At 45.0% G+C, this 72,089-nt stretch overlaps 1 protein-coding gene across 1 annotated transcript; it reads right to left on the bottom strand.

Moving 5' to 3' along the window:
* Positions 1-30,650: 30,650 nt before the first annotated feature.
* MCL1 (MCL1 apoptosis regulator, BCL2 family member) lies at positions 30,651-36,651 on the bottom strand. Its single transcript, XM_044271613.1, has 3 exons — positions 36,146-36,651; positions 32,624-32,871; positions 30,651-31,867 (listed from the first exon to the last, which is right to left on the bottom strand). Exons 1-3 carry the CDS (start codon positions 36,582-36,584, stop codon positions 31,751-31,753), a joined length of 804 nt encoding a protein of 267 aa, XP_044127548.1. The 5' UTR covers positions 36,585-36,651; the 3' UTR covers positions 30,651-31,750.
* Positions 36,652-72,089: the final 35,438 nt, after the last annotated feature.

Below are 72,089 nucleotides of genomic sequence, written 5' to 3'. Positions count from 1 at the left end.
TATAACGGGAGTCACAACTACCAGCACTTATGGCTCAGGAATGGGGAGCCAAGGAATAAAAACAGTGGCAGAATGGAAGCAGTGTCTACAGTCAGGTTGACGGACATGGCAGGTCCTCTTTAATAATGTCTTTATTTAGTACTGTGAGTCCACAAGGGTGTACGGCTCAGATGGACGTTCATTAAAAGTCATCAGCTGATGTTCATTAAAAGTCTTCAGAAGTATGTGTCTGAAAAGGAAAAGTAACACTACAGACATATAAATTAACATACACCCACGGCTGCCATTTAGAGGGACAGACATATCTAGCATGATGGAAATTTTTGTGTTTTTTTGGCAGCTCTGAACGCTGCTCTTTCAATTTCTGTTTTCAGGAAGCATCGTAATCAGCTGCTCGATATGTTATCATGGTCACACCCAGTGTTTACACTATCAGTATGAAAGTGAAAACTAAATGGAAATTCACAGAGAAATTCGCAACACATCATACAGAGCAAAGAACTTTCAGAACAATCACATCAGGCTAGTAGAGGTTACAGAACCTACATTTGTATACATTTACCTATTTTTCATAATGTCTTATGTTCCCAACACTCAGTGGGTGACAACCACTCAATGATTCTAGGGTTGTTGCCTACTTTTGAGAAATATCTTCAGTAGAAAAGTATGTCCTGCTTCTTATTCTATCGGCCACATCGCCAAATGTCCTACATCACTTTTCCCAAACTGCCCTTGAATAAGTGTATAGCATACTAATATACAGAAGATAGCTGTATTTGAAGGGGAAAATGGGAACTGCTGGCAGCGCTCCGGGGAGAAGATCCAATGAGAGATCAGAAGATAACTTTATTGGTGGAAAACAACATTTTGGGCGATTGTACTAAATTACTGATCCTTTCGTCACGTAAGATACATCATGATCCTCTTGCCTCTCATGAAGCTTTACAAAAACTAATACACCAGTCCAAAGGACCAGAACTTCACCAGCACTCATGATATACCCAACACCCTAGACTTTACTAGAACCTGAATCCAGACCCATGATATCCTAATTTCAGCATCCAGAGCATTCAGTAGCATCCAGGCAATTCTCAGATTCTGACCTCAGATAATGATCTTGACTCCTTCCTACTGAGTCTAAATTGTAAGAATTCACTATTGTCCACATTCAGGTGGAAGTGAATCAAAGGACAACATGTGGTGGAACAGTCTGCACTTCAGGACTATGGAAAGTCTTGCATTTAATCCAGTTTATAGGAAATACTGATATAAATATGTATTCTTGTGTTTTTACATTACGTAGCTGTATAGATGCCAGTTTTGAGCCAAACTGGTTCATATGGTATCAGCGGTTGTCAAGACATCTTCTTTTCTGCGTGTTAATAGGGAGCAGGTAGTGGAGAATAGTGGGGACCCAGGAAGCACCTGAAAAAAGGGGAAGGGATCAGTGAGGTAAGTATATTTTCTTTTGTTCTTTTTATGCCATTCTGGCCCATTTTTAAACATTTTTGATCAGTCGAATAACCTCTTTTTGAAAAACATGGCTGCTTTTTCCAAAATCTGCGTACAAGGAGACGTGGAGCACACATATGTGGTGGAAAGGGCTGAGGTGTTTATTATAAGAGACCAGTTGAGCTGCTGCTAGTGCCCTTCTCATCACAGACTGGAACACCCACCTTACTGTCCTACTCTCCCAGTTTAGATCACTTTGAGAATGTCAGTTCAGTGACTGTGCTGCCCACCTAGCTGTGTAACCTTTTTCTGCCCCCTCTAGACTTTCACTTCATATATTAAGAATGCCTTGTAAACCATTCACCATTGGTCTCAGGGCCAATTGCTTGGGAACATACAGTGCAGTTATGAGATGAGAGGTCCCGGCACTTTATGGAAAGAAGCAGGAGATCCAATGAGCAAGTGCCAAGACTGGGAGACAGGGTGCGGGTGAAAGAAGATGGGGCATATGAGATATCTAGCTCTCTCAGTCCAGTAAAAGGGGGGAGGAACTGAAACTGAAGGGGTGTTACAAACTGGTGCTCCGAGAGCTCTGGCCAGCCCCTCTGTGCTCCAGTAACCTAATTTGCATGTGAATACAAATGCAGGCGTATCGGCAACGAGGCAGCAGATTGCCATATTACAAGTATCATTTTTAGCAGCAAGATCAACCCTACCAGACTATATGCCTGGTTTATTAGGGTTGATCACGCTTACAGATGCTCTTTAAGAATTTGAGTAATTAAGTGATTTTTTTTTGTCTTCTTCTTCCTATCGATAGACTTTGTAGCACATAGATGCCTGATGGGACTTGGAAGATCTGGGGGCCTCTGTTATATAAGCTCAGCTGTAAATGCAACCTCCTCAGTCCCTGTTGCTTCATTACTGGTACTAGAATACAAATGTTGTAAAACACAATATAACTTCATATGTTTTGATACCTTCAAGTTCCCATATTACATATGTCCTATTGTCCATTGAAGGTTAGCTATAGAAGGGCCTCTGGAGGATGGCATTCCTAACACGATGTACTGTTCCCATAGTCCATTCTTTTGGTCAGCATGTTGACCACAGGGACGCAAGAGAAGTTATTTCTATCACAATGACATGGGTGCGAATGAGCAGAGCTGCTCTACTGTTGGATCATATTTGTAACCCAATCTCATGAGCTAACGGGAAGCCTTACGAAGAGAAATATAGGAGATTTGCTGGCGCCCGATGTAATACAAGCCAAACTATCAATAGTTCCCACAGACGTTCAGCATCAACAACTGGGTCTCGAAGCGTCGGTGTATTTATAGTTGCGTGTATGAAAGGTCCACAAGGATGTGTCAGCATATTAGGGTCATGATTGATACTCTGCTAGACTGCTACATTAGGACCTACATGTCGGAGCACCAGCTAGGGATATTGGGAAAGACACAGTTATTATTACAGGTTTTATGGTCTTGTTACAGGAGATAGCATCCGGGTACCTGAGACCACAGAATATTGAATGTATAATATGATGATATTTAACCCAAATCAACCAACCAGCAGGCTAGCCTAAAGTATCAACCAAAGGAGTATATAATTTACGGGTAGTTATAAACATAGTCAAGATATTCAAGACAAAAAAAATTTTTTGCACCTTGGCGTATAGTCCTGATTAAATATCTCCTAAAGTTTGCATATATACTATAGAGATATATATATATATATACAGACGTGGACAAAATTGTTGGTACCCTTTGGTCAATGAAAGAAAAAGTCACAATGGTCACAGAAATAACTTTAATCTGACAAAAGTAATAATAAATTAAAATTCTATAAATGTTAACCAATGAAAGTCAGACATTGTTTTTCAACCATGCTTCAACAGAATTATGTAAAAAAATAAACTCATGAAACAGGCATGGACAAAAATGATGGTACCCCTAACTTAATATTTTGTTGCGCAACCTTTTGAGGCAATCACTGCAATCAAACGCTTCCTGTAACTGTCAATGAGACATCTGCACCTCTCAGCAGGTATTTTGGCCCACTCCTCATGAGCAAACTGCTCCAGTTGTGTCCGGTTTGAAGGGTGCCTTTTCCAGACTGCATGTTTCAGCTCCTTCCAAAGATGCTCAATAGGATTGAGGTCAGGGCTCATAGAAGGCCACTTTAGAATAGTCCAATTTTTTCCTCTTAGCCATTCTTGGGTGTTTTTAGCGGTGTGTTTTGGGTCATTGTCCTGTTGCAAGACCCATGACCTGCGACTGAGACCAAGCTTTCTGACACTGGCTAGTACATTTCTCTCTAGAATTCCTTGATAGTCTTGAGATTTCATTGTACCCTGCACAGATTCAAGACACCCTGTGCCAGACGCAGCAAAGCAGCCCCAGAACATAACAGAGCCTCCTCCATGTTTCACAGTAGGGACAGTGTTCTTTTCTTGATATGCTTCATTTTTTCGTCTGTGAACATACAGCTGATGTGCCTTGGCAAAAACTTCGATTTTTGTCTCATCTGTCCACAGGACATTCTCCCAGAAGCTTTGTGGCTTGTCAACATGTAGTTTGGCATATTCCAGTCTTGCTTTTTTATGATTCGTTTTCAACAATGGTGTCCTCCTTGGTCGTCTCCCATGTAGTCCACTTTGGCTCAAACAACGACGGATGGTGCGATCTGACACTGATGTTCCTTGAGCATGAAGTTCACCTTGAATCTCTTTAGAAGTCTTTCTAGGCTCTTTTGTTACCATTCGGATTATCCGTCTCTTAGATTTGTCATCAATTTTCCTCCTGCGGCCACGTCCAGGGAGGTTGGCTACAGTCCCATGGATCTTAAACTTATGAATAATATGTGCAACTGTACTCACAGGAACATCTAGTTGCTTGGAGATGGTCTTATAGCCTTTACCTTTAACATGCTTGTCTATAATTTTCTTTCTGATCTCTTGAGACAGCTCTTTCCTTTGCTTCCTCTGGTCCATGTCGAGTGTGGTACACACCATATCACCAAACAACACAGTGATTACCTGGAGCCATATATATAGGCCCAATGGCTGATTACAAGGTTGTAGACACCTGTGATGCTAATTAGTGGACACACCTTGAATTAACATGTCCCTTTGGTCACATTATGTTCTGTGTTTTCTAGGGGTACCATCATTTTTGTCCATGCCTGTTTCATGAGTTTATTTTTTTACATAATTCTGTTGAAGCATGGTTGAAAAACAATGTCTGACTTTCATTGGTTAACATTTATAGAATTTTAATTTATTATTACTTTTGTCAGATTAAAGTTATTTCTGTGACCATTGTGACTTTTTCTTTCATTGACCAAAGGGTACCAACAATTTTGTCCACGTCTGTATATCGTATGTGGACCTATGTGTTTCCATGGCTACAGACTACAAACAACTTCTGTGTAGTCTGATCCTACAGCCATATGTTAAGCTAGCCATACATATTACATTAGAATGCTTGCTTGGCTGACACCTATCTCTCCATATATATTCCTGCCTGGCAAAGCATGTATGTCCCCAAAAACAATCTCCCCCAAAGTCAGGTAGCCTAAGATGGTTAGCCGGTGAAGCTAAAATCGTAAGGTTCAGCCGACATTTCTCTAATGTGTATGGCCAGCTTAAGTCTCTTTGATCTTCTACTGTCTGTTGGTTAAAAAGGTAGAGTGGTGTAGCACATGACTGCGCAGTTTGTTTGTAGTCTGTTACCATGGAGACACATAGGTCTGCATCAGAGCTGTAGATACAAAACAGTAGGGGAATCTGTCATTAGGACTATTTGCAAGGGTCTGTCATATTTTATTTTAAATGCACTGGAGCCATACAAATGGTTGTAAAAGTATACATACCCTTTAAGTCAATGAGTGCAGCGCTCACCTGTGTGTAATCCTAGGAAGCACGGACGCAGCCTGGACTTGGCTGTGAAGGCGGTAAAGTCTAGCTTCCAATAAACCACAGATGCTTTATTTTTGGCTGCGGTAAAATCCAAGTACAAGATTACATATAAAGTCTACGCGTTTCGGACCACTAAATCTCGGTCCTTACTCATGACATTTAGTGTTGCGGGTGATCCACTCCCTATAACCATGTGATGCACCAATCACATCATGATTTGAAACATCACATGGTCCATAAGGGTAAGGAACCCACAAAACATGGAAAAAAGTATATATATATATATATATATATATATATAAAAGACACCATATAAAAAACAAACAGACAACCTTATCGATATCATATTTCTTATTCAGGCCTCAAACATCCAGTATGCTTCTCAGCTTAGAAGTTTTGGTTTATGGTCTCCACCCCTAACTGGGGAGGTGACCCTCTCCACTCCCTGAACTGCAAACCCCCTTTACATCACCTTTGAGAACGGTGGCAAAACGCAAACTCCGGGTCTTATAATGGGGAATAGCTGTGTTTGCGCATCCTAGTCTTGATCGTTTTGTGGTGCATCCTACATATTGTACTGAGCACTCCTTACAGGTGATTGCATATACTGCATACTCCGTATTACAATTTCTATATTGTCTTATCGCATGGCTTCTGCCATTAGCTGTTGAAGTCCCCGTCTGACAAATAGGCATATAGTCACAACAGACGCACATATTGTGTCCACACCTATAGCTCCCCCTACAGGACAGCCAAATAGGTTTGAAGTTTCAAGTCATACCCTTTAAATAACACTGAAATATTTTCTAAAACTTCCTATTTTTTTCAGTAGAAATTTATTCCATTGGTGGGAACTTTTTCGTTTCGAAAATGTCCTCTCCCAGTATTTCCATGTTTCCACAGCACAATCACAAGATGAACTGTTGATAACATCTGACAGAGAAATACAGATAGAAGGTCAATGTCTTGATATTTTCCTCTTAAAGCATAACAAAAAAATATATATAGAACCAATTCCTTGTAACATTCATATAGGACTCTACAACAGCCAAAAAATAAAAAAAAACTGGAAGAATTCCCTTTCTCACAGTCCGCCAGTGACATGTAACCAGACCCCTATTGGCATGCACATGTGAAATATTAATCCAGAAAGCATAGAAGGCTCCTTCACTGTGGTTGGATTCTCCGTTGATGAAAACAATTATGTCATCCTACAGAAATGGCATTCTAAATTAAGAGACTTTCAAGTGGTTTCTCGAGTAAGATCTCAAATACTAGCTCAGAGTAGAGGGGGAGAATTATTCCCGGCACATGAGTCCAAAACAATCCCCCTTAAAATACAGCCTTACATGGTCAAGTACTGATATGCTGGCAGTTAGGTTGCATAGCTTTCAGAAAACATGGAAGGAGGCCGCTAAGAGTTTAGCTCTGCTGACTTCGATCCTCATCTCAAAAATCTACCGGTATGTCCCACCAGGGAGCCAGGGCGTACATAAATGGGAGTAGATTGCATAGGAAATATGTGGACCATATTTGATGCTAGTCCACATCTTGATCTGAGCTCTCCTACAAGGAATGTAAATGGTGGTAGTACTCCCAACCGTGGTCACATATTCAAATGCAGATCTTTCCAAAACCATGCAAGGAGACATTAGGTCTGTTCAGTGTTTACCTCAGCCACTTTCTAGGTCTTATCCAATTGGTCTGTCAAGGGTTACATAAATGAGGTCTCAATAACAATAAGAGCTTCTCCTGTATGTTAATTTACTTATTTGAATCTCCATCTTTAGACAAAGTCTATCTGAATTGATGCTTGTTCCTTCTATCCCTTGTAGGACTTGGAGAATGGTAGAAATGAACTTTTCCCAGCTCCCCCTTTATTCCTAGTTAATGATACCCTTCACAGGTCCACATAACCGACAACATATAAACAGCAATACTTCCTTGTAGATTGCAATTCCATATGTACTTCCTCATGGAGCAAATTCCATAGGAGGACAATAACTCTCACCATGCTTTGTGTTGTGGGCAGAAACGCATTAGAGGATGAGGAGAACATTTCCACTCTATCGTATAAATACTGGAGAGCTTCATATCCATGGATCTGTATTGTAGTTTTTACCCTTGAGTCATCTTGCTTAGATGTTTCCTTGGTTAGATTCAAAGGCATAGACTTGTGCTGCAAGACAATAGTCTTGTCTACTGAGCCACCATATTTAGTTGTCTCCATGGTCAGATTTTATTTATATTAGTTTGCTGACTTTCTTCCTATGTTCTTACGCATTTGTGACCATCTTGGTTGACAGCATATGAATGTTGCTACTGCATGTATATCAAAATGTTGACCCTCACCAAGCTTTCCATCATATATTTTCACAATGTCTGCCATACTTTACCCTACTTTATCTGCCATTGGGACCTTCATATCTATTTCGTGGTCTAAACCTCTGCATTAGGGACAGTTAGCTCTTTGTAGAAATGAACAGCAGTGCCTTTTTTACCAGGACCCAAAACTGAATAAAGAAATCATTAGCAGGAATGTTTCCATTCTGGGCAGTAATTCAGAATACCTACAGGGAAAAACAGACCGTCAGCGCATGAGGTAATGATCAACAACAGATTGAAATTCCTAGTTCAAAACATTCCAGTAAAAGCAAAAAATGGAGACTAGACTCCAAATCACAGCCAAACTGATATTATCTGATGTACATTTTTTTCCTTCTTAACCATTCTTGAATCATTTTCAATGTGTGCTTTGAGTCATTCTCCTTCTGTAGGACCCGTTTTGTTCTACTCAAACCTAGGTTTCTTAAGGTGCATTTAGACAGCCCGAGAATCAGGCAGATTCCCGACAAAATGTGCCTCTGATCACCTGAGCAAAACTCTCCTTCTTCGGGTGATCCTATCGTTCATGCATGCACCACTGATCATAGTTTCTAGGCAGCAGATTGTGTGGTCTAAACAGAGATCTGCACAGAAACCATGAATCTGTATGAGGACGAGGGATTGCAATAGCGATCCCTAGTCCTCATACTGTGAAGGAGATCGCTGCTTGTAAATGCAGTGGTCTCCTTCACTAAACCAGCAGAACGCTTGATCAGATTAGAATGCTATGATCATCCTCTGATTTCACTGTTCCTCTAACACATTCAAGGCATCCAATTCCAGAGCTAGCAAAGCAGACCTACATTATGGATGCTCCACCATAATTTACGGTAGGTCGTTTGCACTTTTCTTAATAGGGCTTCATTTCGTTATCCATAAGCACTGGTATGCATTGCCAAAGAGCTCTAGTTTGGTTGTATTTGTCCATAGAACATTTGCCCAGAAGGATTGTGGCTTGTCTACGTAACCTTCACCCAAGTTAAGTTGCTCTTTTTGATGCCTTTCTTTAAGCAGTGGGATCCTCCTTGGCCTTCGCCCCTAGAACCCTGTTTTGTTCAGTGTTTGGCATTTGGTAGGAGTTGATATCATCATTCCAGATGTCTCCAGCTTAGTATGAAGTTCTTTGGATGTCATATATTGTGTTATTCATACATTTCCCAACTTTCGTCCTGTTCTCTCATCAATTTTCCTCTTTCTACCACTGGAATTTCTGGATTCTCTGTACTAGTATATGGATCTTTTCACCATGTCCTAGAAGGTTCTTGACTGTTCCGTGAGTAGCAAACCTCTTCATAACATTTCGAACTGTTGAAGATAAGATGCCATGGTCTTTGGAGATAGTCTTGTCTTTGGACATATCCTTTAGACTGCTTGTGTTTGGTGATAATAGCATTTCTGGTCTGCTCAGACAGCTTTTTTTTGTCTTTGCCATAGTGAACAAGGAGCAGGGAATACAACTGAAATCTTTAAATATCAAAGTCACCATTCATGGGCTAATTAAAGTTATGTCAGCACTGACAAGTTGGAGACAGCTAAGTCTAATTTTGAATTAATCAGAAGTTAGTCTGATTTTGCCCTTTGTTTTAAACTGAACCAAGGTTGCCATTAGTTACATCCAGGCATCAGTTTCAATTTTGTATCCTTTTTTCCTTCTAAGTTTTGGTTATTTTAGGGTTTTGTGCTTTTGAGGATGAAATGCGAGTTTTTATATGTACAAGTGGTTTAATGAGAAACTTTATTTTCAGAGATATTTTACATGTTGTACTTGTACATGTGCCAATAATGTTGACCACAACTGTAAATGTGATGGTAGGGCCAACACTGGACCACAGAATGGTACAAACTAGAATGAGCTGGCTTCATGGTCTATGGCCAACTATAACAACAGCCTGTCTGGTTGGTTCTCCTCGGAAGTGGAAGCTTGACCTGCTACAGATCTGGCCATCTATGCTAATACTGTATATACAGATAATTTAGGTGGGTGTTGACTGCCTATATCTGCTAAATGAGAACAGACACTGTCACTTGAGCTTCATACAAGCACCATTGGGGCCTTCATCTTCCAATCGATCACAAAGATATCGGATGGCCTTGGTGGTACAGACTTAAAAACTGAAACAATCAAATATGAGATGTTGTTTGGTGTTGATTTCTTCCTTGGGTGATTCACGCTCCAGACATTACATTGCCCAAAGGACAGCTAAAGCTCAAAAGTAAAAATGTTAAATGTTTGATTTACCTACGTATGTAGAACCGAGCATACACATGAGGTAATTGTTGGCTGAAAGCTTGTTTGGCTTTCCCAATGCCTCCATACATATGCATGCTAGGACAAGCATGCAAGTGCTGTGAAAGGGAGAGTGGAGGAAACCAGTGTAAGACTCCCTATTCCCTCCAAACACTTTTGGCAGTGGCTTATCTCCCAGAGAACAAAAGGATTGGGAGTGTTGAAATCCAGCATGTTTGACCTGTCTCTAAACTCGAATCTGACATCAGTCAAAATACTGTACGTCTAATTTTTATGGCCAAAAATAAAAAAATTAACTCTGCGGCACTTCCGTGGAGTTCATTTTTGCAAGTTGGTGGATCACTTCTTCAGCTGCTGGCACTCAACATCTGCACAATTACTGCTGTGCTGCCCATCATATTTTCTTTTTCTCAGACAGCTTTGGTCCGAGATCGAAATATTTTGCATGACTACATTGAGCATTCATAGAACACAAATCATCTTGGTAAAATAGACATGGCTGGTCATCAACACAATACATGGACCATAATGCTTTTTTTTTAGCCTCTCAGAAAACTCATTTTGATCCTTAATCACAAATCAAGAAAAGTTTACGGGTGATACACTGGAGGAATGATGTAGCCATAAGTCTAGGCTCCAATGCAAAATCTGTGACAAAGCTGGCATTCTTCTAATATTGGTGTCTTCTTATAAGACTTGGCAACATCATGCAAGGGCCTGGGAGCGATGGCTACCTCTGCATCCTTTTTAGCTATGCCCCTGCATGGGACCATGAAGCTTTGTGGAACAAAACATCTTTTAAATTCTATTCAGTTTCCATCACTCTATACATTGCACTGTATGACAACAAAATTTGCTCTATTTTGTCAGTTGTTCACATTTTGGTATTTTTGTGAGTCATGAAGATCTGTATATTAAATATTACCTTTACCGTGAAATCAAGGTGGTTTCAGTATTAATCAAAATAGGTCTGACTGACGTGTAATAGGAGGGACTTTCACTGTGGGTTTTCTGGGGATTTTGGCCAATTCCCACCATTTATCTACCGCTCTGAAGGAGTCTGGTAATTTGGGTAAATAATGTTGGCCATTTGCTAACCTAATAATTTCTTCTCATCCTATTGAGGAGAGCGTCACAACCAGGGAGAATTTTTTATTTTTTTTCTCCGCTGTGATTGAACCACGCTACAGCCAAAGAGAAGGAGACGCTCATTGAGAAACAGGGCCATCTCCTCCTCCCTGTACCGATGATATTAATTTCCATACCTGGCGGGAAAAGTAAAAGGGGGGCACAGCGGGGGAACTGAGCGCTGGACATCCCTGCACTATGCCCTACACAACACCCTACTTATTTCATAATGTCTGAACCCATGAAAGGTCCTCTTTAAATGGGCCAGAAAAAAAGAAATGCACTTCCTTGAAGCATCTGAGATATACGAAATGGGAAGATTGTGAGAGAGGAAGCCTTGGGGTGAAGACTGAGGAGAATAGTGAGAATAGAGAGAACTGAGATTTCAGTTTTGCATGGAGTTTAAAACATTTCTATACCAGATATATTTGGAATTCATACACCGGTTTGTTGAGCTGAGATGGTTCTAAAATTCCCATGATGTAATGGGTAAGATTATAAGTCACGCAGCAAGTTTATAGAATATTTTATTATGAAGGTGGGTCATTTCCACTGTGTAAAAGGAACGGATTCTCAAGAGCTTAGAAATTTTTTTCAATTTTCATTGTTGTCTTAAGTTCCTTTTTCTGAAACAGAAAACACATGTCTGGTACCGCACCACTAACGTGCAGTCAAAGCCAAAAAGTACCAAAAATTCCAATGACTTTCCGATGTGGATATCGGTTCAGAATTTTCCAGTTACATCTTAAAGCAAACAGAATAAAATATAATTACAAAAATTGTAACCTTTCAGAAACTGTCAGGTTAATGGAAAAACCGCTATCATTGCGATCAAAGTTCCAATAGTCCTCCTAGCTTCCCCAGTCTTTAAAAGATTTTTCTGCAACAGAAGATTCATACTTACCTGATCCATATCACTCCAGTAACCCATGCTGCCTTTGCTTTCTCCATCTTTCATCCCCGGCACGATTTACATCTGGCTAGCTTTAACATGGTCATATCCACCACTCCAGCCAATGACTTGCTTCCGTGGTGATGTGGCCACAAGCAGCACGTCACTGCTGTAGCCAGTCATTGGTTGGAGAAGTGCATGTGACTGTGCCCATAGCCAGCCCGATATAAACAGTGACAGAACCGGAAAATGGAAAGAGTGGAGGCAGCGCAGACCACTGGACTGGCATGGAGCAGATAAGTATGAATCATTTGTTTCAGGCTTCTACTACATCTCTTGACTGATAACATTGTGGATCCTGTAGAGTGGGGAGCCATGTGTAGGTTCATACCATCCACAGGAAAGTATTTGTCAACTTAAAGTTGTCTACTGCCCCCATTACTCAATTTCTGCCATACATTTTTGTGAGCTTGTTCGACAAGTCTATTGTTAACTCAAAGTTGGTGGAAAGGCCTATCTAAAAAGTCATTTCAAACACCTGGAATAAATTATACATCCTTTTTTACACCATTTAACCCATAATTTCTCTTACGTCTTCTGACCTGAAGAAAACAATGTAAAAAAATTAATAAAAAATCTCCGGAAGATGGCAGCTTGGCTTGGAGTCAAATCCAAGACATACCATCTTCATGTAAAGGTGGTGATGATCAATAATTCAGCCTTTACAATGAATAATGAGTAGAACAGAGTCAACAACCCTTGACCCATTGGGCAGGCAGAAAGTAGTGTCCTACATACTAAAAAGGTAATTAGGTATAGTGGTCTTGTGTTGCTCTTGATGGCTATGCAATGTAAAGGTGCCTACACACTTTCAATAGCTTTTGGCCAAAGCTAGACAACTATAATTCCCAACTCCCTCATACATATGCTTGCTCGATTTAGGCATGTGTTCTAAACGGAGAGAAAGCAATTGCCAGACACCTCTAGTGGCAGCTTATCTCCATTAAAAACATTGATTGGGCACTGATCATCAACATGCCCCATTCTTTTTTTGCTCAACACACTTCCATATAGGATGGTATCCCATATATCATGGTATGTATGGGCACCTAGAAGTTGATTAAAGTAGCTCCTGACAATGTTTTACTGTAGACAACAGGCTTGATGAGACCAGGAATAATCCCCCAAAAAAATTGTCTAGTGAGTGTATCTTCCATTAAAACATTCCAAGCTACAACTAAGGAGACATTGTGTGTCTGAAATATGTCAGCTTTTGAATGATGTGTACAGTTCGTTGTTTAAAAGTTTGGAAAAGAAGCTTGCAATGTTTGAATGAAGGGTTTTGCGTGTATTACAACATGGACAAAAATGATAGACGTCTTGTAAAGGAGAGTTAAATATTCGGGCGACCCATGGACAATGGACACCATAATGCTAGCAGAAAAGCTATGAAACATCTAATACTTCAAGTGGCGTAGCAAAATTGGATCTTATGTCTTTAAATAAATAAAAATTGCCACACAAAAAAGTTTTTACAGGGGTTGGCAAGATCATGTACAACATCATTTCTAATGTTCCTGTTTAACCACATTGTGGGTTGCGTTTGCATACTTTGGTGAAACGGCTTTAAATTAGGAAGGCTTAAAGACGAAATCCACCCAAGATGCAAAGTAATCTGCAACTGATGAAAATGCCAGTCAAAATAGATGTTTTGATTTTGTGAATATAGGCAGGTTCCAAAACCCCACGACTCCTTACAAAAATCATCAAGAGTCAATTGCAACTTTAAAGTTTCTACCAATTTCTCTTTAAAATTTTTAATGTGAATTTTTTCTTTTTCTTTTTTAAGTTAAAAGTCAAATTGGATTAAAAAAAAAATCAAGCTATCGTATAGACGCATATAAACCCTGTTATTTTGAATGTCCCCATAGTAACACGAGCGGCAAAAACGTATTTTATATCACATTGCAATTTCCTGGAAAACATTTTTTCCAAATGATAAAATCTCAACTGAATTTCACGACTAACTTGAAAACAGAGAATTTATTTTACAGTATACGCCGTATAATAAAGGCAGGTTGGCACCGGACCAGGATATTACACCTGGCCAAATGGTCAGGGCCTCAAAACTCCCTATAATGTCTATGAACATCCATGTTACCCTACTGTGTACATGTTGTAGGCCCTGTCCTACTAAAATAAAAGGAAGGCAATTAATAAGAACCTCTTAAGCCCTTACCATATAGTTGGTCCTTAGTAGGACACCCTGTTGGGAAACACATCTGCCCACTATTACCTATTAAATAGAGCTGTTCCATTTTTTTAAGTGAAACGTTGTTGTTCCCATGCCTTAACTGGTGTTCAGCAGGTACGTGGCAACCTACAGGTGAGATGGGGCCTATTTGCCTTGGCTCTTGCCACTTCCATTTCCCTAATATCACACAGGGTCACCCGTACTTAACTCAGACATGAGCAGTCCCTTGGTAGGAACGCCGACATCCAACAACTCCATGCTTCTTCTTAGGCAAATCAGGACGTGATCAAGGTCCAGATCTGGACCGAAACGTTGGCCTGCCTAATCTATTAAATTATTTGGATTTGAAAATAAAGCATTTGAAATCTCAAATTTATCTGAGTGCCGTAGTTTCCTCTATATATTACATCGGGAGAGCCACCCTACCACTGGCACTCCACAATCAAATCTTTTGGTGCTCAAAAATTTACTTCTTGGCTTTGCAGGAAATTGGCTGTGTCCATCAAGAAGAGGATGGGCCCACATAAGGAAGCAGGAGGAGCAAGGGTGCACAGAGTGGCTCAGGCCCACCCTCTGTGTACTTTACAGCTCATTTAAATACTGATTAAAAGTGAGAATTTCTCTATGATGAGCTAGTAGAGAGTAAGGAGCCCACATAATGTTCATGCATGGGACGCTATACTGTCTGTTGACCCCTAAGTCATTTAGATAGCTCCATCAGGCTCTTTAAAGAAACTATGCCCTTTGATGATGATGATGAAGTATAGTCTTGTGTACACACAGTCTTACCCTTCGGGCCTCGATGCGCTTAGCTGACTAATTCAACAGGGAGGAAAAAAAGAAGGCATGACACTTTGCCATGGGCCACAAAGGCCTAGAGAATAAGGCACCTATTCCAGAGACCAATTTCCTAGCACTTATCAAATGGAGAGTCAAGAAAAAGGGGAGGAAGGTAGGGGATCTCAAGGTTCAAAGGGTTCAGACGAGATATAGAGAATGTGACGAAAACAATTTAATAAACGTGGGGAAAAAGTATCTTTAAAATAAAAAAACATTACCAACCGTGAATTTATAGACTAAGATTTAAGAAAACCCCCAAAATTATATAAACCAAATAAGTGTTTTCAGTGCACGTCTGAATGAGACAAGACTGGGAATCATTTTCAGGGCCAGAGGTAGGTGGTTCCAAAATCTGGCCCCTTGAGCCGAAAAGGATCTACCTCCATGTCTGATCTTGTAAACTTACGGAATGTTAAAATTCGCAGAGTTACTAGACCTCAATGTCCTCAACGGGGCGTACCTGGTGAATTTACGTCGCAGGTACAAGGGCCCCACACCATTGAATACCCTATGCATGAAGCATCCAATCTTGAACATCACCTTTAAGCAAGCCAATCCATTGTTGGGCTGTAAAACGGGCAGCCTGGCATTCAGGGGTTCACCTAGCCTTTCTGCTGCTTGAGGCGAAAAACTGAAACAGCGCCCCTCCCCAATACCAATTTCCTAACCCCTTTTTTCAGACCAGCCTTCGGCTGCCCCTCTTGCCCCTACCTGGCCTCATTGGTGGTGCACCCCTGCTGGCATTATAATTGTTACAATCTGTCAGAATTTATCATGTAAAGCAGTATATATTCCAAAGCACAAAAAAGGGTTACTAAGGAGCCTTGGACGAGCTCCCATGCAGCAAGGCGACACTATGCAAATGTGCACAAAATTTACAAGTTTCTAGGGTGATAATCTACTCGGCAGGAATGAGTACACAAGGAAATGCCTGCACTGCTGAGCACAAGACGACTTCACAAAGGCAGCATTGACCTGTGTGTGGGCGTCAGAGAGAGCATTGCCAGGAACTTTAACTCACAAGCCTCCACATGGCTTCAGCTGGCCGTATACATTAGGTAAATGCTGGCTGTACAAACGGATTGTGATACAAGAAAAGAAAATGTAATATTACGAAGCGCCACTGGTTCTAGCTAAATTCTTGCAGGAAGTATCCGTATGCGCTACATTAAAAACGTACTCTCTGAGTGGCGCATGAACGCCACTCACTAGCTTCTTACGGCACACAATCACTTCTCAAGTCCGTTTCTCCACTGCAATCCTTCACTGGATTCTCCTCATCAAAAAAACCCCACCAAAGTGCACACCCTTGTAGGAGAGCAGAAGGTATCGAGCACAGATTGTGTATGTGTGCCAGCCAAATTTATATTATGCATATAAGAGGATAGTTTCTTCTCAAACTCCCCTCGTTTTATGCCATCGGTCTCATAACACCGAAGACAGCAGCGCAGCAAATTTATTGTAATCTAAAACCTAAAACCTTCAACGTGCTTTGGGCCACCCCCCTTCATCAGGAATCATTACATAGGTTCACCTACCTCCATTTATACCACTTTGTTTAATTCCTCCTCCTCTACGTTCTTTTCTTGTTGAGACGGAACTACATAAAATATATTTTTTTTTTAAACATATCTAAAATAGTATCTGGCATTTGAAAAAAAAAATTTGATTTGACTACTAGTGATGAAAAATCTTCTCTCTTACTATCAATATAAAAATATATTTTCCATGATATTCAGTTCCCGGTTTCTAAGGCTAGTTTTACAGTAGTGTTAAAGTCATCTGGCAGGCTGTTCTAGCAGAGAAACAGCCTGCTGGAGACCATCGTATCCGGCATAGCTCCTGCTTTTGTTAGAAACAGGCCGGATCCCTGGCCCGGCAGTCCTCTGGTCGTTTCTGGTTATGCCAGCTACGATGAACTCCATCAGGCTGTTCCTCTGCCGGATAGACTGCCAGATGGCTTTAAAGAGGACCTTTCATCAGTTTTGACATAGGTTAATTATGGTATTACCTTGTAGGGCGGCCCCCACTGATGCCATGGGTGGTTTTTTTTCTTTCAACCCCCCGTGCATCCGCTGTGGCCCCCCCCCATGATTTGGCGCGCTGTATTATAATGAGCATTAAACCCGCAATGCTGTGGGGGTCTCCTTCTCGCTGGCTGTGAGCGGTCCGCTCTGATTGGATCCCGCTCACAGCAAGGGAGGAGACGCCCGCAGAAGACTGCGTCTCCTCCCCGTTGCGAGTTTAAGGCTTATAATACAGCGCACCAAATCATTGGGGGGCCACAGCGGACAAACGGGGGGAAAGGGGGGTGTTTGAAAAATATATATACACATTCATGGCATTAGCGAGGCCGTCCTACAAGGTAATACCATAATTAGCCTATCAAAACTGATAAAAGGTACTCTTTAACGCTAGTGTGAATCTAGCCTAATACCTCATTTAACCCATTCAGGACCAGTGTCTTTTAGTCTAAATATACAGAAAATCTCCCTACTAAACAGCATCTTAAAGCAATCAGAATTTATAAAAGTAACCCCACTAGAACAAATAACCCCACTAGAACAAAAGGTTGGCAAATGTCCGTGATAAAAATGTGTGACTTCAGTAATTTCTGGTGTGATGCCCCCTTCTGCTCCAAATAATGTCATGTATGTCATAGAATTTCCTGCCTCAGCGACATGACGTCTCGTCAAAACCTGTCTGTTGCAGGGAACCTCCAGCCAATAGAAGAACAGGTTAAGAAGATTCCACCCATGAAAAGAACTCTTAAGAGAAGCTTCACCCATGAGGAGCACTGGTCTCCACCAATCAAGCCAGAAGTTATGGAATATGGCTCCTAGTCATAGCCTAAATTGGGAAGATGTGAAAGTAACCTTTGGCACCTACTGTTACCAGAGCCTGGGTCTAACTGAAGGTCTCAATGGTATGTGCAATGAGTAAATAAGACTTAAACCATACCAAATTCTGCTGCAATTTAGCAAATATGGAGGAGAGAAGACATGTAGAGAGGGAAAAATAAGGAGTTTAGAGACTATATGGGAAATGATTTCTTTCTTCTGATGGTATCTCAACCTGTAATATTTTGACAGCAGCAAGACTTGTGAAACCAAGCCCTGACATTCATCTTTTCGAATGACCTTGGGAAAACATGCGAAATTTCCCACCAAAATTGAATTGCTACAGAAATGTCAACATGAGAACAAAGCCTCGGACATGGCCAAACAAGATTAATTTCATGGACTTAACTATTGCGACGCCTCATTATTGAAATCCTACACTCGTGGGACAGTTAGATTCACGCCAAGGAATATGATTTCAGAATGAACCTTACCCTGAAGAAGCATCAAGTTACAGAACTGGGGGTGAAGAGCACCAAAACACAAATGTAAATATATCAATGGGGTGGCTAGGTTCATCTCAAATTTACGCCTACATGACTGAATTTAGAAGTATGCCACCAACTGCTCTACCATCCATATATGGGTTCTCTCTTTCCTACACACTCTTTAATGGTGGGACAGAAGTGACAGTCCCTATGGACATCTATGGAGCATGGTGTTTAGCTCCCAGTATCATCACTTCAAAAGCCCCCAGCGGTGTTGCTTTTAACCGGCGAGACCTTAGGTCAATAATAAGATTGCCAACGCATTCCAGAAATCACATTGGGAACTGGGCTACAAAAATCATTGTCTACATGCAAGTAAGCTTTTAGAACAGAAGGACCTAAATGACGACACCTCTACAAATGCAATCAACTGATCCCTAAAAAGTCTGTCAAGTTTATCTGCTATCAGATGTTATTTAACCTATTTGTGATAATTGGAAATTAACATTTTTGTTCATAATGAATTTAGTGCTGGACCAATCCTTCAGGCCTTCATACCTATTAGAACATTGTCAGCCAAAAACGTGTTTTCAGTGGGGCCACCAATTATCTTATGTGTATAATGAGATTTCGATTCTCCCTCAATAGTTGATGTCAGGGACAAAGAAGGAGCGGGCGTGTTGAATCTCAGTGACCAATCCTTTTCTTCTGCCAGGAGATAAGGCACCACCAGACTAACTTTCTCCGCTTGTTCCACTGAAAACCCATACACACTAGGCTGAACGGAGCGTGTATGTACGGGAGCATCTGGAAAGATGGCTGTTTGGCCAACAGCTATTGAAGGTGTATGACCACTTTTACACTTAGACTACACATAGATCTATTAATGTAAAGTATTACTAAAGGTGGGAGCATTGGTACTGAAGGTCTAAACACCTCACGTTTTCACCCAGAATAAACCTTAAAAGATTAGACATAGAACTATCATCGTTGTGTATTAGGGTTGAGCTTGGAGATTTGTTTCCCTCATGCAAAAGCAAACTCTGAACCCTTCACCTAACCAATGATGCTAAGTGTTGCTGTCTCTGAGGAGAGTGTGGTACAGAATCCATAACTGTCATTAAATATATTAACATACCCTTTTTGGCCAAACGTATGTGGCCATATTGCGGTCAGATGTTTCAGCCATACCCACAGGTCAACCACATCTATTAAATCAGGTTTCACCATCTGGCTGTCTAATGGACATATTTTAGTTTGGTGGATGCCCAAAGAAGGCTACCTACTGGAATATAGTGCCTACTGTAAAAAGTGTTGTGGATTACGAGTAATGGTCTGGGGTTGTTTTTCAGGGTTTGGACCAACATTTTGGCAGCAATTTTGGTTCTAGCATGCCCCTGTGGACATACAAAAATGTTTATAAAGATGTTTTTTTGTTGAGTTTGGTGACTCACATGGCTGCATAGAGGTTTGACCCTACCCCATCTCTGACCAAATGACAGGCAACATTAGTGCATGACCTTGCAAAAGCCATTTTGTCTAACCCTAAAGCCCAACTCGATATTAACACCTTGGGTAATGACATCGGATTTTCAAAAAGGCTCATCTAGGTGCGATTGTCACGTGTCCACATATTTGTATTACATATAAAAATGTGCACTCACCGCCGCACCTCAATTTGACAATAACTACTCTTAGCTTCAAAAATGACCCTCAAAGTGGTTTATGTGACATGACATGTGACTTGTGTACAGAGCTGACAAACACCACATCATATAACTAAGGAGTGGTATACAGCTACACCTCATTCCTGTGTTAATGCACTGTACATGCCACGGCACCAGGTAACCCAGATACCGGGGATATTTCAGTACACAAGAATGTGATTATAGAAGGAGAGAAGGGTTAAGGCCTGCTAGATGACGGGGCAAGTGGTGTGTAGGCTAGAGAAACTCACGTGGGTCTGCATTCAGAAGTCAAATGTACAGAAAGTCGGTCAATACAAAGTTCAATTTTTTGGGTTGTAAACTTTTAATGACAATCTTTCTCTAGGGAATTAACTAGACCCATGCCGGACAAGCACACAGGCCAAACTCTTGATTTTGGTGGGAAAATCCTCCACACCATTGTGAAAAGGGTAGGGTTTATGTAGATTTACTCCAAAAGTTCTGGCTGTTGAGTGTTTTAATACTGATAGCCTATCCTCAGGATAGCCCATCAATGCCTGATTAGTGGAGGCCCAACATCCTGCACCCTTGCAGATCAGCTGTTCAGTAGGTACCGTGGTATACGGAGCTTGCTACGGCAGCACTGCTCCTACTAAAGTGAATCATATGACTTATTTAAAAAATTGTATTGTATTTATATTTTTAAAAAAAATGTTGCATACAAAAAAATTCAACACTTAAAAATGATATTTTTTTAGGCCATAGCTGACCATCTAAACGCCTGGCCCCTGAAATTGCCATAACTGGGGATGGATATAGGAGGCACAGTGTGTGCACTCCCTGTTGATGCAAAGATTGATCAGAAGGGTTAATTGACCAAGATTCCTTTGATCACCAACCTTTGCCGTGGGTTGGCACCTATTAGATACAGCTGCACCCATGGGTGGTCATGAGGAAACAACCATGTGTTCATCTATTTTTTTTTTTCAGATACTGTGTGGAAATTCCACCTTATAAGCAAAAGTAAGATTTACTTAGCTATGAATCCAATGTATTTTTCAAGCCCACAGGAGAAAACCATGGGTTTTCCACTAGTGGATTGTTGTGATACATGGGAATCAGACCACATTTAAATAGGCTTCGCCCTTAAATACACAGGAATTGTTTTTTGTTCCATACTGGTCAGGCATGGTAATAGGATATATCCAGGTACTTACCTGCCTGGACCTCACTCCTCCATGATATCCAAATTCTCTCGGCTCTGTTTGACTCTAACACTGTACATGTCTTGACCCTTTAAGGGTTGTGAGGCCTCTGCAGTGAGGACATCACTTCTCAATACTGATGAGGGTACCACCGACCCTGATGCCAGGCCATCTGAAGCATGCACCCTGCTCCCACACCTGGTGCCTGAACCTATGGATAGGAAACTACAGAGTTTTCTTTTGTAAGCTGGGGATGTCAACAAAAGGCACAATTTAGTCCAAAACAATGATAATAGAAAAAAGTGAGGGGCACTCCGTATAAGGGAACAGGAAACTGTAGTAAGAGGTACAAATTTAATATAGCATCAGATCATCATACATAAAAACATTGTATCAGTACAATAAAATATATAAATGAAGGCAGGGTCCTGAAAAAACCTGTTGGTAATAGTTCAGGGGTTCATGAGACACTGTCCACTATAGAATCAGTCTCAGCAGGTCAGAGTGACCTGAATGATGTTCCCAAGGTGTATGGTTCCAGTGTATCAAATGGAGGTAGGGATACCAAACACTGTCCAGTTTCAGGCCTCCAAGATAGAAGAATCGACACTTGTGTCAAGTCCTGAAAAGAGTCACTCTTCAGATATAGTAGCAAAATAGCAACTGAGATCTCTTACCATATGCTTCCACTCAGCTCGCTATGGAGAATCGAGGTAGCAGCCGATCACAGCCGACGCGGCGTCCCACGTGGTAGAGTCTAAACGTGACGTCTCACGTGACTCATCAGCTGGAATTGTTGTAGCGCATTTCCGTAGAGCTTGACAAACACCACCTCAATGCGAGACTGGCTATGCAGATCACCCCGACCGACGTAATCACTTTCCGGTCACTTGTAGTACTTGGGGGAAAAAGCTCACTGTCCCAACTTGCCCAAACGCGTTTCAGGGTATACACCCCTTCCTCAGTGAGGAAGGGGTGTATACCCTGAAACGCGTTTGGGCAAGTTGGGACAGTGAGCTTTCCCCCCCCCCCCCCCCCAAGTACTACAAGTGACTCCTCAGTGAGGAAGGGGTGTATACCCTGAAACGCGTTTGGGCAAGTTGGGACAGTGAGCTTCCCCCCCCCCCCCCCCCAAGTACTACAAGTGACTCCTCAGTGAGGAAGGGGTGTATACCCTGAAACGCGTTTGGGCAAGTTGGGACAGTGAGCTTTACCCCCCCCCCCCCCAAGTACTACAAGTGACCGGAAAGTGATTACGTCGGTCGGGGTGATCTGCATAGCCAGTCTCGCATTGAGGTGGTGTTTGTCAAGCTCTACGGAAATACGCTACAACAATTCCAGCTGATGAGTCACGTGAGACGTCACGTTTAGACTCTATACCACGTGGGACGCCGGGTCAGCTGTGATCGGCTGCTACCTTGATTCTCCATAGTGAGCTGAGTGGAAGCGTATGGTAAGAGATCTCAGTTGCTATTTTGCTACTATATCCGAAGAGTGACTCTTTTCAGGACTTGACACAAGTGTCGATTCTTCTATCTTGGAGGCCTGAAACTGGACAGTGTTTGGTATCCCTACCTCCATTTGATACACTGGAACCATACACCTTGGGAACATCATTCAGGTCACTCTGACCTGCTGAGACTGATTCTATAGTGGACAGTGTCTCATGAACCCCTGAACTATTATTACCAACAGGTTTTTTCAGGACCCTGCCTTCATTTATATATTTTATTGTACTGATACAATGTTTTTATGTATGATGATCTGATGCTATATTAAATTTGTACCTCTTACTACCGTTTCCTGTTCCCTTATACGGAGTGCCCCTCACTTTTTTCTATTATCACTTTTTACTTACCGTGCGGTCTGGGTGGACCGAGAGGTGAGCACCCTCTCCATTCAGTCTATAGGGTGAGCCGCTGATCTGTATTACTCGTTATTTGTTTAGTCCAAAACAAGCCAAGATCTAAATGCAAATCAGACAGAGCATGCCAAAGTGAGAACACTAACACCAGGGGTAGACTGGCCATAAACATTACAGGCTGCCCAAGCCCTCTTCATAGTTTTTATCCAGGTACATAAAGATCTGATGCTCTCGGCATTAATCTAGGAGCATCAGGCACCTATGCACAGCAGGTACTCTACTGAACTCAACTGTATTGCCGTCCTTAGGAGGATGATACCGTTTCATAAAGTGATCTGTGTGGCAATGTCTACTGTGGTTTACAGTTCTGTTTTGTTCTGCACTATGGTATTGATGCTCTCGGCAACTTTATGTCCCTGCCTTCTGCTAATTTGAACCCGCCTACAAAATGGGGCCACTTTTAGGTTTCTTTCTAGGGCCACTTTAAGTTCCCAGTCTGCCCCTGACTCAAGCTAAAAGACAGGAACATAAGGAGAGCCTAGAGAACATTCTGATGAAATCAAGAAGGCTTTTAATTTCAGAGAGGAGACCGAGAGACCAGACCAACGCTCCTTTACCACGACAGTGTGAAGATACTCGTACTGTCAGACTGAAGAAAGTCTGAATGGAGAGCCCAGAGGGTGTTTTAATGGAATCAAGGCTTGTAATTTAACAGAAACGAGCCGATTGATGCTCCTTTATTGGTGAAGCCACCAACAGGAAGCCTACAAAGCATGCCAGTACACTTATACTGACTGACAAGTAACAAGAGATGTAGAGCCCAGATGGCACTCTGATGGAATCAAGTAGGCTTGTAAATTGACAGATGAGACCAAGAGACCAGACTGACGATCCATTACTGGTGATGCCAACTGAAAGCAGACAGGTCATGCCAGTGTGAAGACACTAGTACTGACAAAAAAATAAGAGGAGATGTATGGAAAGCCCAGATGTCTCTCTGATAGAATCAAGCAGGCTTGGAATTTGAGAGATGAGACAGACTGACGACCTATTTCTGGTGATGCCACCAACTGAAAGCAGACAGGTCATGCCATTGAGAAGACACTAGTACTGACAAAGAAATAAGAGATGGATGGAGAGCCCAGATGGCTTTACGTTGGACTCAAGCAGGCTTGTAATTTGAGAAAGGAGACCAAACTGATAATTCTTGAGTTACCAGTTTTCACACTGCCTACTTCCTTCTTGGTTGGAAACGGTAAAAACTCATGGTGTCAATTTGGTGTGGGTGGAATGACGTTATATGTGAAACTTAGGCAATGAACCATCCAGTCATAAGACATTTAAAATTGTAAGTGTGTAGGAGAAGGCACAGAGTCAATAGTGGGAAACATTACAGGGTTTTCCCCTTACAAAAATATCTTCCAAAGCTGGTAATAGCACTGAAACTGCAGGTTTTACCGTATATACACCTCGTAATACTGTACAGTGGTTTGAACCTACATTGTGTGTGGGCAGCGAAAGCCACAGCTTGTGTGACAATGTGCCAAGAATCCATGGTAATCTTATAGCAGGTATATAAATTAGTCACAGTGGCGGATTTACACTGGCGTTGTCACATATGAAATCTCTTTATTAATGCTAGCTACAGTACCCTGTTCTTAACCATATTACTAGAGGCAACGGGAATACAAAAAAATTTCTTGCTTTTCTAAGGAGCTTCTGCACTCTACTTCGAACCCACATAACAAAAATGATGGGAGAACATGCCATGGAGAGTGGGAGACTTACTGGACATTAATGGCATATTAAAAAGACATATGTATGCCTGTCCGGAGACAACCCCTTTAAGAGGCACATTAAGGGCATCAACAAGTTGCCCACACAGTGGTAGGAAACCCACTATTCAGGGACCCCCCTCACAATTTTAAACTGGCCATACGCTTTAGACAGCCGTCAGACAAACGGCCCCCGCATATACATGTTGTTCTGAAAGGGGAGAGAGGAGAAAGCTACCAGCCTCTGGCAGCAGCTTCTCTCCCATGGGAATGAAAGGATCGGCATGTTGAAATCCAGATACTCTGTTCTTTCCTCCACCTCCTAATATCTGTCATAGGTGGACGTCTACACGTTTGATGGCTGGCCAGTCCCACCAAAATAGTCAAGCATAGCTGACATTAACCTAAAGTGATGAGAGGTTGAAGGTACTGATCTCAGGTCAAGATAACACTTCCGGTCACCGGGACTGGTTTAACGTACCAACCTCCATCATCCCCGTTCAAGGCACCTTTTTGGGCCTCATTTGTCATGGAAATACTGCCAGATACTGTGTAATTGCCTCAAAATGAACCACTGTTAGTGCCAATTTGTTAACCAAGTGGATGTGGCTAAGATGTGAATGACCCATTAGCCATCCTTAGGAAAAGCCACAAATAGGTGGCCGAGGCCTAAGTGTAAGCTACAAAACCAAGCCATAATTGCCATGCCTATGTACATACACCAAAATCACACCGAAAAGCAAAAATCCTTGTGTCAACCATTGTGTGGATCCAAACCACCATATCAACATCCAGATACAGTGGAACCTCTCCAAAAGACCACATTTCCTGAGACAGACTTTCAGTTCCACCATATATTAGGTATGCTGGCCACATTCTTTGAGAAGGCCACTTTGGGGTGGTCCTCAGAGAGGCGACACTGTACCACTAGGCCAGGTTCACATGTTTGTGTGTCAGACATATTACACTGTGGGGGGAATTACAGCCATTACGGTGTGGAAAAAGTGATTTCAACCCACAATACAGGCCTAAACTGCTCTCATCGCCCCCAGCAACCAATCACAGAACAGCTTACATTTTACCTCAGCAGTTTAAGACGTAAAAGCTAAGCTCCGATTGGTTGACATGGTTGCTACTGGCAATAAGGCCAGGTTTTCTGTTGTGTAGTTTTGACAACTCTGTCCCTATAATAGGCTTTAAAAGCAAAAGGAAGGAGGCTGTTACTATGGTGACACACAAGCGTAGATCGGGAGATGCACCATCAAATTATTACAGTGCGACGCTTGCCATTTCTTTCTCCAGCTCAAAGCTACACCATTTTTGCCCCAAAAAACTGGGGCAGGGCCTAAATAAATCTGGCGCATTTTATTAACGCACCTAGCCACACACCCTTTTACAGGCCCATAGAAATTAGGCTAGAATTCAGCATTTTGTTTCAATCAATCTGTTTTCCTTCCACATTTAAAGGGGTTCCCCATCTCCTAGGGATATGCCCCCCCCCTCCTCTTTGAAGAAGCACTCTCACAAAAACTTTTTAGAAAAGTATAACTGTAATGAAGGTAATCTTCTCAACAGTGACTGTATTTGTGAGTTATAACCTCCCTTCTGTTGCTCAGTCACTGGCTGCAGTTATCAGATCAGTGACATCACTACTGCTCATGGAAAGACGATCAACTGATCATTGCCGTCCAACATTTTTGAGGGTCCTGGAAACTTTAGAACGTTAAAGGGGTACTCCTACATAAGACAATGTGGGCATATCGCTAGGATATGTCCCCATTGTCAGATCGGTGCGGGTCCCACCTCTCGGACTTGCACCTATATCAAGAACGGAGCCCGAGAGTTGTGGAAGGCGCACTGTGCATGCGCAGCCGCCCTCCATTCATTTCTATGGGGATGCCGAAAATAGAGCGTTGGAGTGATGGCCACGCAAGCGTTGTGCGCTCCTATTCGCTATTATGGGCGGAGCGCTTGGTGGTGACAGGCCCCAGGGAAACCCAGGGTCCTCCAGCCACCAACTTCCCAGTTTTGTTCTCTATATAGATGCACATCCCAGAGGTGGGACCCACACTGATCAGACAATGGGGACATATCCTAGCGATATGCCCACATTGTCTCATGTAGGAATACCCCTTTAACACTCAAGTTTCCAGGACCCTCAAAAATGTTGGACGGCAATGATCAGTGGATCATCTTTCCAGGAGCAGTGATGTCACCGACATGATAACTGCAGCCAGTGACTGAGGAACAGAAGGGAGGTTAAAACTCACAAATAGTCACTGTTGAGAAGATTACCTTCATTACAGTTATACTTTTCTAACAAGTTTTTGTGGGAGTGCTTCTTTAAAGGGAGTCGGCTCCTGACATGTCTGCTTTAGTAACTACTTGCATCCTCCATGTAATAATTCTGGAGCGTATATTCTTATGACAATTTCGAGCCATTCCTGTATTATTCTTGCTCAAACTGTAAGAATCAGTCACCACCCATTACACTGGCCACCAGATTGGATGTCTAGTTGTGCATTCATACTCTTCTAGCAGGAGTAATAGGGGAACAATGGAAAGTTAGAATTAAATGCTTTGGAATTACATGAGGATTGAAAGAAGTTACTAATCCATATTAAACCCTGGAGATCATGCTTTAACGTCGTAGGATCATCCACAATATGGCGGGGTATGCATTTTGGCAATTGGCGGATGTTCCGCTGTGCAGTATCTTCATGGAGGACTTCATTGTCTGCTGCCTGCAGAGAAAAGGGGCCTGTTCAGTATCTTCTCTTTCCTGGAGCAGGCCTGCGCATGGCATGACGTATGACAGCAGATGGATGAGGGTGACTGCTGTGATATCACGCTTCAAGGCTGCCGGCAGTCTTTACAACGTGCAGGTTCGGGGAGGGGGGGGGGGGCGGCAGGAAATGGGCGGCCATGTAACACGAGAAGCCGCCAGCTGCACAGGGAGCTTTGATGTGGAGTCAAACGAGATACAAAAGCAAATATAATCTTCAAAAGATATGTGATAAAAGCTGCTCGAGACTCCGCCATGGAGGATGGGAGTATCAAAGCCCACCTGTCGCCCACGCCACAGCAGCCGCCATTGTGCAGGCCACACACTAGGAATCCTAGCTATTCCCTTAACAAATGGTGACATTACTGAGACACAGTGACGCCGTCTCTACAGTGAAGAGGAGATTGACCAAACCTTCCATGTTTCGGCCCAGTTTATGCCCTTCTGCTTGCTGCGATTACATGCACACTCAGCTGAACCAAGCATGCGTGTAAATGGGGGGGGGGGGGGGGGGGGGGCGCATGGAACATAAGCTTCATCAATTGTGGATAAGACAGCACTACTCACTGTTTTATTTCAGTTCTTCCATTTCGTGGCGGTGCCCGCAGCGTTGAATCCTGGCCTCTTGGACTCCTTAAAGACTTGGACTCCTTAATTTCACCGAGACAGCAACGTTTCGACCTGTTCAACCATAAACACTTGTGGACATAGTGTCCAAAGTCCAACAATTGGTTCAACTTAACTCCACCTATTTTAATTAGTACCACCCCCCTCTGATTAAAAAAATCTTCTCTTGTTATCCACATCTCTATCTAGACATAACGTTTCTTACCACTTTCAGGCTGTGGGATCCGTCCATAGAGGATACACCGTGCTTTTTGCCTTTATGTCTGGCGTCTTCATTTTCCTATTGCGCATGCACCGTGACGTCGTCACCATTGGAGTCTGCCTTTTTCGTTATCCTAAGTGATCGTTCCCTTGTTCCGCCCACTCTGGTCACGTGGATCACATGACCAGAGGAGACGTCATCGCATAGCGGTTCTTCTCTTGCGATGAAGTCTCCTCTGGTCAGGTGGTCAAGTCATTGCAAGAGAAGAAACGCTATGCAATGACATCTCTGGTCATGTGGTCGAGTCATGTGATCCACATGACCAGAGTGGGCGGAACAAGGGAACGATCACATAGGATAACGAAAAAGGCAGACTCCAATGGTGACGACGTCACGGTGCATGCGCAATAGGAAAATTAAGACGCCAGACAGGCAAAAAGCACGGTGTATCCTCTATGGACGGATCCCACAGCCTGAAAGAATTTAAATGTTATGCCTAGATATAGAGATGTGGATAACAAGAAGATTTTTAATCAGAAGGGGGGGGGGGTACTAATTAAAATAGGTGGAGTTAAGTTGAACCAATGGTTGGAATTTGGAGACTATATATATCCACAAACGTTGTGTATGGTTGAGCTTGATAAAGACCAAACAGGTCGAAACGTCGCTGTGTCGGTGAAATAAAGGAGAAAAATCACTAGGATAGTGGAGTGCTGCAGTTTTCTATTATATTCTCAGGTCGGATGGAACAGCTACCCACGGACAGACAAGGTTCATAAGCTTTCATGTTATCTCTCCCCCATCAGATGGCGTTCAGGTAGAAGATTTTGCTAGGGATCACATCATCTACACTGCATAATCAGCAGTGAGAAAGCACAGCATTGCTCCATTGTCAAAGAAAGTCTCAGGTCCTTCTCCTTGCACAGAGCATGCCCACTACACTCTTATACAAATCACTCTGAAGTCTGGCTTTTCCTATAGTAAGCTTTTAGAGCTGCTGTTGTCAAAATCTCTTTTCTAGAACACACCACCACCGAAAGGGTGAGGCTTAGGTCCTTCTCCTTGCACAGAGCATGCCCACTACACACACAGTATTCTCTGAAGTCTTGCTTTTCCTATAGTAAGCACACTTTTAGGGCTGATGTTTAGTGTTGATTCCTAGGACACATCAGCGTAATAGTTGAGGTTTCTCCCTCTACTTTCACAGCACACAGAGCATGCCCACTATGTGCTCTCATAAGTACATCTCTAAAGTCTGTCTTTTCCTACAAGTAAACTTTTTGGACTCTTTTCTACAACACACCACCATTGAATGATTGAGGACGACCTGAGCCTCATCTCTTAGTCTCCTTGCAAAGCACACAGAGCATGCCCACTACACTCTTCCATACAAGTCTCTGGGGTTGCTGTTCAGAGATCAGATTTTTCATGTTATGGAGATACCTTTAAATCCAGCTTCCAAAAACATATTGACAGTGTCAACAGCTCAGCCGTTCCGTTCCCTGTTTTGTAGACAGTATTTCCCGATTCTGGCAGCTTGTGAAAACAGTAAGCACAAAGAGTACTAATCCTATGCCAAGTCAGGACCGTGCAAGCAGCGCTACATGCCGCTGCTCACGCCCACCTGCTCGTTATTTAGTGACTGTCCTCCCTTGTAAATTGGCTTCTTCTGCAGTCTTAAATAATGGACTCGCAAATGCTAAAATAGGAGGCCTCCTTTGACCTCGAGATCTGACCAGAGAGACTAGCCTCCATGCCACACCGGTTGTTCTTCCTTAGAGCAGTTTTGGTCGGTCCTAACCACTGTCTACCCCAGAAGATCCACCGTTCAGGGCACATGCATTCATCATTGCTCGGATCCTTACGCTTGCCCATTTTTCTGCTTCCGATAAGTCAACTTCAAGGACTGTTCACGTGCTGCTCCCCACCGAGGACACTAGAATCTTACCTGACACTGGCTTTAATGTTAGGGCTACGTACAAGGTTTATTGGGCTGCAAACTTTGGGGCTAACCCCCCCACCTTCACTAAAGTCCAGGAACCCATTCACTCCAATGAGGCAAATTAAATACTGACATACTGAAAATAATTTTCTTTATTCTTTCATGTAAACAAATGGTAGCACCATGTGCAACGGCAAATAGGCTGAACATAAAATCAACAAACATGTGCATTCTGCGTGGATGAACTTACCAAAAACACCAAGGGTTAATATAACCCAAAATGTCATTTACACTTTTTATATATTTTTTTTGTTTTTCTCTCTTTTTTTTTTTAATAGGAGAGGATTGAAAGTAGTAAAGGCCAACCGAGAGGGAGGTGGTTGGCTGCCTCTCACCTGCATCGGGGCTTCCTTCCGACACGCCCCATGATCGGTACGGCCGTACAGTAGATTTCACCTCGATCACCGAGGCTGAAACTAAGAATGGAAAGCAAACCGCTTACAAACTGGTAAACGGGGAGGATTCAAAAATAGTCACCCTATAGGGGAATCCCTTAAGTAAAGAAAAGAAACTAAAAAGATCTTATAAAAATAAACTATTTTTTTGGAGATTTTGACCTTTTTTTATTTTTTTTTACAAGTCTGACATTCAGACAAAAAGTGCATTTCTCAACACAAGAGCCTTGGGGGCTCCTCCATTTTGGCCAACAGTGGCCGATAAAGATGGTTTTATTTCTGTGCTTTTTTTTTTACAAAAAAATTTGTACAAAATTTTTTGTACACGGCTCGAGTATACATTTGTACAACATTTACAAATTTTTTAAATTTTCTTTTAAAGTATTTACAACCCAATTCCCAATTTTAAAGTTTCTGAATGGGTTTTTTTTTGTTTTTTTTTTAAACAGCGAGCACTGAGTACTGGTATACAATTTTCACACATTTTGTGAAAATATATTTATTTATTTATAGGGAGAAAAAAAAATAAAGATTTCACAATGTACAGTCTGTTAAAGACAAAAAAAATAAACTAAAACAAAAAACCTTTTCTTCCTCAGTACAGCCGCAAGCCCAAGCAGCTCCGCTTAGTGACCCTCTCAGCACATGGTCTAGAAGGGCCGTGTTGGGAGGGACGTTTCTCAGTCCTGACCACTTGACTAGACCAATGCAGGTCAAAGTAAATGGTTTTTCGATCACCAGTTACTAAGAAAGTTTATAAAAACAAACTTAAGAGAATTTCACCGGATCATGTACGCCAGGCTTGCTCCAAGACCAGCCACACCAGCGAAGGCCATCAAGACTGTTTTTAGTCCACTCTCATAGTCCTCGACGTGAAAGAATTCGACACAGCCATCCTGGAAAATAAAGGAAAGCTCATAAGATACGCAGCAACACTGGTGGAGCAAAGGCTACCAAGAAGAGTGGTCATCCAATTCTGTGGCCTATAGAAGACCAAAGGAAGGAGCAGTGCTTCACCACCACATATTTAGGACCGCACTGGTTTGCAAAGGAAACATCCACCTTTAGATCCCATACTTCAAAAAGGTGTCTCCACGTCAATGTGTCTAATCTTATCTAATGATCAATGAAGGTCTTTGGACTCATTTGAGCCTCAGGATCAAGACTTGAATCATAAAGCAAGACTTGGAGTGAAGGGACTGACTAACTCCTTTATGTCAAAGCTCCACAAGGAAGGTTCTCCGTGACCAAAAGGTGGCATCTCAAACATACAACGGACACCGTGGACTCCAACGTACAGAAACGTGAAGACTGATTTCCAAAACCTTACTTCTATGCTTAGATAGGATCGACTGTATTCACAGGCCTTATGCTTGAGGCTGCACTACTGAGATTCCAACCACATTCATCTTCTGTCAGATGCAGCATTGCCCTGGAGACCTTGCATCTAAGTAAAGCCGGTTAGGATGTACGTCTAGTGAATTGGATCCACCCTAAGAGGAAGCTATGTCAATCTCAGTAGTGCAGCCTCAGATTCTGGCCCTGTAACATCAATCAGTACACAGAGTGTTTAAGACCCCACTTTAATAATGTCTCTCCTTGAACATGGTCCAGATATTTTCCTAGCATTCGGTGACCGAGCGAACACTCACCCAGCCATTGTGCTCTACGATCCATTCTTTCTTCTGGGTCATAAGATAGTCTGTGAAGCTGTCCGCTAGGATTCCAACGCAGTTCTCCATGTGGATGCTTTTCAAATGTTTAGCCACAAACGCACCAAAGCTTATCACGGTGACAATACGGCCCCAATTGGTAACCCCATCGCTGAAGACCATAGAGGGGACCTCGGAGAGCTTCTGGATATCTTCTGGACGTTGTATAGATAACTTCTGCAACATGCCTGTGGAGGGTAAAGAAAGAAACGCTCAATGAATACTGAGCCACGCCTGTAAGAACTGGTCAGGACAGCTATATGCCTCGCGTAGTCATGGATTCTACCAAACCATAGAACTCATGCAGGACTTGCTAAACCTCCACAAAGCCATTGTGCCAAGTGTAATGGTCACCACTAGAAGACAGTCCTCAGTGACTGCAGACCCCACCATGAGCGGAGACACCTTCAGCATTGTATTACAGAGGTTCAAATTTCTATATCAAGGACTAGAAATTATCTTCCTACATACACTGAGCCAGCAAGGGATTTCAGCTCCAAGTCTAGCTGCCTTCACAATTCTGCAGGCTTCAGAGCTGAAATCCCTTGCTGGCTTGTGCAGGCCGTTGGACTTGAAGGTCTTATTTCCTGGAACCAATTCTGGCTTCACAACTTTTTTCTGTTGATTAATTGTATATGTAAAGCGGGCAAAATGGTGACCAGCGGTGAACATGGACGCACTCCATAACCCCCTAAACCAGGGGTCAGCAATCTTCGCCATCTCCAGCCATTGTGACACTACATCCCCCAGCATGCTGTTCCTGTAGCTCCCATACAAGGGAAAGGAGCATTCTGGGAACTGTGGATCTTGTATAAATGAATACCTTCAAAAACAAGAGTCTTAGGTCCTGGGATTTGCTCAGTCATTTTTGGGCATTTCCTTGGCACCTATGTAATCCTTAAAGGGGTTTGCCCATATCAGACAATGGGGGCATATCGCTTGGATATTCCCCCATTGTCTCATAGCGGTGGGACCTGCACCTACAATGAGAACAGAGGCAGGAAATGAACGGAGGGCGCACTGCGCATGCGCCCTCCATTCATCTCTATGGGGCCGTCGAAAATAGTCGAGCGCTGGCTCGGCCATCGCCGTCTGCCCCATAGAAATGAATGGGAGCGTAGGCTGCGCATGCGCAGTGCACTCCAATTCACTTCTATGGGAGCAGCACTTTGTGGTAATCCGGGGTCCCCCAGCCACAGCGCCCCCCTGCTTCGTTCTCGTTGTAGGTGCGGGTCCCAGCACCTATCAGACAATGGGGGCATATCCTAGCGAAGATGGGAATACCCCTTTAAAGGAGTTACATGACTATAGAAACAAATACTAAATAAAACAGCGCCACCCTTATCCACGGGCTCTGTCTGGTATTGCAGGTCAGCCATATTCCGGAAAACATGGCTCTCACTTGAACACTGCAATATGGTGCTTTTTGGGAGGTAGAAAAGCTGACCCTTACTCGCTGCTCTCATTTAACCCCTTGAGGAAAGTAAAATAGTGAATTATGGTTCCACCCGTGGTATATGGAGGCCGTGAGCAAACAGATAGCGCATTGTTAGGGGTAACGTATGGGACTTTGTTCAGCTACGGTTGAAGCCTCCGCCATCTGTTGGCCAAACAGGATGTCAGCCGAGCGCGGCTTTAACGGCTGCTCTGGAAAAATACCACAAAATCAATAGGAATGTGGAGGGGGTGACTGGAATAATGCATTATTCAGCAGGGACTCTCATAAATTATACAAGAACTCTAACAGGATGCAGCTTGAAAAACAGGCAAGGTTACTGCTGGTCACCGCCAGGGAGCGGGGTGGGAAGAAGGGGTTAAAGGGCGGCGTGTCCGGTACCAAGTCAGATCATTTACTGGAATTTTCTAGTCTGTCAGGAACCAAGAGCTTATCGGGCCACATTCCTGCCGCGATAAGCCTCCTAATGTTACTGTATCACCAGTGCCGGTGCCAGACAACCAAAGGTTACACCAGGAGGGGGGGTGGCAAAGACTGCGCGCCACCTAGTGGTGCCTAACATTATGACGCTGTGAAGCAACTCTCAAACCGTCAAATGTCAATAAAGCTGCTGCAATTCAAATGCAATAAAAAGGGTTCAATAATTCACGTTCTGCAGCCATGAACCAAATAAAGCTAGTGCGATTCAAAAAACAAAAAAAAGTATGTGAATTCAAAGTCCACACTGCAATAAACACATGACCACAAATAAAGTTAGGCTAATTCAAGGTTAAAGAAAAAAAATTAAAATAAAGCTACAGGAACTCAAATTTTGACTGGTACAATAAAGCTGGGGCAATTCAAAATGAAGACAACGCACAGACATTGGTTTAACCCTTTATTTACACCACTCACGTCGTCAAACTTGCTCTGCAACCAAGCACTTCCAGTCAGGTAGAAGAGCAAACAGAGCTAGGCGGAGCCCTCCTGTGTGCGGAGCACCACGTAGACACTGCAGCCAAGGCCCCGGCCATTTATTTATACAAGAAGCAGCTCTATGCAAAGCAGCAGTCTGTCATGAGGGCTCCGAATCCAGGAGGCAGAGATACATCCATACTTATTTATACCTGTGTCACCCCCATTTTGCTCCTTTGGATTAGACCGCTAGTCATCTACCACACTGATAAAGAACATACCAAATACAAAAAAAGAGGGATTTCACTGCTATAAACTATTCACACACTATACACCCCCTTTTGCCATATTAGATTAGACCAACAGCCATGCAGATCAACTATGAAGAATATACCAAGTTCACATAAAGGAGGGAGCATTCACCACTGTAAAATATACACTAATAATTTGTAATAGACCATCAGCCATGCAGCACACTATCCACCCCTTTAGATTGGACCACCAGCCATGTAGACCAACTATAAAGAGCATACCAAACGCAAAAAAAGGGGGCTAGTACCACTAAGATATCTTCACCCCCTCTTTTTGATGTTGGATTCAACCATGCAGCTCAATTTTGAAGAGCATACCAAATACAGAAAAGAGAGGGAGAACCCCCCCATAAAATACCATCTGTACCCCTTATTGTTCTGTTGGATTAGACCACCAGCCATGCAGCTCAATTATGAAGAGCATACCAAATACAGAAAATAGAGGGGGAGACCCCCCACCATACACACACTATAAAATACCATCTGTACCCCTTATTGTTCTGTTGTACTAGACCACCAGCCATCCAGCTCAATTATGAAGAGCATACCAAATACAGAAAATAGAGGGGGAGACCCCCCCACCATACACACAATAAAATACCATCTGTACCCCTTATTGCTATGTTGGATTAGACCACCAGCCACGCAGCACAACGGCTTAGAATATACCAAATGCAAGAGAGAGGGGCGCCAGAAGCTATAGCTCATGCAAATCTCGAGCACAAAGAGCAGCCATATGCAAAGCCCCCGAAGTACATTTCTACGTTAACGCACAAGATGGCGGCAGGAAGGAGGTCTCACCCTGAAAGGCCATTCGGTGCTTCTCGTTGATGTCGCCCCCCAGTCTCCGCATGGTGGGCAGCGCCCTCGGGCTGTCGCCGTCCTCCTGCTTCGCGTCTCCGGCCCATTCCCTGAAGAAGGTGTGCAGCAGGGCGCGGGTGTCCGTGTGCAGGGGGTCGGGGGAGCCGGTGGGGGTGAGCGGAGGGGAGGTGGAGCCCCGGGAGTCCGACTGTACGTCCATATAATCCTCGTCCTCGTCCAGCTCGGACTGCGGGGAGGGCAGAGAGCCGCCCATGTTGTAGCCCTGCAGCTGCCGCTCCCAGCCGTCCTTCTGCACCTCCAGCGGCCCCGTGTACGCCACCGCCTGGCCGTCCTTGGTGGTGAGCAGCGCCCCCCCGCCGGGGCTGTACAGGTAGGGGATAATGCTGGCCGGCTTCCGAATCATCGCAGGGTTCATCATCCTCTTCCAAGAGCCTCTACACTGCGAGAACCTCTCCCTATCGACGTGCGAACGGAATGACCGCGCCGGAGAGGCCGTGCTGACTGAAAAGAGGCTCTGCCCACGGCGACGTCACGCGAGGCCACGCCCCCCGCCTCCATATATGGGCAGCGGGAAGCGGACGTGCTAGGCCTAGTTCGGAGACGACCCGAAAGAGCGAGAGGTCAGCGGATGTGTGACGTCATCGATTACTTTATGTCACGGGCTTGACCTTGAACCAGAGGAAACGATGAGCACAAATCTATCTATAAAAGGGCAGATCTAGTGGGGACCGTCCATAAAAATAAAGTAAAAAAGGGTTCCCCTGGGAGGGAATCTAATGCATAGTGAGGGGCGGACTCTAGACCCTACAGGACCCCTCTAGCAATGCAAAGAAAGAAGACGGCGCTGTGTGCCACCAATGTTATCAACACTAGGCCACGGCCTCCGAAACATAACGAAACACTGAATCCCACCCAGTCCCCTAAATGTCCCCATATAGTAATGATTCCCCCTTTATGCCCCCTCACAGTAGTTATGCCCCGATATGTGCCCCCTCACAGTAGTTATGACCAGATATGTGCCCCCTCGCAGTAGTTATGCCTAGATATGTGCCCCCTCACAGTAGTTATGCCCCGATATGTGCCCCCTCACAGTTGTTATGACCAGATATGTGCCCCCTCACAGTAGTTATGACCAGATATGTGCCCCCTCACAGTAATAATGGTCAGATATGTGCCCCCTCACAGTAATAATGGTCAGATATGTGCCCCTCACAGTAGTTATGACCAGATATGTGCCCCCCTCACAGTAGTTATGTCCAGATATGTGCCCCCTCACAGTAATAATGGTCAGATATGTGCCCCCTCACAGTAATAATGGTCAGATATGTGCCCCCTCACAGCAGTTATGTCCAGATATGTGCCCCCTCACAGTAGTTATGCCCCGATATGTGCCCCCTCACAGTTGTTATGACCAGATATGTGCCCCCTCACAGTAGTTATGACCAGATATGTGCCCCCTCACAGTAGTTATGACCAGATATGTGCCCCCTCACAGTAATAATGGTCAGATATGTGCCCCCTCACAGTAGTTATGGCCAGATATGTGCCCCCTCACAGTAGTTATGGCCAGATATGTGCCCCCTCACAGTAGTTATGGCCAGATATGTGCCCCCTCACAGTAATAATGGTCAGATATGTGCCCCCTCAAAGCAGTTATGTCCAGATATGTGCCCCCTCACAGCAGTTATGTCCAGATATGTGCCCCCCTCACAGTAGCTATGTCCAGATATGTGCCCCCTCACAGCAGTTATGTCCAGATATGTGCCCCCCTCACAGTAGTTATGACCAGATATGTGCCCCCTCACAGTAGTTATGGCCAAATATGTGCCCCCTCACAGTAGTTATGCCCAGGTATGTGCCCCCTCACAGAAGTTATGACCAGATATGTGCCCCCTCACAGTTGTTATGACCAGATATGTGCCCCCTCACAGTAGTTATGACCAGATATGTGCCCCCTCACAGTAGTTATGGCCAGATATGTGCCCCTCACAGTTGTTATGACCAGATATGTGCCCCCTCACGGTAGTTATGGCCAGATATGTGCCCCCTCACGGTAGTTATGTCCAGATATGTGCCCCCTCACGGTAGTTATGACCAGATATGTGCCCCCTCACGGTAGTTATGGCCAGATATGTGCCCCCTCACGGTAGTTATGGCCAGATATGTGCCCCCTCACGGTAGTTATGGCCAGATATGTGCCCCCTCACGGTAGTTATGACCAGATATGTGCCCCCTCACGGTAGTTATGCCCAGATATGTGCCCCCTCACGGTAGTTATGACCAGATATGTGCCCCCTCACGGTAGTTATGACCAGATATGTGCCCCCTCACGGTAGTTATGACCAGATATGTGCCCCCTCACGGTAGTTATGACCAGATATGTGCCCCCTCACGGTAGTTATGCCCAGATATGTGCCCCCTCACGGTAGTTATGCCCAGATATGTGCCCCCTCACGGTAGTTATGCCCAGATATGTGCCCCCTCACGGTAGTTATGACCAGATATGTGCCCCCTCACGGTAGTTATGGCCAGATATGTGCCCCCTCACGGTAGTTATGACCAGATATGTGCCCCCTCACGGTAGTTATGGCCAGATATGTGCCCCCTCACGGTAGTTATGACCAGATATGTGCCCCCTCACGGTAGTTATGACCAGATATGTGCCCCCTCACGGTAGTTATGGCCAGATATGTGCCCCCTCACGGTAGTTATGACCAGATATGTGCCCCCTCACAGTAGTTATGCCCAGATATGTGCCCCCTCACAGTAGTTATGACCAGATATGTGCCCCCTCACGGTAGTTATGACCAGATATGTGCCCCCTCACGGTAGTTATGACCAGATATGTGCCCCCTCACGGTAGTTATGGCCAGATATGTGCCCCCTCACGGTAGTTATGGCCAGATATGTGTCCCCTCACAGTAGTTATGCCCATATATGTGCCCCCTCGCAGTAGTTATGCCCAGATATGTGCCCCCTCGCAGTAGTTATGGCCAGATATGTGCTCCCTCGCAGTAGCGATGCCCAGATATGTGCCCCCTCACAGTAGTTATGGCCAGATATGTTCCCCCTCACAATAGTTATGGCCAGATATGTGCCCCCTCACAGTAGTTATGTCCAGATATGTGCCCCCTCACAGTAGTTATGTCCACCAGATATGTGCCCCCTCACAGTAGTTATGTCCACCAGATATGTGCCCCCTCACAGTAGTTATGGCCAGATATGTGCCCCCTCACAGTAGTTATGGCCAGATATGTGCCCCCTCACAGTAGTTATGCCTAGATATGTGCCCCCTCACAGTAGTTATGGCCAGATATGTGCCCCCTCACAGTAGTTATGACCAGATATGTGCCCCCTCGCAGTAGTTATGCCTAGATATGTGCCCCCTCGCAGTAGTTATGCCTAGATATGTGCCCCCTCACAGTAGTTATGCCCAGATCTGTGCCCCCTCACAGTAGTAGTTATGTCCAGATATGTGCCCCCTCACAGTAGTTATGACCAGATATGTGCCCCCTCACAGTTGTTATGACCAGATATGTGCCCCCTCACAGTTGTTATGACCAGATATGTGCCCCCTCACAGTTATGACCAGATATGTGCCCCCTCACAGTAGTTATGACCAGATATGTGCCCCCTCACAGTAGTTATGGCCAAATATGTGCCCCCTCACAGTAGTTATGACCAGATATGTGCCCCCTCACAGTTGTTATGACCAGATATGTGCCCCCTCACAGTAGTTATGGCCAGATATGTGCCCCCTCACAGTAGTTATGACCAGATATGTGCCCCCTCACAGTTGTTATGACCAGATATGTGCCCCATCACAGTAGTTATGGCCAGATATGTGCCCCCTCACAGTAGTTATGACCAGATATGTGCCCCCTCACAGTAGTTATGGCCAGATATGTGCCCCCTCACAGTTGTTATGACCAGATATGTGCCCCCTCACAGTAGTTATGACCAGATATGTGCCCCCTCACAGTAGTTATGACCAGATATGTGCCCCCTCACAGTAGTTATGGCCAGATATGTGCCCCCTCACAGTAGTTATGACCAGATATGTGCCCCCTCACAGTTGTTATGACCAGATATGTGCCCCCTCACAGTAGTTATGACCAGATATGTGCCCCCTCACAGTAGTTATGGCCAGATATGTGCCCCCTCACAGTAGTTATGACCAGATATGTACCCCATCACAGTAGTTATGCCCAGCTATGTGCCCCCTCACAGCAGTTATGCCCAGCTATGTGCCCCCTCACAGCAGTTATGCCCAGATATGAGCCCCTTCACAGTAGTTATGGCCAAATAAGTGCCCCCTGACAGTAATATGCCCAGTAAAGTGCCCCCTGACAGTAATATGCCCAGTAAAGTGCCCCCTGACAATAATATGCGCAGTAAAGTGCCCCATGACAATAATATGCGCAGTAAAGTGCCCCATGACAATAATATGCGCAGTAAAGTGCCCCATGACAATAATATGCGCAGTAAAGTGCCCCATGACAATAATATGCGCAGTAAAGTGCCCCATGACAATAATATGCGCAGTAAAGTGCCCCATGACAATAATATGCGCAGTAAAGTGCCCCATGACAATAATATGCGCAGTAAAGTGCCCCCTTTAGAGGCAGTTAAAAAAACCTCCACATACTCACCTCGTTCTCCAGCAGCAGCATGACACAGGGCGCTCCCGGCCGGCCCCGCCCCCTGCCCAGACCTGCAGTGTAGAGCGCCGGCAGGGGGGAGGAATGATGAAGCAGAGAGCTGATCAATGGCTCTTGCTCCATCATTACAGGCAGGCTTCCTATGGATGCAGGGACAACTGCCAGAGAGCAGGACATACCTCCCCCGTACTGGGACCGCAGGACAGCCGCTAAAATCCAGGATTGTCCCTGCGGATCCAGGACGATTGGGCGTAGATATACTGTGCCGGTACTTGGTTCTGCCGGGGCAGTATATTGTGTTGCACTGTAGTATTGATGGCCCCGCCTGTTTGTGTCGCCCCACCTTCTGTCAATTTGGACCCGCCTACAGCATGGCGCCACTTTCAGTTTTTTTTCCAAGCCCTCGTTAAATTCACAATCCGTCCCTGTGTGTAGTATTCAATTACCTCCAGCGAAATTAAAGGGGTTTTCCTCAGGATAGGTCATCAGCATCTGACACCCGGGACCCCCACTGATCAGCTGTGTGGGAAGGCACCGAGGCTCGCAGTAAGGCTGCGGCCTTCTCTCAGCTTTTCCTAGGCCAAGTACTGTCACTAGGGGTGAGCGAATCGAGCGTCGGTTTCTAGATTTCATGTGTCATGTGGCCTAGGGACAGCTCAGCCGCACTGCAATACCAAGCCCAGCCACTACACAGTGTGGGCGCTGTGTTTGGTGAGGTGTGCGAAGGCTGCGGCGCTCACAGGAGCCTTCTCTAACAGCTGATGGGGTATCGGACCCCGACCAATCACATACTGAGGATAATTCATCAGTGTAAAGATCCCGGAAAACCCTTTTAAGAGCTACACTGTGTCTATAGGGTATAGGAGTTTGTCAGACTGCCCCTTTAAATTCTGAATTCTGTGGCAATGGATAATGCTGACGAGGGAGTCTGGGGTCTGCATTAGTTTCAGGGGTCTGGTCTGGGGCCTGTTTAAGTTTATGGGGCTGGTCTGGGGTCTATATTAGTTTAGGAGGCTGGTCTGGGGTCTTTATTAGTTTAGGAGGCTGGTCTGGGGTCTGTATTAGTATAGGGGTCTGGTCTGGGGTCTGTATTAGTATAGGGGGGCTGGTCTGGGGGGTCTATATTAGTTTATGGGGCACGTCTGTGGTCTGTAATACTTTAGGGGATCTGGTTTGGAGTCTGTATTAGTTGATGGAGGCTGGTCTGGGGTCTGTATTAGTATAGGGGGGTCCATATTAGTTTATGGGGCACATCTGTGGTCTGTAATACTTTAAGGGGTCTGGTTTAGGGTCTGTATTAGTTTATGGAGGCTGGTCTGGGGTCTGTATTAGTATAGGGGGGCTGGTCTGGGGGGGTCTATATTAGTTTATGGGGCACGTCAGTGGTCTGTAATACTTTAGGGGATCTGGTTTGGAGTCTGTATTAGTTTATGGAGGCTGGTCTGGGGTCTGTATTAGTTTATGGAGGCTGGTCTGGGGTCTGTATTAGTTAAGTGGGTTGTTCTGAGATTTGTATTACTTAAAGGGTCTGGTCTGAGCTCTGTATTTGTTTAGGGGTCTGTTTTGGGGTCTGTATTAGTTTCAGGGGTCTGGTCCGGAGTCTGTATTAGTTCAAGGGTCTGGTCTGGGCTCTGTATTAGTTTATGGGGCTGGACTGGGGTTTGTATTAGTTTATCACTCTTGTCTGGGGTCTGAATTTATTTAGGGGCTGGCCTGAGGTGTGTATTAGTTTATACGGCTGATCTGGGGTCGGTAATATTTGATGGGGGCTGATCTGGGGTCTGTATTAGTTTATAGGGCTGTTCCGGGGTCTGTAGTAATTTATGGGGCTGCTCTGGGGTCTGTTTTAGTTTAGGGGGTCTGGTCTAGGGCCTGTATTAGTTTATGGGCCTGGTCTGGGGTCTGTATTCATTCAGGGGTCTGGTCTGGGGTCAGTATTTGTTTGTAGGGTATGGTTTAGGGCCTGTATTCATTTTGTGGTGTGATTAAAGGGTTTTTTCACAATCAGCATCTTGATGATCTATCCTCACAATATACCACAAATATCAGATGGGTGGGGGTCGATACTCTTGGCAGCCCTGCCAATCAGCTGTTTGAAGGAGCCTCAGCCCATCGACCTGTACGTCTACTTAGAGGTGGCAGTGCAGCTTCATTTAATTAAAGAAGGTACAGTACCCATCACTTACCGCAACTAAAGATCCATCAAGGCTGTCAATGCGCTGATCCCGAAAACCCCTTTAAGGGTGTGGGACGTGTCCTATACAAATAGGTGGGGCATACGTGATACATTTAGCATGGTACGCTACATCACTTCTCAGAATCTCCCTGACACCACTTCTCAGAAGTTTACAAGTACTCTATGACTGTAGTGTGACGCCCATATATCGCCCTGCCCTGGAGCTTCATACCCAGGTGCTGCCAGGCAGACACTATGGAGCCCTACACACAGAGAACCTAGAATAATACATACATAAGACATGACATGTGTTCTCGTCATGGATGAGATATGATCAGAGAGCACACGTTACCTCAGCTGCCTGCCCTCTGCCTCCCTATGTGGTCCTAAGTGCCTCACCCAGAAAGGCTGGCCCATCTGATCCGATCCAACAGGAGAGCTTCTGTAGTGCAAATTGCTGACAACGCTCCTACTGGTGATAATAGAGAGTTGTCCGTTCACACAAGACATCCCAGCTTGTTATATATGGGGCTGTGTAGCCGCCGACCAGAGTGCCCATGTTGACCTGTGTCCACCACTGAAGAGGTCTACTACGGGAAGGTAAGCGTCAGAACTTGACCAAGAACCAATGGAAGTAGGAGTCTTGGTCTAATGAATCCCATTTTCATGTGGACGATCTTTTCCGTCACTTACCTGGGGAAGAGATGGCAATAGGATGCATGGGAAGAAGACAGGCAGTATGATGCTGTGGGCAATGTTCTGCTGGGTCCGGGGATTATGTGGATGTGACAAGTACCACCGACATAACCATTGTACAGACAAGTACCCTGTCCTTGGCAGTGGTGGACCCTAATGGCGGTAACCTTTCTAGTAGGATAATGCCCCAGCCAAACTTAAAAAAGTGAGGAACATGACAGAGAACTCAAGGTGGTGACTTGTGTCTAAATTCTCCAGATCTCAAGGATGTGCTGTAGTCCGATCCATGGAGGCCGCACTGAGCAACGTACAGGACTTATGATCTGCTGATAACGTCTTGTGCCAGATACCACAGGACACCTAAGAGGTCTTGTGGAGACCATACCTTGAGGGCTAGAGCTGTTTTGACAGCACAAGGGCAATCGGTTTTAATGTTATGATTGATCGTTGTACAAGATGGTATGGACCTCCTGCTATCTAACCTTCTATGTATACCTGGTCCCCTGATCGTTGTACAAGATGGTATGGACCTCCTGCTATCTAACCGTCTATGTATACCTGGCCCCCTGATCGTTGTACAAGATGGTATGGACCTCCTGCTATCTAACCTTCTATGTATACCTGGTCCCCTGATCGTTGTACAAGATGGTATGGACCTCCTGCTATCTAACCTTCTATGTATACCTGGTCCCCTGATCGTTGTACAAGATGGTATGGACCTCCTGCTATCTAACCTTCTATGTATACCTGGTCCCCTGAAAGCAGGGATGATATCTGGTGTTTCTGAATATTTTGATATATGTTTGGTTTTATTAATAGGCCAGCTTTGGAGGATTTAGGTATGGTGTGCGTTCCCAATATCCACCATATTCCCCAGTTTGGTTGTATGTTAGAGACTGGACCTGTGTTTGCTTTCTGGTTCTTTTTTTTCTGATATCTATAATTAGAGGCGCTGTGCACATTGGAGTATAATACTGTACTGATTACCAGGTATTGATTTAATGATGTCTCCTTATCATTTGTGATTCATGACAATATGGTTGAGGGGCGTGCTTATACTAACCTCATATCACCCCATAGATCCTTCAGCCCTCTGGCTCCTGCCTCTTTTTCTGGTCCTGGTGCAATTTAGATATGAGGGTTGGCAATGGCAAATGACAAAGCAGCTTCATCAGGGAGAACAAGTGAATACACAGACCTCCACAAGAGCATGGACAGCTGAAGGTGTCACCTGCTCTATGCAGCCTCTATTGCTAAGTAACAGACCACATATATTCAGGTTCCTATTGTTGTAGCCATAGAAAAGTTGCCTTTGGCATGGGTGAGTACTTTTACAGTTCACTTCATACATACAGAACTTTTTGGCATCTCCATTCTGCTGTAGACCACCACATACTGCCAAAGTAAAACGGTGGACCTGCTTTACTCCCTCACACTGGCATATGCTGGTTTTCCTCAGTTGGCCAGGTAAAGATGGGCATCTCATTGTACCTCGGTATGATGTTGGGGAAGAACGGTCTCACTTGCAATTACTAAGGGAGGCAGATCAATTTGGTTAGGGCCTAGGAAGTTTGTAACCCTACCTAAAAAATGTAGAGTTGTTGGAACGCCATTCTAGGAGGTGGAATACAAAGGGATAAATAGCAGTAGAGATGACGCCTAAAGATTTGGGGCACGTATATACTGAGGAGACAATCCCCTTGTGTGAGCAGGTGAGGAGCAATAGAAATTGGGAGATGGTGGAAATGGCCAGAAAAAAAATGGCCAAGTGATACAACTGGCGAAGCAAGGAGCGCCTAGCGGGAAGAGAAATTCTGCTAATGCTTAAGTAGGGTAAGTTCGAGTGAACTTAACAAACCAACTCAAAGCAATAATGTGACAAAACCCCTGTTTTAGGAATGCCCAGCCTTGTGTATTTCGTCTGCTGTTCATGTAGTTAGCCCTATTTCGCCCTTTAAATGTACACAAACCACCTCCTCTGCCTGTGACGCAGTTAGCGAACACAATGGATATTGCCTGTGATGAAATTGACAAACACAATGGGCATTGCCTGTGATACATTTAGCAAACACAATGGGCTTGGTCGTCGACTGCATGGAACTGTGTCCGGACCCTTTATCCAATTATCTCCAGGATAGAGAGGAGGGATTTTACTGTTCATGTTGGAGTGTGTTATATCTTACTGTAGATTAATTGGTCACTGTATTTTGTGTGCCTGTCCTCCACAAGGTCCTCGTGGGAGTAACCCTTGCTGGAGGACTTGCATAAAAGGCCGAGCTGTGGCCATCAATAAAAGAGATCGTTTTACCCCTTCCTGAAGTCTTGGCTCCTGTTTGGGAGGGATTGGGAGCTATATATTCACAACACCTTCAGATTTACTTTGATTTCGGGAGACGCTGTACGGATTTACTCAGCTGGAGTGTGAGATATCCGTAACACTGTCGCACTCAGGGCAACATTGAAAAGTTGTCAGCAGAGTCCCCTTACCTTCTCCGCTGTGATCGCAAACGAGAGCGCCGGCCGGCATCTGACTTCCTGGTTCCGTTCCCTGCGAGCACCTGCGCCACATGGGAGCGGAACTGGGCAGGAAATTCAAAACTATAAAGTGACACACACACATAAAAGAGGTAATACATTGTAATCTGAGAGGATTGCACTGTATCACCTCAGATCTGACAGTTGATCACTGTAAAGTGCCCCTTGCCTGCCATTTGTGCATATTTATAAAATGGCTTCAAAAAAGCGCCACTGTACTACAAAAGTGTGTTTGGACCAGTTGAGTGACAGCGACAGTGACACGGAGGTGCTCGCAGAACTGAGCGATAGTGAGTCATGGGGAGATTTGTCGTCTGACACTGATTTAGAAAGTGACAACGGCGATGATCCTGCACCTGACCTCAGCCATGTGCGCACTTGGTGCCCTATTGACTGCGATACGGACCAGACAGCGCCCCCACCAAGATTCCCGTTTACTGGATCACCTGGGATGAAGGCAGATGTTGAGCGTGACAACCCTCTGGCATACCTGCAATTATTCCTCACTGAGGAGGTAATTCAAAAAATTGTCACAGAGACAAATCGCTACCAAGAGCAGCAATCCGCTACGCAGCATGCCACGTTTTCCAGAAGCAGAAAGTGGGAACCGGTGACCAAAGAGGACATGTGGCAGTTTCTGGGACTCATCATTCTTCAGGGGGTGATTGGGAAACCTCTCCAGAAATGGTACTGGACCACCAATAAGTTACTGGCCACTCCATTTTTTGGCACCGTGATGTCAGAATACCGGTTTTTCCTCATCATGAAGTATTTCCACTTCACGAACAACGAAGAATTTGATGAGGCCACGCATCCTGCGCCCAAACGAAAAAAAAATCTGGGAGGTATGGCAAATGATTGTGAACAATTTCCAGCGGACCTACGTGCCAGAAAGGGACGTCAGCGTAGATGAAAGTTTGATGGCCTACAAGGGACGCCTAAGCTGGATACAGTACATTGCATCCAAAAGAGCGCAGTTTGGCATCAAATCCTACATGCTCTGCGAGTCATCCACTGGGTACATCTGGAATTCGGTCATTTACACCGGTAAAGGCACGAAGTTCAACCCCAGGTACAGCGGCTATGGGATGGCCACATCATCTGTCCTCACACTGCTGGAGCCATTGCTGAACCAGGGATATTGTGTGACCACGGACAATTTCTACACGTCTCCGGAACTGTATGAGGTTTTGCTACAAAACAAGACTGATGCATATGGTACCGTTAGGCCTAACCGACGTGACATGCCATCTATGTTTGCCAAGAAAAAACTAAAAATCTGAGAAATGGTTGCCTGGCAGAAGGGTAAGATGATGGCAATGCGATGGCGAGACAAGAAGGACGTGTGTCTCATGAGTACTGTGCACAATACCTCTACTGCCATGGTCCACACAAAAGGTGGGAAAGATGTACTGAAGCCGCAAGTCGTGATAGACTATAATTACAGGTGTCGACAAAGCCGATCAGGCAATGACATTTTATCCGGCTATGCGCAAACAGCAAAAAAAATATTATAAGAAGATCTTCAGGAATCTTCTGGAACAATGCCTTTGGAATGCATATATCCTGCACAGAGCAAAGAGTGACAAGCCTCTTGTTCATTCTGACTTTATATGGAAGGTGGTTGAGCGGATTTTTGTCAACCACCAGATGCCATCAGTATCTGTGAACAGACCTAGACCTGACTGGTTGCCACTTTATGGACTACATCCCGCCAACTCCAAAAAAGGCAGCACCTACCAGGATGTGCGTGGTTTGCTGCTCAAAGAGAGATGGCAATGGAAAGAAAGTCCGAAAAGAAACCAGGTTTCATTGTCCCGATTGTGACGTCGGACTTTGTGCAGTCCCATGTTTCAAAATTTATCACACTCAGGATGTTTATTGAATTTTCTTTGTTTGACAAATTTCATTATTCTTTATTACATTATTGAATAAAATTGAATAAAATTATTGAATAAAATTAATTAGATTATAATTCATGATTTTGTGTTTCAAACTTTAGTAAGTAAGTAATTAGTTTAGTAAGTAATTACTAAGAATTGCAGGCCTACAATACATAACACCAAATTTCCATGCAAAAAATTGTACCACTTTTAGTACAAAATTCCTGACATAATCATACCGCCAGGGAGGTTAAAGCCTTTACAGATGGCGAAATGGACATAGACAGCTATTTGCAGGATTTCGAACGACAATGTGCATTGGAGAACCTGGAGAGAGATAGCTGGGCTGCAATATTGAGCAGTAAGCTATCAGGTCGAGCAGCGGAAGCCTGCCGGATGAAGAGGTCAAGAACTATGACAAGGGAGAAGAAATATTGCTGGCCCGCTATGCCATCACGCCAGAGGCATATAGGAAAAAGTTCAGGGTCCTCAGGAAAATGGGCAGACACACTTTTACAGAATGGGCCTTTCGTATGCACTGCGCTGCCCGCAACTGGATGCAGGGGTGCCAGGCGACCACGTTGGCAGATGCCTTACAGTTGTTACTTCTGGAGTAGTTTTTTGATTTTGCTCCGCCAGACTGGGTTCGTGACCGCAAGCCTCGGACTGTGGAAGACTGGCTGATAAACCCCATGATAGAAGGACTATGGAGAGTAGCAGAGCACCGGCGGTCCAGCGTACCCCCACCTACAGCCCAACATCCGCGACAACGGCCAGGCCCAATGCGTCCCACACCGCACCAAGCAATCAGGGAGCACAGAGGCCACCACCTTTGTGCTATGGGTGTAACCAAATAGGACACATCAAACCCAACTGCGGCAGCGCACGTCTAACCAAGGGGGTTGACAACCAGCACCACTGCATCGAGCCGTAGCCCATTGCGTCCAGGAGGACTACAGTAAAGATACCCAAGGGGATTATGCAGCGTATTTACCCCCAAAACCCACCGAGCAATGGTCCGTACTAGACAAGGTCAACCCCGTACAGGCCGCTGGAGACAAACGGGCACATCACCCCCAGTCTGTCCGCCTAAATGGACAGGAGGCTAGGGACCTGCGAGAAAGCAGAGCCACCATCACCCTAGTCCAACCTCACCGGGTTAAGCCGTCACAACACATTGGACGCACCCTAGCAGTCTGGGTGGCTGGAGAGGCCCTCCATAAGATACCAACAGCCCGGGTTCATATTGACTGGGGTACGGGGACTAAATCACTGGAGGTGGGAATTATGGCTGACCTGCCGGCCGAAGTACTGCTGAGGAATGACTTGGGATGTATGACCTCCCAGTTTGTTACGCCAGCCCAGGAGGGAGCTTTACCGGTAACTACTCAGCAGCAGACCCGAGCATGCTCTCAAGAACCCCAGGTAGAAACTGATGTCCCGACGCTTGCCTTAAACCCCACTATGTACTGAGACACCCCCTAAGATTTTGAAAAGGAACAAAGAGAAGACCCTATGCTAGCAGGTTACTGCAGAGCCTTAGAGAAACGCCAGGTAGACAAGGACCAGGCTTCAATGGGACAAAGGATGGTTATACAGGGTGACAGACGTGATCAGACAGGGGACCAACCAAGTAACCAAAAAACAACTTATAGTACCCCGCAAATACCAAACTGAACTGTTGCGGATTAGCCACGACATTACCCAAGCTGGACATTTAGGGATAAAGAAAACCAGGAATAGATTGACCCAGACCTTCTTTTTCCCCGGAATCACACAGGACATAGACCAGTGCTGTAGGACCTGTGAGATATGTCAGCGGGTAGGGAAGAGAGGTGACCACCCCCGAGCTAAGCTACGACCCCTCCCCATAATAGGAGAACCCTTTTTCTGTGTAGCGGTAGACCTAGTGGGACCCCTTAGCAAACCTAGCTCCATGGGCAAGAGGTATATCATCACTATAGAAGATTATGCCACTAGGTACCCGGAGGCAGTGTCCCTCTCTAATATTTAGGCTGAGACAGTAGTAGAGGCCCTGGTCAAGGTCTTTACCACAGTGGCATTCCCCCGGGAGATTGTGTCTAACCAAGGGACACAGTTCAAGGCAGCCATTACCCAGCAGCTCTGGCAGAGCTTTGGGGTAAAATCTATCCTGAGCTCTCCTTATCACCCCCAGACGAACCGCCTCTGTAAACGATTCAATGGCACACTGAAACAGATGCTAAAGACCTTCACAGAGACCTGCCGTAATTGGGAAGCTTTCCTTCCCCACTTATTATTTGGGTATCGGGAAGTGCCCCAGGAGTCCACCGCATATTCTCCCTTTTAATTACTGTATGGGAGAAGGGTACGGGGACCCCTGGACCTGGTATGGGATCATTGGGAGGAAAACGTGGGAGAGGCGGGAACCCCTATTGTGCCCTACGTTCTGGAACTAAGGGACCAGCTGCAAACCCTAAACTAACACAGTTCGGAAAAATTTGCAGTCGGCCCAAAAGCGCCAGAAACTATGGTATGATGGGGGGGCAAGAGACCGAGTATTCGGACTCGACCAAAAGGTACTAGTCTTGAGGCCCACCAAAGCAGACAAATTACAGGCCGCCTGGCGGGGTCCTTACAAGATAGCAGCCCGGATCAGTGATACCACCTATGTGGTAGTGAGCTGTTCAAATGAACGGATCAGAAGATCCTTTCATGTGAACATGCTCAAGCCATACTTAGAAAGGGCCAAGGAGATATCCGCAGTATGCACCCCAGCCGTCGAAGATAGCGAGTTCATCCCCTTACCTGATATGCTAGCAGCCAGCCCCGTCGGGGTAGAACAAGTAAGTCTGGGAGACAACTTGAACCCTGAGGAAAGACAGCAAGCCTCCCAATTGCTAAGGGAATTTAGTGGTATGTTCTCTGCCATTCCAGGGTACACAACACTGGCAGTCCACAGATTGGAGACCCCAGGTCAGGTACCACTCCGGCAGCAGCCATATCACATTCCTGAGGCCGTTAGGGATTCCTGAAGCCTTAGGCGTGATAGAACCCTCCCAGAGTCCTTGGGCCTCCCTGGTAGTGTTGGTGCCGAAGCGGGATGGGACGACCCGTTTCTGCGTCGACTACCAGTGGCTCAATGACCGGTCAGTCACCGATGCCTACCCCATGCCCAGGGTAGACAAATTGTTATACCGGATAGCAAAAGGGAATAACTTGACCACTATAGATCTGTGCAAGGTCTATTGGCAGATCCCTTTGGAGCTGAAGGCCATCCCCAAGTCGGCCTTCGTCACCCCATTTGGCCTGTACCAGTTTAAGGTCATGCCATTTGGGATGAAGAATGCTTTTCAGAGGGATTTCAGGACTTCGCATGCGCATATCTAGATGATACAGCCATCTTCAGTTGCACATGGGAGGCCCACCTAGAGCACGTGTCTGTGGTGCTCAAGAGAATCCAGACTGCCGGCTTAACCTTAAAGCCAGACAAGTGTCATGTAGGGATGGCAGAGGTGCAGTACCTAGGTCACCGAGTGGGCTCCGGGAAACAGAGGCCCAAACCCGCCAAAGTAGAGGCCATATCCCACACCAAAATACAAGTTATGGCATTTTTGGGGACCGCTGGTTATTACTGGAAGTTTGTGCAGGATTACAGCACTATAGCTAAGCCCCTCACAGATCTGACCAAAAAGTCTCTCCCCAAGCAAGTTGTATGGTCCCCAGAGTGTGCGGACTCCTTTCAAAAGTTAAAAATGGCCCTCAGCGAGGCACTTGTATTAGCGGCACCAGATAATTCTAAAAAATTTCTCGTACATACAGATGCCTCAATGTTTGGACTGGGAGCCGTATTGAGTCAGCTCAGGGAGGAGGGCATAGAGCACCCAGTGGCGTACCTGAGCAGAAAACGGATACCCAGGGAAGTCAGTGCCTCGCCCTCGTTTGGGCCCTCAAGAAACTCCAACCTTATTTATACGGGCGCTCCTTCACTGTTATGACTGATAACAACCCCCTGATTTGGCTCAACCGAGTGGCAGGAGACAACCCCAGACTATTGAGATGGAGCCTGGCACTGCAGCCTTATAATTTCACTGTGCAGTACAGACCAGGGAAACAGAATGCCAATGCAGACGGGTTGTCTCTCCAAACAGAACTGGACCCATTGCCAACTGCTTCTCGGGCATCCCCAAGCCAACCCGTTGGGGTCTAGGCAGGTATGCCGTCCCATAAAACTAAAGGGGAGCTATGTGACAAAACCCCTCAGCATTTTGTATTTCGTCTGTTGTTCGTGTAGTTAGCCCTATTTCGCCCTTTAAATGTAAACAAACCACCCCCTCTGCCTGTGACGCAGTTAGCGAACACAATGGGCATTGCCTGTGACGCAATTGACAAACACAATGGGCATTGCCTGTGATACATTTAGCAAACACAATGGCCTTGGTCGTCGACCGCATGGAACTATGTCCGGCCCCTTTATCCAATTATCTCCAGGATAGAGAGGAGGGATTTTACTGTTCATGTGGGAGTGTGTTATATCTTACTGTAGATTAATTGGTCACTGTATTTTGTGTGCCTGTCCTCCACCGCTGGGACCCACACCTACAAGCAGAACGGAGCGGAGAAACTTGAGGAGGGCGTACTGCCCTCCATTTATTTCTTTGGAGCCGCCGAAAATAGCCGAGCGCTGGCTTGGCTATTTCCGTCGGTCCCATAGAAATGAATGGGAGCGGTGGCCGTGCATGCGCGGTGCGCTCCCATTCACTTCAATGGGAGAGGCGAGGAGCTGCGCCTGGTGGTGGACGGACCCCGGGAAACCCAGGGTCCTCCAGCCACAACTCTCCCCGTCTCCGTTCTCCTTGTAGGTGCGGGTCCCAGCGGTGGCTATCAGACAATGGGGGCATATCCTAGCGATATGCCCCCATTGTCTAAGATGGGATAACCCCTTTAAGGGTGAACCACCACAGCCAACCAGTTGCCATCTGTGTGCACCATGCTGATGTGACTTTTACTGATAAGAAAACTTTCAACATTGTGGAAATATTCTGAAGCTGCTAACTGTGGTTGTCAGCTTTCCAACCCCCTTCCCACCCCTAGTGTATAAGTTATTCCCATGTCTTAGTTTATTAACGTGATGCCACCCTTCTCTATGTCTCGAAGCCCAGTCCATTCCCAAACTCACGTCACAACATCTCCTTGTGAACCAGTGGTATATTCTACGCCCCGTGTAGTAACCCATCATTTGGAATATAGAATTCCATTCCATATAAGAGAATGGAATATTAGGTGATCATCCCCTTTAAATAGACTGGTAATCTTCATGTGACTAATAATGATGCTTGTATTATTTCAGCTTGCAGAAGTTGTACTCCTATACTCGGAATCGCTTCTGAATTCATCTGTGGTTTTCCACCCCACTTTGTGGTTTCTCAGTATCACATAAGCTTTACACGTGTACATTACTGTCCTGTACCTGTAGGAGGGGGAAACCTGATCATTTCACCAAAACTGGTTGAAGGAACTGTCAGAAGTGTGGACTTTCCTCTTTTCATGTCTATTTTTAAAGGAGGAAAGAACAATCTGAAAACAAAAAATTCTGATGAACGTCAATATATTGAGGACAACGTGGACGAGCCACTGCAGGGGAGAGTCATGGAGCCAATGTGCAGGAGTCTCAAGGAGCCACTGCATGGAAAAGTAATGGGGCCACTGTGCAGGAGTATAACTGGGCCACTGCTTAAGAGCATCATGGAACTCATGTGCAGGAGCCTCAAGGAGCCACTGCACAGGAACATCATGAAGCCACTGCGCAGGAGAGTCATGGAGCCACTGCTTGGGAGCCTCATGCAGTCACCGTGTGGGAGCCTCAAGGAGCCCCTGCAGAGGAGCATCATGGAGACACTGTGTGGGAGCATCATGGAGACACTGTGTTGGAGCATCATGGAGACACCGTGTGGGAGCATCATGGAGACACTGTGCGGGAGCCTTATGGAGCCACTGCGTGGAAGCCTCATGGAGCCACTGCCCCGAGGTGTCATGGAACCACTGTGCATCAGAGTCATGGACCCTTATTGGGCTAACTGGCATGTGTACCACATTTGACCCCCACCAATCAGACATTGATAGCCTGTCCTAAGGAGACACCCCAGTATAAATTAGAATTTGAGGGCAAATTGTGGTTGGAACGAGGGGCAATATGGCTGGCAATTGCAGGCACACTGAAGCTTTCACTGTGGGGACATTGTGGCAGGTCTTTAGTGGCACTCTACAGTTAGCATTGTCTGGGGAGCAGACTGTGGCTGGCTACGTATAGGGCCACACTGCAGCTGACACTGTATGGGAGTCCATTGCAGGTGGCAATGCAATCTATGCCTAATACTCTTTGGGGGCATATTGAGGAAGGTACTGTATTATGGGCCTGTACGGGGTGATACCCCATTGGAATGTTGCTGATACTTTTTGGAATAACAGTATTACTGGTATTCCTTTTCTCGTACTGAAGCACACATGCTTGATGGTTACTGTCACTGTAATTGGTAGACAATGCTTGGTGGATGGATGAGGGCTTTTGCCAGAATGGGTCTTTAGGAGCCTACCCCCAACTACACCTTGCTTGGTGTATTTCATGGGGTTACCCCAACCTCTTGTTTACGATGTCCCACCAAGGGATACAACTAGGGGTGTCTGTGCATCCATTTGCAATTCCGTGTACTGTTCATCCAGGGTCTCCTAGTGCAGAACATCTGGCATAGAAGAGATCAAATACACAGGGAAATTCCTGCAAAGTAAAGGAAACTGCACATACATGGGTTTGTACTGGAAAAATACAGAGTCCACGCCAGTTACATATAAAAAGATGGCACGCCGCCTGGTAATAACATAATGTACTGCCATTCCTCGCACATCAGTAATTGGCAGCAGTACAGATGACACTTGATGCTCCAGGACAGACATTGCTGTGTTTTTCCACTAATTTCCCAGGCTGAGGTGTATGCGAGCTGTGGATATTCATCAGATTTATAGCGCTCCCTTAGCAGCAATTAAATTAAACAATACATTACAAGTTATGTCTAAAAGTGGGGTGTTGGCCTGGATTATGTAGTGCCATGTGGTCAGGGGACTAGTTCTGCGATTGCCTATATTCCCCTACCTTTATTTACTGTATGCAACTGTCATCTCCATCTCCTGTATTAATCACTATGATTGGGGCTGCACAGTCATCTCCATCTTCTGCACTGATCTCCATGGTGGTGCCACCAAGTAATCTCTATCTTCTGCACTGATCTCCACGGTGGTGCCACCAAGTAATCTCTATCTTCTGCACTGATCTCAATGGTAGTGCCACCAAGTAATCTCTATCTTCTGCACTGATCTCAATGGTAGTGCCACCAAGTAATCTCTATCTTCTGCACTGATCTCCATGGTGGTGCCACCAAGTAATCTCTATCTTCTGCACTGATCTCCATGGTAGTGCCACCAAGTAATCTCTATCTTCTGCACTGATCTCCATGGTGGTGCCACCAAGTAATCTCTATCTTCTGCACTGATCTCCATGGTAGTGCCACCAAGTAATCTATCTTCTGCACTGATCTCAATGGTAGTGCCACCAAGTAATCTCTATCTTCTGCACTGATCTCCATGGTGGTGCCACCAAGTAATCTCTATCTTCTGCACTGATCTCAATGGTAGTGCCACCAAGTAATCTCTATCTTCTGCACTGATCTCAATGGTAGTGCCACCAAGTAATCTCTATCTTCTGTACTGATTTCCATGGTGGTGCCACCAAGTAATCTTTATCTTCTGCCCTGATCTCAATGGTAGTGACACCAAGTAATCTCTATCTTCTGTACTGATTTCCATGGTGGTGCCACCAAGTAATCTTTATCTTCTGCACTAATCTCTATGATCATTGCCATACAGTCATCTCTAGTCCTCCACTGGTCTCTGTGACTGTCACTGCACAGTCTTCTGTAGTCCTCCACTGATCTCTATGATCATCGCTATCTCCTGCACTGACCTATATGATCGTTGCTGCACAGTCATCTCTATCTCCTGTCCTGCTATCAATTCTAGTGCTGCACAGTCATCTCTATCTTTTTCACTTATCTCTATGATCGGTGCCGCAAAGTCATCTCTATCTTCTCTACCAATTTCTATGATCAGTGCCACATAGTCATCTCTATCTCCTGCACTGACCTTTATAGTCAGTGCCGCACAGTTATCTCTATTGCCTATCTTTTTCACTGATCTCTATGATCGGTGCCACACAGTCATCTCTCTCTTGCACTGATCTCTATGCACATTGCATTGATCTTGCATTGATCTCTGTGATAGAGATGACTGTGTGGCACCAATCTCCTCCACTGATCTCTATGATTGGTGCCACACAGTCATCTCTATCTCCTCCACTGATCTCTATGATCGCTGCTGCACAATTATCTATATCTCCTCCACTGATCTCTATGATCACTGCTGCACAATTATCTATATCTCCTCCACTGATCTCTATGATCGCTGCTGCACAATTATCTATATCTCCTCCACTGATCTCTGCTGCACAATTATCTATATCTCCTCCACTGATCTCTGTGATTGGTGCCACACAGTCATCTCTATCTCCTCCACTGATCTCTATGATCGCTGCTGCACAATTATCTATATCTCCTCCACTGATCTCTACGATCAGTGCTGCACAGTCATCTCTATCTCATCCACTGATCTCTATGACCAGTACTGTACAGTCATCTCTATTGAACCTGACATATAAAGCCCTGTACACATTATATGAACAGATTTTGGAGGCAGAGCCTTTAAATTTTAGGGTTAGCGTAGGGCCAAACCCCCAAACAAAAGCTACATAGTCCTTACCCCTTGGACATTTTTCTAGAAAGGTGGCATGGTCCTGTTGCCCATAACAGTCAATCAGCGTTGTGCTAAATGATCTTATAAATTGCACAGATAAATTGATGGCCAAGGGGTGACCCAACTTTATATAAATAAAACAAAGGACAGTACTGAGATCTATAAACCGGAGGCCCAGTTACATTTACTATATGGCCCCTCAGGGTGCAGATCAGTTGGACTTATAAGCCTCTAATATGCTACTAACATTCGTAACACCTATGTATTTCCATCCACTGAAACCAACTAAAAACAAGACACCAAAGGAAAACCTGAGATTAGAAAAAAAGGGTCTACTAATCAATCCATGGTTGAGATGCATGGCAGAAGATTTATCAAAGGAGATGAACAGAAGAGCCATTGATGCCACAACCCAGAGTGTAGAACAATCAAACATGGCTGTAGAGGTATCCAACTGGGCATGTTCTGCATGAGAGTTGGACACGTGCCACTAGTACCACTCCAGACCTCCGACAACCAGGTGATCGACTGTAATTTGACAAGGGCTACTTCTAATGAGACAGCCCATTTAATGCAAAAGAGGAACATTTGGAAAATTATTAAATTTTTGAATTTGGAAAACTCTGGAACTTTATAAATATTTCAAAAATTCTACTTCGCAACACAGTGGTGGAAGTATCCAGCTAGGCATGTTCTACTGCAGAATTGGACACCTGCCACAAGTAGCCTTCCAGACCTATGACCGCTGATTGGCTGTCTATATCTAGACAATGCCTTCAATGCAAAAAGGGGAACATGGAAAATTATTACATTCTTAACTTTTGAAAGTTTTCAAAAATTCTTCAAGTGTCATATATAATTTGAAATGAGACAATTTGAACCCCACTTGACCTAAAGGTTCTAACACAAGCATAAAAACATTTTACTAAAATGATGGTGATGAATTGGGAAATGGGGGAGACGCACTCTGTTTCCGGGAACTTTTTTGATTTCTATTTTTGGCCATTGATGTGTTATCAATGTGATTTCATGGACTATTGTGACTTCACGAATTGGAAATGTTCTCCCTTTTCCTAGTTATGTAACATGTTCTTTTACTTTGTTTTTGTTACTTAACCATGCAAATTAAATTATTCATAGTAACCGAAACGCTCAGTCTTGAGAAATACTGTGCTCTTCATGGTAATCTTTTTACTTGTCATTTAGCCAGATGATGATATAAACCTGGAGCATGGTTCTCATCTACTCACTCTTCCTGCTGAACTTTTTTTTTTCTTCCCTAGCTTCTGGTACATAGCACATTGTACATCCTTCAGCAGCTATGTGTTCTCCACTCTCTTCTTGTTAGAAGGGTCCCTTGACAATAACATGATCATACAGTGTCCTCCTGCTGGGACTCCAAGTGATCAGCTGTAATCTAAGGAGAAAACTGGGAGTGTTCATTTTCTCTGCAGTGCCCCCATAGGGGACATGAAGCATTACACAGTGTTCATTCAAATCAATGAGTTTTCCATGTAATGTAGAGGACAGGTCTTCCAGAGTGAGGGCTTCTGTGTGTAACTGTTCTCCAGTCTAGCCAAGATAGGAGGAAATTACGGTAAACTAGGCAACCCTTTCAAACCAGCTGTTTGGTTTAGAAACCCTATTTTCAAATACACTATTAGGGATTTCTCATTTGGGTCCCCATTCAGGACAAACATCTATAAGACAAAATGGGAGCAGCCACAAAGAGTGTCCCTCGCTCTGGAGGACTAGGTGTGTCCATGTGTTACTTAAACAGCCAACTGATTTCAATGGGAGCTGTGTAATGCTGAATTTCCCCTGTAGTGGCGCTGCAGGGAGAGTACACAGTTGTTTCTCCAACAGGTTACCTTTCATTGGTGGTGAACTTGTGATCAACATATTCTTGAACAAGTTTTTGAGTCTTCAAACAAAAAGAATTTCCCATATTGGAGCAAGTGCAATGTAGAAAACGGGAGGCAGAAGAATATTGTGATCCCCAGGATAAGCCATATCATATTGTGATGGGGGGGGGGGGGGTATGACATCCCACAACACTGCCGATCAGCTGTTACCTTTGAGCACACAGCTCCATCCATTGTGTGGTGGACAGAGCTGGTAACTGCATTGTTGCTCCCAAGTGAATATCAGAGTTACCAGTTCTGTCTACTACATGATTGTTTGGCTTACAAGTTGGATAGGCCATTAATACCAAAATCCTGGACAACCGCTTAAACCGCTTAAAAATAAAAAATTATCTGAAAAAATAAAAATTAAATTATAACTACAATTTTTTTTGTCAAATTGTATAAGTCCAGAAATAAAGCCAAGTAGATTTGACCGAAAGCCAGGAGGTTTAGAACTTATTCCAAACATGTAACTTGAAACTCCAGGACCTCAATGGAAAATCTAGAACTGGGCCCTCACTTACAATGTGACATTTATATTACTGGTGTCTCCTTTTATGGCAGAAGGATTTATGGGCCTCCTAAGACACCATGGAACAGTTGCAAGTGCTACCGTTATACACTGTATAGCTACGACTCTGGCTCAATCCCATCAACATAGTATAAAATTTCCAAATACCTAATACATTTTCCATAGGATGGACCACATCAGGTTATTGATATGAATGGTTTAGTTGATAAAAACAATGTCCTCTCTTGTCCATGGTTGCATCTCGTATTGCTTCTCTGCTTAATTTACAACCCTTTTTCTAATCTCAGAGACCCTTGAAGGGGTTTGGTTTTGAAGGCCTATCCTTAAGATAGGATATCAATATCAGATCGGTGGAGAGGGCGACCTTGGCACCACCAACGATTACTCATCTCCATAAATGATTTCTAGGCACACCGTTGTCCATGTTGTAGTGGTTCTGCAGCTCAATCCCCTTCAATCAGCTGATTGTGGTGGTGTCGGAAGTCAGACCCCCACCTGAGACTGATGGCCCTTCCTAAAAAAAAGTCCATCAATATCAAAGTCCCAGGACAAAGCCAATGTTGGCCTTAAAGAGGTTTTCCAAACTGTTCATTTATGGAATACCGATAAGACATGCCATAAATGTCCGATAGGTGCAGGTCCCACCTCTTGGTCTAGAACCTGCTGTTCCCAGTCTCCGAAAACAATACAAATCATTTCCGCCAACCCGAATGACAATGAGGAAGCAAAGTCTCCCCAAAATGCTTGCAATACTCTGCAAAACTGGTTGGATTGGCTGTAAATCTTCCTGTGTACACGCCTGTACCAGTATGTACATCTCATTAGGCTAATATATGTCTCACATGGCAAATAGAAATTAACTCACAAACCATGACTCACATAGCAAACACTCATTACAGCAAATTTAATTAGCCTGGGTCTTGATCGTGACACAATTAGGGTACTTTCACACTAGCATTATTCTTTTACGGTATTGAAATCTGGTAAAGGGTCTCAATACTGGGAAAAAAACACATCAGTTTTGTCCTAATGCATTCTGAATGGAAAGCAATCAGTTCAGTATGCATCAGGATCTCCTCCGTTCCGTCCCTTGAACGGTATTTGACCAGACAAAATACTGCACCTTGCTGCAGTATTGTCATGGCGCGGTGTGGGTAGATAACTCCACATCGACCACAAGAGTGAAGGGAAAATGTACTATGCCTGGAAATTAAGGAAAGGGGAAAGGTCACCACCTAGTGAATCCCTAAACTGAGCCCTGACTACTATCAGTATGAACAGACCTTGATGGTAGGAATGTTCATACGCTGGAACCTAGGGCCCTATCTGACCCTAAAGTGCCCTGGAAATAGTGTCAGGACAAGAGATGACCAGCTGAAGGAACAGGAGACTCCCTCAGGCCTAATACCAAAAGGTAGGGGAAAACGACAAACAAGAAATAAAAGAAAGACACTCAACTCCGAAGGAGAACCAACATCCAAAAGGAGCTATCAACCGCATAGCATGATAGGTGAGGCCAGACTAAATAGAGGAGTTGGAATGACCACTTAAGCTACATCTGAGACCATAGGTGTGGTCATACCCAGCAACAACAAAGAAGCAAGTGAAACCAGAGAGGCTGTCAGATCACATCACGTGCAGCCAGTCTCTTAGATCTTCTGACCCCTGTCACAGGAGAGACTGTGACAGGTATTTTTTTTCGGCCAAAATCCCAGAACACTACCGCACTTGCCGGATCCGGCATTAATTTCCATAGAGATGTATTAATGCCGGATCCGGTACCAAGTGTTCTGGAAAATTCCACGTTGCCGGATACAGTTTTCCCGTCTGCGCCGGGATATAGGAGGAGCTATTTTTGCTTTTGAGCTTTGAAAAAATTGAAATACCAGATCCATTATTCCGGATGATACTGGATGAGACAGTCCGGTATATCACTGGATCCGTCTAACGGATCCGGAAAAAAACTGATTTCCGTTCGTATACGGTTTGCCGGATCAGGCAGGCTGTTCCGTTGCCGGATCCGAACAACGCTAGTGTGAAAGTACCCTTAGCAGAATTAGGCCTAGAACAATGGTTCCCCTATGGTGAGAGGCACAAAATTCAGGCCAACGAAGATAGCAGGGTCATTAGTAGAACTGCTCCTTATATGAATGAGAGTAAAATTTCATCATGGACTGGAGATAAGGCCATCCATCTTCAGCAGCTGTTGGCTAGACAGCTTGATCGGCCGACAGCTGTCTTACTATGGGCTCGGCTCATGGACATGATGGGAAAAGGCTGCTGCCAGGTGCCTCAGGTGGTGGCCTATTACCCCTGAAAACCAAATGATCCACCATGTTGAAATCCAATATTCCCGATCCTTCTTTCCCCCGACAATACAAATTAGATGGTTGTTCAGTCCTGCCGAAATTAATTGGTTTGGCCCTCATCTATTAGATGTGCATGGTCAACTTTAACCACCTCCGGACCGCCTAACGCAGATTCGCGTTCCGGAGGTGGCAGGCTGGCGCACAGTCACGCATATATGCGTCATCTCGCGAGATGCGAGATTTCCTGTGAACGCGCGCACACAGGCGCGCGCGCTCACAGGAACGGAAGGTAAGCGAGTGGATCTCCAGCGTGCCAGCGGCGATCGTTCGCTGGCAGGCTGGAGATCCGAATTTTTTAACCCCTAACAGGTATATTAGACGCTGTTTTCATAACAGCGTCTAATATACCTCCTACCTGGTCCTCTGGTGGTCCCTTTTGTTAGGATCGACCACCAGAGGACTCAGGTAGGTCAGTACAGTCGCACCAAACACCACACTACACTACACTACACTACACCCCCCCCCCCCCGTCACTTATTAACCCCTTATAAACCCCTGATCACCCCATATAAACTCCCTGATCACCCCCCTGTCATTGATCACCGCCCTGTCATTGATCACCCCCCTGTCAGGCTCCGTTCAGACGTCCGTATGATTTTTACGGATCCACGGATACATGGATCGGATCCGCAAAACGCATACGGACGTCTAAATGGAGCCTTACAGGGGGGTGATCAATGACAGGCGGGTGATCACCCATATACACTCCCTGATCACCCCCTGTCATTGATCACCCCCCTGTCATTGATCACCCCCCTGTAAGGCTCCATTCAGACGTCCGCATGATTTTTACGGATCCATGGATACATGGATCGGATCCGCAAAACACATGCAGACGTCTGAATGGAGCCTTACAGGGGGGTGATCACCCATATACACTCCCTGATCACACCCTGTAAGGCTCCATTCAGACGTCCGCATGATTTTTACGGATCCATGGATACATGGATCGGATCCGCAAAACACATGCGGACGTATGAATGGAGCCTTACAGGGGGGGTGATCACCCATATACACTCCCTGATCACCCCCTGTCATTGATCACCCCCCTGTCATTGATCACCCCCCTGTAAGGCTCCATTCAGACGTCCGCATGATTTTTACGGATCCATGGATACATGGATCGGATCCGCAAAACACATGCGGACGTCTGAATGGAGCCTTACAGGGGGTGATCAATGACAGGCGGGTGATCACCCATATACACTACCTGATCACCCCCCTGTCATTGATCACCCCCCTGTAAGGCTCCATTCAGACGTCCGCATGTGTTTTGTGGATCCGATCCATGTATCCATGGATCCGTAAAAATCATGCGGATGTCTGAATGGAGCCTTACAGGGGGGGTGATCAGTGACAGGGGGGTGATCACCCTGATCACCCCCTGTCATTGATAACCCCCCTGTAAGGCTCCATTCAGACGTCCGCATGTGTTTTGTGGATCCGATCCATGTATCCATGGATCCGTAAAAAATCATGCGGATGTCTGAATGGAGCCTTACAGGGGGGGTGATCAGTGACAGGGGGGTGATCACCCTGATCACCCCCTGTCATTGATAACCCCCCTGTAAGGCTCCATTCAGACGTCCGCATGTGTTTTGTGGATCCGATCCATGTATCCGTAAAAATTATACGGACGTCTGAATGGAGCCTTACCAGGGGGGTGATCAATGACAGGGGGGTGATCCGGGAGTCTATATGGGTGATTACCCCCCTGTCATTGATAACCCCCCTGTCATTGATCACCCCCCCTGTCATTGATCACGGCGATACCACATGTGCGACACTTTTTTGCAGCCAAGGTGGGCAAAGGGGCACATATTCCAAAGTGCACCTTTCGGATTTCACCGGCCATTTTTTACAGATTTTGATTGCAAGGTACTTCTTACACATTTGGGCCCCTAAATTGCCAGGGCAGTATAACTACCCCACAAGTGACCCCATTTTGGAAAGAAGACACCCCAAGGTATTCCGTGAGGGGCACGGCGAGTTCCTAGAATTTTTTATTTTTTGTCACAAGTTAGCGGAAAATGATGATTTTTCTTTTTTTTTCTTTTTTCCTTACAAAGTCTCATATTCCACTAACTTGCGACAAAAAAAAAAAAATTCTAGGAACTCGCCATGCCCCTCACAGAATACCTTGGGGTGTCTTCTTTCCAAAATGGGGTCACTTGTGGGGTAGTTATACTGCCCTGGCAATTTAGGGGCCCAAATGTGTAAGAAGTACTTTGCAATCAAAATCTGTAAAAAATGGCCTGCGAAATCTGAAAGGTGCACTTTGGAATATGTGCCCCTTTGCCCACCTTGGCAGCAAAAAAGTGTGACACATCTGGTATCGCCGTACTCAGGAGAAGTTGGGGAATGTGTTTTGGGGTGTCATTTTACATATACCCATGCTGGATGAGAGAAATATCTTGGCAAAAGACAACTTTTCCCATTTTTTTATACAAAGTTGGCATTTGACCAAGATATTTTTCTCACCCAGCATGGGTATATGTAAAATGACACCCCAAAGCACATTCCCCAACTTCTCCTGAGTACGGCGATACCAGATGTGTGACACTTTTTTGCTGCCAAGGTGGGCAAAGGGGCACATATTCCAAAGTGCACCTTTTGGATTTCACCGGTAATTTTTTACACATTTTGATTGCAAAGTTCTTCTCACACATTTGGGCCCCTAAATTGCCAGGGCAGTATAACTACGCCACAAGTGACCCCATTTTGGAAAGAAGACACCCCAAGGTATTCCGTGAGGGGCATGGCGAGTTCCTAGAATTTTTTATTTTTAGTCGCAAGTTAGTGGAATATGAGACTTTGTAAGAAAAAAATAAATAAAATAAAATCATCATCATTTTCCGCTAACTTGTGACAAAAAATAAAAAGTTCTATGAACTCACTATGCCCATCAGCGAATACCTTAGGGTGTCTACTTTCCGAAATGGGGTCATTTGTGGGGTGTTTCTACTGTCTGGGCATTGTAGAACCTCAGGAATCATGACAGGTGCTCAGAAAGTCAGAGCTGTTTCAAAAAGCGGAAATTCACATTTTTGTACCATAGTTTGTAAACGCTATAACTTTTACCCAAACCATTTTTTTTTTGCCCAAACATTTTTTTTTTATCAAAGACATGTAGAACAATAAATTTGGCGAAAAATTTATATATGGATGTCGTTTTTTTTGCAAAATTTTACAGCTGAAAGTGAAAAATGTCATTTTTTTGCAAAAAAATCGTTACATTTTGATTAATAACAAAAAAAGTAAAAATGTCAGCAGCAATAAAATACCACCAAATGAAAGCTCCATTAGTGAGAAGAAAAGGAGGTAAAATTCATTTGGGTGGTAAGTTGCATGACCGAGCGATAAACGGTGAAAGTAGTGTAGTGCCGAAGTGTAAAAAGTGCTCTGGTCATGAAGGGGGTTTCACCTAGCGGGGCTGAAGTGGTTAAAAGCAAGCACACTAGACGACCGGGGATGTTAATATTAACCTTTAAAGGGATATTCCAGTTTTAATGATTACATTAATTTGTTTAGAAAATTAGGTCATGCAGTTTCGTAATATACATCTATTTAAAATTTTGTTAGACGACCTTTATTGTAGCCTCTCAAGCTTTAGTCCTTTGTAAGGCATCCGTAGGAGATCTGAATAGGACCAAAGATGTCATCAGTCATGTGCCATGTTAACGGTCTTAGGTACCTAACAGGTGAAAAGTAATGTACTGAGATTCAGGAAAAAAATGCATTGTGTTTGTAATTATTTCACATAATTAGCCTAATTAACCACATGACAACATCACCTAGAGACAGGCAGCCATTTTACAAATCACCAAGAAACAGGCAGCCATGTAAACACATATACAGTAAAGTAGTTCTCATAATAACCACAATTGTTTACACCGTTAGTCCTATGTACTTATCCGACGGACGTGTCCTTAGAGTGTCACATGACTGATGCCATGTTTTAGTTAGGCTGCATTACATAGGCCTCACTGATCCATGGACTATACCATTTTACAGTGCAGATAGGGTTCAACAAGCTGATATAAGGAAGGTATGTAAGATAATTTTTAAACACATGTATATTTAAAAATTTTATAATTTCCTATGATATAAACAAAAAAAAAAAAAAAAACTTTAAAAAAGCCTAGAGACAGCCAGGAATATAGACCTTTAAGCTCATTATGTATTAGGATCTAAGGAACCTTCTACCACTAGAGATACTATAGAATAACCTCTAAAACACCCTAAACTACCAAGGATAGTATCAGGGATGGTGATATTAACCTTAAAGGGGATCTGTCAGCAGTTTTGACCATGCTAAACTGCTGACAGCAATACAATGCATTCGAAAAGTCTTCAGACCCCACTTTTTTCACATTTTGTTATGTTGCTCCTTGTGCAAAAATAAAAAAAAACATGTTTTTCCTCATCATTCTGGTGAAACCAGAGTGTTAGAAATCGTTCTAATTTATCGAAAAAGGAAAATCTTTACCCAGGACTTAGTTGAAGTACCGTTGATTCCAGCCCCCGGTCTTCTTGGGGATGATGCTACAAGGTTTACACCTGTATTTGGGGATTTCCTGTCATTCTTCTCTGCAGATCTTCTCAAGCTCAGTCAGGTTGGATGGAGACCGTCGGTGGACAGCCATTTTCAGGTCTCTCCACAGATGTTCCATTGGGTTCAAGTCAGGGCTCTGGCTAGGCTATTCAAGAACATTCACAAAGTTGTCCGTAATCCACTCCTGTGTGGTCTTGGCTGTGGCTTAGGGTCATTGTCTTGTGGGAAGGTAAACCTTCGTTTCAGTCTGAGGTCCAGAGCTATGGATCAGGTTTTCATTAGGAATATCTCTGGACTCTGCTCCATTCAACTTTCTCTCCACCCTGACCAGTCTCCCCATCCCCACAGCATGATTCTACCACCACCATGCTTCACTGTAGGCATGGTATTGGGCAGGTGATGAGCAGTGCCTGGTTTCCTCCACAAAAAGTGAAATCTTGGTTTCATCAGACCAGAGAATCTTGTTTCTCACAGTCTGAGAGTCCTTTAGGTGCTTTTTTGTAAACTTTTATGTGTATTTTACTGAGGAGAGGCTTCTCTCAGGTCACTCTGCTGTAAAGTCCAGATAGGTGGAGTGCTGCAGAGATGGTTGACCTTCTGGAAGTTTCTCCAATCCGCACACAGCATCTTTGGAGCTCAGCCAGAGTCACTATTAGTTTCTTGGTCACCTCTCTAAGACCCTTCTCCCCCGATTACTTGGTTTAGTGGGCAGCCAATCCTAGGAGGAGTCCTGATTGTTCCAAACTTCTTCCACTTAGAGAAGAATTATGGAGGCCTCTGTGCTTTTGGGAATTTTTGTCTCCTTCTCCAGATCCATGCCTCCACACAAATCTGTCTCTGAGCTCTACAGGCAGTTCTCTCCTCCTTATGGCTTGGTTTTTGCGCTGATATTCAGTCAGCTGTGAGACCTCGTACAGACAAGGCTGTGCCCTTCCAGTGATCCTAGTGAGAAGTCACTTTATAAGATGGCAACCCCCTTTAAAGAGCCACAATTTCCAACCTATGCATATCCCTGGTGTTTACACCCAAGAAGACCCGTCATGAAGGCCATGAAAATATGACATCCACAACAGACAATGAATGAAGTCTGTGTGGACACGGATCCAGCCATCAATGACTACAGTGTTTGTACATCTGTATACACAAGGCTAGAACACAATGTTTAGGCGGTTTGTTAATAAGAATAGCCTGACGTCAGCAACCTACTCAGATGTCTGCTGAAGCCATCAATTATACTCACGGAGTTAATTAGCCGATGCCTCGCCAGTGGGAGGATGGAAGCCATTACTCAGTGAACTGGAGTGCACGGCAAGAAAATATGAAATAAAGTAGATGCAAAATTCTGCCAGTTTAAATCCACATTCCTGCCCACAGGGGGCAGCATTTTCATGTTCACCCAATGATAATTCCTGCGATAGTCTGGAGACCAGAACAGCAGGGGAGGTAAAAGACTGGTGAGCTTTCCTGCATTCTCCCTTCCACCTCCAGCACCGCCTGTGCTTCTGTCTTGTCAGTCTGGACATAGGGTTGTTTCGGGTATCGAATTTTCGATACCCAATCAATACTTTTGTCCCGTATCAATACGATATAGGGATTTGCCTTTTATCAATACTTATTAATATCAGAGAACATGGATCGCGCTGCTCTCAGCGCGCTGTAGCGTCCTGGCTGCCATGGTAACCGATCGGAGCCCCAGGATTACACTGCTGGGGCTCCAATCAAAAGCTGCCACCAATTAGAGGAGGTCAGGGGACTCTGTGGCCACTGCCACCAATGATTTTAATACTGGGGGGGTGGGGCGCACTGCACCACCAATGACTTAATACTGGGGGGGGGGGAAGTGGTGCTCGAGTAGAACACACCGGGATGCTCTGGTGCTCGAGTAGAACACACCGGGATGCTCTGGTGCTCGAGTAGAACACACCGGGATTCTCTGGTGCTCGAGTAGAACACACCGGGATGCTCTGGTGCTCGAGTAGAACACACCGGGATGCTCTGGTGCTCGACTAGAACACACCGGGATGCTCTGGTGCTCGACTAGAACACACCGGGATGCTCTGGTGCTCGACTAGAACACACCGGGATGCTCTGGTGCTCGACTAGAACACACCGGGATGCTCTGGTGCTCGACTAGAACACACCGGGATGCTCTGGTGCTCGACTAGAACACACCGGGATGCTCTGGTGCTCGACTAGAACACACCGGGATGCTCTGGTGCTCGACTAGAACACACCGGGATGCTCTGGTGCTCGACTAGAACACACCGGGATGCTCTGGTGCTCGACTAGAACACACCGGGATGCTCTGGTGCTCGACTAGAACACACCGGGATGCTCTGGTGCTCGACTAGAACACACCGGGATGCTCTGGTGCTCGACTAGAACACACCGGGATGCTCTGGTGCTCGACTGGAACACACCGGGATGCTCTGGTGCTCGAGTGGAACACACCGGGATGCTCTGGTGCTCGAGTGGAACACACCGGGATGCTCTGGTGCTCGAGTGGAACACACCGGGATGCTCTGGTGCTCGAGTGGAACACACCGGGATGCTCTGGTGCTCGAGTAGAACACACCGGGATGCTCTGGTGCTCGAGTAGAACACACCGGGATGCTCTAGTGCTCGAGTAGAACACACCGGGATGCTCTAGTGCTCGAGTAGAACACACCGGGATGCTCTGGTGCTCGAGTAGAACACACCGGGATGCTCTGGTGCTCGAGTAGAACACACCGGGATGCTCTAGTGCTCGAGTAGAACACACCGGGATGCTCTAGTGCTCGAGTAGAACACACCGGGATGCTCTAGTGCTCGAGTAGAACACACCGGGATGCTCTAGTGCTCGAGTAGAACACACCGGGATGCTCTAGTGCTCGAGTAGAACACACCGGGATGCTCTAGTGCTCGAGTAGAACACACCGGGATGCTCTAGTGCTCGAGTAGAACACACCGGGATGCTCTAGTGCTCGAGTAGAACACACCGGGATGCTCTAGTGCTCGAGTAGAACACACCGGGATGCTCTGGTGCTCGAGTAGAACACACCGGGATGCTCTGGTGCTCGAGTAGAACACACCGGGATGCTCTGGTGCTCGAGTAGAACACACCGGGATGCTTGAGTGCTCTACAATGGAGGTAAATGGGAGAACTCGAGTATTAAACCAGATTGTTCTGCAAAAAATGAGCCCCTAAACAGCTCAGTAGACAGAAGTATAATAAAGTTATGGGGGTCAGAATATGGAGATGTAAAAAATAAATAAATAATTTTCTCAAAGTTTAAATTTATTTTTACACTATTTAGACATAAAGAACCTAAACATACGGGGTATCGTTGTAATCGTACTGACCCAGAGAATGAAGGGCATGGGTCAGTTTTGCCATAAATAGAATGCGGTGGGAACAAAACCCGTAAAACGGTGGAGGGATTGCGTTTTTGTTTCCAATTCCACCCCATTTGGAATTTTATTCCAGCTTCTTACAAATTTTATGCCATAAAAAAGTACAACTTGTCCCGCAAAAAATAAGCCCTCATACAGCTATGTGACCGAAAATATAAAAAAATTATGGCTCACGGGAAATAGTGAAGAAAAATTAAAACACGAAAAAACCTCCGGTAGCCAAAGGGTTAAAGTGCCTTTATGTTCAGCCGCTTTCCTCTGGTGGAGTCGAGAAGTCAGGGGCAATCCAGGCCTTGTTCATTTTTATAAGAGTCAACCTGTCAGCATTTTCAGTTGACAGGCGGATATGCTTATCGGTTATTATGCCCCCAGCAGCACTAAATACCTGCTACTGGGTGTCCAAGCTGGACACGTGGCATGAACTGGCGCTCTACGCCTTGAAGGTGCTGGCGGCAGAGCAGGCCAGCACCTCCAAGGCGTAGAGCGCCAGTTCGTGCCACATGTCCAGCTTGGACACCCAGTAGTTGTAAGGCACTGAGAGATCACTGAGGACGCTGACATGGTCTCCTACGTACTCCTTCACCATCTTCCAAAATTTTTCCCTCGTGACACTATGCCGCGCATCAGGGTGAGGGTGCTGGCGGGGTGTCATGAAACTGTGCCAGACCTTGGAGAGTGTTGCCTTGCCTCTGTTGGAACTGCTGTGTGTTCCCCTCATCTCCCCTCCTCGATTGGCCAAGGAACTACGAACTCTGCTGCCAGCGTTGTCAGCTGGAAATTTTTGGAGCAATTTTTCAACAAGGACTTTCTGGTATTGCACCATTTTGCTCGTCCTCTCCACCTGAGGAACGAGAGATGAGAAGTTCTCTTTGTAGCGGGGGTCGAGAAGGGTGAACAACCAGTAATCGGTATCTAAAGCGTGTATAACGCGCAGGTTGCGGGAAAGGCAGCCTAACATGAAGTCAGCCATGTGTGCCAGAGTACCAACAGGTGAGACTTCACAGTCATCAGGAGGATTACTCTCAATCTCCTCATCTTCTTCTTCTGCCCACCCACGCAGAACAGGTGGAATTAAACTTCCATGGGTACTACCCTCTGTAGCGGAGGCAACCGTCTCCTGCTCCTCCTTTTCATCGTCGAATTCGGGATGAGAAGACGAACTGAGGGTGGTCCGGCTATCACCCTGTGTAATGTCTTCCCCCATTTCCACCTCTTCCACATGCAAAGCGTCATCCTGTAAGGCGGGCACGGCACATGTTGAAAAATAGTGGCAGCTGGGGACTGCGTAACGCGGGACGGCCGCAGACATCAGGTTGCAGAAAGCCTCAGTGTCCACAAGCCTAAATGGCAACATTTCCAGGGCCAGTAATTTGGAAAGCTGCACATTTAGTGCTATGGCCTGTGGGTGGGTATTTGCTCTTGCTTTAAAATGCCTGGGGTAAGGACATTTGTACACTGGTCATCCTCCTGACTTGTTGACCTAACCACTACCTCAGTGATTGACAACTCTGTCTCATCCTGTTCATCAGCCTCTTGAGACAGTAATTGCTGTTGAGTTATTGGCAACTGTGTCTCATCATCATCCACCTCATTAAACAGTAATTGCCGTTCCCCACCGTCATCTTCTTGTGATTGTGGATGCTCAAGAGTTTGGGAATCAGGGCACAAGATCTGTCCCTCTTCAAGCGGGTCAAATAAAGGAATGGCGATGAAAAGAGATCCTGGGATGGGATCACTTGTTTCCTCAGACTCTACATGGTGGTAGGAAGGAGGATCAGGGTGAGGATTGTGTTCATTATCTGCTGCAATCCACCCGACCACCTGGTCGCACTGTTCTGACTTCAAGAGTGGTGTCCTGCAAACTGGGACATGAAGCTAAAAATAGATATTGCTTCCACACACAATGGTCCGTAAAAGGAATTTTTGGTGGTAAAAATATTTTTAAATCACTCCCTACACTGTCTAAGCGCAGCTCTCCCTAAGAATGAGCCGAACACGTGTCATCGGGTGCTATATAGCACCCGATGACGCGTTCCGGCCAGCCAATCACTGTAATGCCAGCAGCCAACATGGCTACGGCTTTACAGTGAGGGTAGCGCTTACCTGCACGTTTATTGGCTGCGTAGCGGGGCGGAGACTCGAGCATTGCGCTCGAGAACATGTGGTATTCAGCCGAATACAGTCATGGGCCGAGCATCGAGATGCTTGAGCCGAACTGGTGTTGGGCCGAGCATGCTCGATCATCACTAAAAGCCACTTTCCAATATGAAAAAAACAAAAAACAGACCAGTATTTATCCCGGGACATAGTGTATCCCAGTTGGATAAATTCTGGCCAGTGTATACAACCTAGGTACTAAAATATCAGACAATGCTGCC

Source organism: Bufo gargarizans, chromosome 11, assembly GCF_014858855.1.
Source record: "Bufo gargarizans isolate SCDJY-AF-19 chromosome 11, ASM1485885v1, whole genome shotgun sequence".
Lineage (NCBI taxonomy): Eukaryota > Metazoa > Chordata > Amphibia > Anura > Bufonidae > Bufo > Bufo gargarizans.
The sequence above is the reverse complement of the archived record's forward strand: the minus strand, read 5'-3'. Positions and strand labels throughout refer to the sequence as shown.

What these genes read in the sequence shown, in the direction of transcription:
- MCL1 (XM_044271613.1), bottom strand. Translation starts at nt 36,584, where the DNA reads ATGATGAACCCTGCGATGATTCGGAAGCCGGCCAGCATTATCCCCTAC. An exon ending in GCACCGAATGGCCTTTCAGG is followed by an intron (nt 32,872 to 36,145) that starts GTGAGACCTCCT and finishes TACCCTCCACAG; the next exon opens with GCATGTTGCAGAAGTTATCT. An exon ending in TCGTAGAGCACAATGGCTGG is followed by an intron (nt 31,868 to 32,623) that starts GTGAGTGTTCGC and finishes TTTATTTTCCAG; the next exon opens with GATGGCTGTGTCGAATTCTT.